The sequence below is a fragment of the Nicotiana tabacum genome, chromosome 8 (genome assembly GCF_000715075.1).
Source record: "Nicotiana tabacum cultivar K326 chromosome 8, ASM71507v2, whole genome shotgun sequence".
Classification (NCBI taxonomy): Eukaryota; Viridiplantae; Streptophyta; class Magnoliopsida; order Solanales; family Solanaceae; genus Nicotiana; species Nicotiana tabacum.
In genome coordinates, this window is record NC_134087.1 from 154,972,216 (window position 1) to 155,044,304 (window position 72,089).

At 38.1% G+C, this 72,089-nt stretch overlaps 3 protein-coding genes and 1 long non-coding RNA gene across 4 annotated transcripts; all 4 read right to left on the minus strand.

Annotated features, from left to right (window-relative positions):
- Positions 1-18,898: 18,898 nt before the first annotated feature.
- Positions 18,899-22,484, minus strand: LOC107793262 (uncharacterized). Its single transcript, XR_012694293.1, has 4 exons — positions 22,347-22,484; positions 22,195-22,240; positions 21,796-21,854; positions 18,899-19,108 (listed from the first exon to the last, which is right to left on the minus strand). It is a non-coding gene; the product is annotated as an uncharacterized LOC107793262 (long non-coding RNA).
- Positions 22,485-32,746: 10,262 nt separating this feature from the next.
- On the minus strand, positions 32,747-34,296 carry LOC107793261 (peroxidase 5-like). Its single transcript, XM_016615586.2, has 2 exons — positions 34,011-34,296; positions 32,747-33,673 (listed from the first exon to the last, which is right to left on the minus strand). The coding sequence occupies exons 1-2, from the start codon at positions 34,263-34,265 to the stop codon at positions 32,897-32,899; spliced, it is 1,032 nt and encodes a 343-aa protein (XP_016471072.1). The 5' UTR covers positions 34,266-34,296; the 3' UTR covers positions 32,747-32,896.
- A 6,280-nt stretch (positions 34,297-40,576) lies between these two features.
- Positions 40,577-48,127, minus strand: LOC107793263 (cytochrome b561 and DOMON domain-containing protein At3g25290). The gene is made up of 3 exons (XM_016615587.2): positions 47,411-48,127; positions 42,330-42,584; positions 40,577-41,199 (listed from the first exon to the last, which is right to left on the minus strand). The coding sequence occupies exons 1-3, from the start codon at positions 48,089-48,091 to the stop codon at positions 40,843-40,845; spliced, it is 1,293 nt and encodes a 430-aa protein (XP_016471073.1). The 5' UTR covers positions 48,092-48,127; the 3' UTR covers positions 40,577-40,842.
- Positions 48,128-50,050: 1,923 nt separating this feature from the next.
- Positions 50,051-52,614, minus strand: LOC142163361 (uncharacterized). The gene is made up of 5 exons (XM_075220636.1): positions 52,125-52,614; positions 51,929-52,002; positions 51,718-51,832; positions 50,690-51,003; positions 50,051-50,584 (listed from the first exon to the last, which is right to left on the minus strand). The coding sequence occupies exons 1-5, from the start codon at positions 52,612-52,614 to the stop codon at positions 50,051-50,053; spliced, it is 1,527 nt and encodes a 508-aa protein (XP_075076737.1).
- Between the last annotated feature and the right edge of the window lie 19,475 nt (positions 52,615-72,089).

The window sequence follows — 72,089 nt, forward strand, 5'->3', positions numbered from 1 at the left end:
CTTCTTCAACCTTTTTCATTTCATGCTTTCAAACTGTTTCAATTACATCAATATGGGACTTGAAATGTGTAGCTGAAAATGCAAAGGAGAAGGAGAAGAAGATGGGGGAATCAGCAGCAGCAAAAAGCAGAATTAACAGAAGCAGCAGGACAGAAATGCAGCAGCAATAGTGAGCAAGATAGCAGCAGCAATCAGAACAGCACAACAGAAAGGATTCTGTTGTGAGATGGAACTAGAGTTGAAGAAGAAACAGCCAAATGAAACAGCACACAGTGTGATGGCAACAATACTCCAGACAATCCAATTCCGGAATATACCAAATGCAACAAAACACTAACAATAATCTCGATTGAAATTTAGAAGAAGGAACACTGCCTAACGTATTGACAATGAATGAACTTCAGACAAACAAGACCAAGTTTCTGATTTCTTAATCTGTTTTTTTTCTCTTTCTTGCTCTCTTTCTATTCCTGCCAACTATTTCTTTTTCTTTTCTATCCTCACAATGTATGTATTTCAAGCTTTCTCTTTCAAAGACTCCTCACAGTGTATTTTTCCCTCTCCCTGTATTTTGCAGATCTCCCTAACCTCTAACTCCCTAGGTCTCCTTTCTCTCCTTTTCCTCTAATTCTCTCTTCTTCCTTCAGCTCTCCAGGTCCAGTCCCTTTTATAAGCCTCAACACCACCCCTTTTAACAGCCTGTTTTAGAATATCACAGTACCCTCCCATGTGCCTTCCATTTTCAGTTCCACTTTAGTTAATTAGGTATAAAAACCCCATCATTCCCTGGCAGATTTAACTTTTCCATTTTATTTAACTAAAAGCAAGTATGGGCAGTAGAATATGTTGACAGCATATGCTGTCAAACCATTTTAAAATTAAACAAAGACCTTTATGCATGCCACAGGCTGTGCACAAAGCACATGAGGTGCACCAATGCACATGCTGTGCACGAGTGCATATGCCTTCCAATTTAGAATTTAACACAAACAATCCTTTTTACATTACTGATCAATTCAAACAGCCATAAGTAAACAAAAACTGGTTCTTAATTGACTCAACACATGCTTAGCAGAAGTAAGTCGATTTGTTATTGTTCGGATAGCTGAAACTAATTGACGACACATGTCGACTTGACTATATTAGCATTAACATACTCAATCGTAGCCAAAAATCAGACATTTAAACAGTATCGATACATGGTTCGAATTATACTGACTAAGCAGAAATGCACTCGAGGAGTCAACTAGTCAGTACAAATTTGGAATACAACCAATACACATGTCTTATCAGAATAGGAGGGGTTCAAACAAACACAGTGGTTCAGGCAAAGTGGACAAACAGAAGTTGGTAAAATTAAAACAAATATGAACAGACCTTTTTTAAAAACAAATTACACGGACTAAAACAAAAATAAAGAAAAGAAAACAAGACTCACCTCAAATCTTTGAAAAATCAAAACCTTGACTCGGATTTGGACAGACCTTTCTTATGGATGAATGGACTTTAATCGAAGTGTTTCTCAGATGAGAAACACTTTGATTAAAGTCCATTAGACCTTAATCTCTTCGGTTGAACCGGTATGAACCAGTGACGAAGAACTACAAAAATTTCCAAAACTCAGATCCGGGATTCAGGCTTCCCTGGTCAGATTCGGACCAAACCAAGTATGGTTTGGTCACGAGGGGGGTCTGGGGAGTGTCTGGTGTGAAGTTGGGGTTGGTTGGTGTAGATCGAGTTTTGACTCGAATCTTCAAATGAAGATTCGAGGACCTGGAGGGTGATTCGAACTAAACGGTTAACAGGTCTATGTTCAGGATGGTGAGGGGGTTCTATGGTGTTCAGGGCGAGGTCACCGGCGTTCATGCCGCCGGTTTTTCATGGTGAAGGGTACAGGGGCGGCTCTAGGGTTTGTGGGTTTGGGTGAAGACGACGAGGCTGGGGTATTGGATAGGGGGTAGGGTACGATTATGAACTTATATAGTTAGTGGGTGGACGGATCTCGACCGTTAGATCAATTTAGATCTACGGTCTGGATTTGGTGGTTAAGTGGAACGGTTTCGTTTCAAGTGTTGAGGGTTTGGGTTCGGTCCGGGTGTAAACGGGTCGGGTTCCTCAGTGGGTTGTGGGGAAGTGATCTTGGCCGTTGATCAATCTGAGATCAACGGCCCAGATCACACTGGACTAAAACGTCGTCGTTTGGGCGTCCTGGGTATCAGGTGGTCTGGACCGGGCATGCCTGGGTTTTGGGCTGTTTGTTTGGGCCAATTTTGTTAAAATTGGCCCAAGTCCGGAAGAAGAAAGGGACCTTTTCTTTTCTTTTCTTTTTATTACTTTTTATTTCTTTTCCTTATTTATTTTAAAAACAAAACTAAACAAAAAATCAAAAATTAAATACACACTCAATACAATTATTCGCACACACACTAAAATATTTCAAAACAAGTAAAATCAAACAAAACAAAATCACGGACAAAGATGCCTGTTTATGCCTTTCTATTTAAACCATGTTACGGTTCAGATTATGCATGACACGTACACATTTTTTTTTTAATTTTGTTTTAATAAAGTAAATAAATAAAAATGGGCCAAAGTCACAAATAAATCAATAAAGTGCCGCACAAAAAATCAAAAATTGTACAGCAGGACCAATTTTTATTCTTTTGGAGCGACTGTCGCGCAAAAACAAAAATCACGTGCTCACAGCTGCCCCTCTTTGTTCGGAAACACGAAGAGTTTCCGTGCAAAGATAAAGTGAGCGTGTATGAGCGATTTTTGCCTATGGGCCACTCCGTATGAAGCATGTTTTTGAAAGATCTGACCGAATCTTGCTTCAAAGATTTCCTACATATCCTGGGCTAAACAGGAATCAGGTCAATGTAGTTCGAGAAGTTTTGGTAGCTGGGACTACCATGGGACTGCAATGCTTGCTGCTACTGCTGTTGTCATTGCTACGTCACTAACCGCCTTATTACAACCAAACGAAAATTGGAGACTGAACTAACTACTTATATGCATGTCAAATGCTAGTTACAAGATTCCTATCTGTGATTCTTTTATGACGTGATCTTGGGTCTTTAGCTGATTCTGCTTGTAGACTCCGATCTGAATCTTGATGCTCGCGAGTTGCGGCGACTTGTTTAACCTTTGGGATACTGAGTGAGACGCGATTGGCAGGGTTCAGGCCCTTAATCAAACGTTGGAGTCAATCCTCCTTGCATTTACTCCGATATCTCGGGACATCTTCTCTTTTCTCTTTTTTCTTCTTTGATTCCGAACTGGGATTCATCTCGTGGGTCATTTTGATCCATGTGGCTCGAGGTCAGACCTGCGGGAGAAAACAAACGAACGAAATTTTCTGCCCCAGTTTCACTAGGAAAATTTCGTTAATTATTCACCAGGAAGTTTCATAAAATTAATGAAAGAGGATATGTATGCTCAGTTCAGGGTTGGAGCCCTAATACTGACTAGCTGGGAAAGGTTCAGTTCAGGGTTTAAAACCTTAACGCCGAACAAAGGAAGAATTCAGTTTAGGGTTTAAAACCCTAATGCTGACTAAAGGGAAAATTCAGCTTAGGGTTTAAAACCCTAATGCTGATTGCATGAAAAAGCTCAGTTTAGGGTTTAAAACCCTAATGCTGGCTGAAAGGAAAAGTTCAGTTTAGGGTTTAAAACCCTAATGCTGATTGCATGGACGAAAGCTCAGTTTAGGGTTTAAAACCCTAATGTTGACTGCATGGAAAAAGCTCAGTTTAGGGTTTAAAACCCTAATGCTGGCTGAAAAGAAAATTCAGTTTAGGGTTTAAAACCTTAATGCTGACTGCATGGAAAAGCTCAGTTTAGAGTTTAAAACTCTAACGCTGGCTGAAAGGAAAATTCAGTTTAAGGTTTAAAACCCTAATGCTGATTGCATGGAAAAAGCTCAGTTTAGGGTTTAAAACCCTAATGCTGGCTGAAAGGAAAAATTCAGTTTAGGGTTTAAAACCCTAATGCTGACTGCATGGAAAACCTCAGTTTAGAGTTTAAAACTCTAATGCTGGCTAAAAGGAAAATTCAGTTTAGGGTTTAAAACCCTAATGCTGATTGCATGGAAAAGCTCAGTTTAGAGTTTAAAACTCTAATGCTGGCTGAAAGGAAAATTCAGTTTAGGGTTTAAAACCCTAATGCTGATTGCATGGAAAAAGCTCAGTTTAGAGTTTAAAACCCTAATGATGACTAAAAGGAAAATTCAGTTTAGGGTTTAAAACCCTAATGCTGATTGCATGAAAAAGCTCAGTTTAGAGTTTAAAACTCTAATGCTGGCTGAAAGGAAAAAGTTCAGTTTAGGGTTTGAAACCCTAATGCTGACTAAAAGGAAAACTCAGTTTAGGGTTTAAAACCCTAATGCTGATTGCATGGAAATGCTCAGTTTAGAGTTTAAAACTCTAATGCTGGCTGAAAGGAAAATTCAGTTTAGGGTTTTAAAACCTTAATGCTGATTGCATGAAGAAGCTCAGTTTAGGGTTTAAAACCCTAATGCTGGCTGAAAGGAAAATTCAGTTTAGGGTTTAAAACCCTAATGCTGACTGCATGGAAAAAGCTCAGTTTAGGGTTTAAAACCCTAATGCTGGCTAAAAGGAAAATTCAGTTTAGGGTTTAAAACCCTAATGCTGACTGAAAAGGAAAAAGTTCAGTTTAGGGTTTAAAACCCTAATGCTGACTAAAAGGAAAATTCAGTTTAGGGTTTAAAACCCTAATGCTGACTGGCTGGGGTTAAGGCTCGAGAATACTATACGATCTATTTTTTTTGAGTTTTCTTGTTTTAATAGAAGATAAAAGGGAGTTTCGTGGAAGCTTACCTTTCGAGTGAATTTATCATTGCCGAAGTACTTCCTGTACCCGTGTACCTTCTTCTTTGGGCGACACCTGCTTCTTGCACGGTTGTCTTGGATTAGACCTGTTTCAACCTTTCAAACAAAGAATCGTTTGTTAGTTCGGAAATGACGGTCGGTTTGGTGACCTTGATCGTTCCCAGTTGCTTTCTTGCGTCTTTATTTCTGTTGTGAAGTTTCGCCATTGATTTGATTCGAATGGCGAAACCCTTCTAGGCTGTTCAGGCTTGTATTTCCAGATTCTGCGATGATTTGCCTCGTAAGGCCCTTTTTTCTTTTGTCCCGTTTTGATCGAAGGTTCTCAACGGGGATTTTATTGGAGGTGTTCTGTGGGGACTTGTACAAAAGGAAGCTCTGTGGGGGGGAATATTTACAAAGGGACTCGCTGGGGACATGCTGGGGATTTGTTTCAAAGCGGGCTTTCTAGGGTTCGTTGGAGTAAGCTTGTTGGGGAATATTTATACAAGGACTCGCTGGGGATGTGCTGGGGATTTTTTTTTTATATATTTTTTGGGGGAGACCCTGCGGGAGATTGTTCAAAAGGGGAGACTCTGTGGGGATTTGTACAGAGGGAGACTTTGTGGAGGTTTGTCTGAGGGTGGACTTGCTGGGGAAGATTTCAAGATTTCTCTCTTTCCTCTTTACTATGAAACGCCATCAAACATCATGATTCATCATGCTTGGGCAATCATGCCAAACGAGATGAGGCGCTTTCCTTCATGAGACGGGATTCCGTGCAAACAAACCATGCCACCTGTCCTTTCCGGTGTGTCCTGAACTCGGGGTTAAAATGCAAAAGGGATTCGAAAAGAAACAAAGAAAGGGGAAAACAAATCAGAAAAGGAACACCCTTTTCGGGACGAGGAAGACTTATCTGAGGAAGATAACGCTGGCTTTAAATGACATGACATGCTCTTTGGACTGGACGTCTGATCTTCTAAGAACTTGCGTTTTCCTGAACCAGAACGGATCTGTGATTCCAAACTGGGGGCACTCTGCCGAAACTTTCTTGGGGTGGCGTCATTCTTTTTCGGCCAACAGCGCCCTTTGCGGGTTTTCGCTGGCTGACCTCTCTCATTTCTCTTCCTGTCATCGCTTGATAGCACTCTTTGCGAGTTTTTACTAAACAAGCTCTCTCATTTTGGTTTCTCTACTCCCGTCGCCTCGTGGTGCCCGAAGGTTTTCACCGCCGAGACTCTCTCATTTTATCTCTCTCAATTCAGAGTGTTGCTGGTCTCCATTTGTGACGCTTAATGGTTCCCACCATATTTGGTAATTGATCTGAAGGCTTGTGCTTGGTAAAGAGAGGTAGTGATACTAACTTCTCAACTGCTCGATGTGCCCCGGTTTCAATTTCAGGGTGGATGGGATTTTATTGTTGGTGTGACTGAACCTCAGGGAGAGGCTGCCTACGTATCCTTTCGGAATCAAGTCAAACATAGTTCAGGCCTCAATCAAATTCTGTTTTTTTTTCTTTTTTTTTTTTTGTTTTTTTTTTCTTTTTTTTTTGTTTTGTAAGTGGCTCAAAAGTTGGTGGAGAGAATTGGGTAGTGTTTGGAGAGTAGTGGGGAAAAAAACCTTCGCTATTTTCAAACGTGTCGGGACCACTGGAGTGTGATTTAGACGTAGTACCTCTTGACTGCATCTGCATTTACTGCTGTGTCGGGGTCATTTCCTTCGATATCACCTAAGTACAATGCTCCTCGCGGCAGTATCTTCCTTACGATGTATGGGCCTTTCCAATTTGGGGCAAACTTTCCTTTTGCTTCTTCATGATGCGGCAGAATACGCCTCAGTACCAGCTGACCTACTTCGAAATTCCGGGGTCGAACTTTCTTGTTGTAAGCGCGGGCCATCCTTCGTTGGTATAACTGTCCGTGACAAACAGCTGCCATTCGCTTTTCGTCGATCAACGTCAATTGCTCTAACCGAGACTTGACCCACTCGCTGTCCTCGATTTCTGCTTCGACAATGATTCGAAGCGAAGGAATTTCTACTTCTGCCGGTATTACAGCCTCGGTCCCATAAACCAAAAGATAAGGAGTCGCTCCCACCGATGTACGTACCGTAGTGCGGTACCCTAATAGTGCAAATGGTAACTGTTCATGCCACTGTCGGGAACTTTGGATAGTCTTCCTCAAAATCTTCTTGATGTTTTTGTTTGCCGCTTCCACGGCACCATTGGCTTTTGGCCGATAAGGAGTGGAATTCCTATGCGTTATCTTGAATTGCTCGCATACATCTCCCATCAAGTGACTGTTCAAGTTCGCTGCGTTATCTGTAATGATAGTCGCAGGAATACCGAAGCGACAGATAAGATTTGAGTGTACAAAATCCACCACAGCTTTCTTAGTGACCGACTTGAGAGTGACAGCTTCTACCCATTTTGTGAAGTAATTGATGACAACCAGTATAAACCTGTGTCCATTCGAAGCCTTTGGTTCAATTGGTCCAATGACGTCCATGCCCCAAGGGACAAATGGCCAAGGTGCGGACATGGGATGCAGTTCCGTGGGAGGTGCATGAATCAAATTACCGTGCACCTGACACTGATGACACTTCCTAACAAAGCTAAAGCAATCCTTTTCCATGGTCATCCAGTAATAACCTGCTCTAAGGATCTTCTTCGCTAAGACATACCCGTTCATGTGAGGTCCGCACACACCTGCGTGTACTTCGTGCATGATCTTTTTCGCCTCCTCGATATCGACACATCTTAGGAGATTGAGGTCCGGGGTCCTCTTATATAACAATTCACCGCTCAAAAAGAAACCACTTGCATGACGCCTGATGGTCCTCTTTTGATCTCCAGTAGCGTGTTCGGGGTATTCTTGCGTTTTCAGGAACCTCTTGATGTCGTGGTACCAAGGCTGCGTATTTGATCCCGCCTCGATTACACTGCAGTAACCGTGTCTTTCCTTGATTTGTATTTCCAAAGGATCGACGTGGGTGTTGCCCGGGTAGGGTAGCATTGAAGCCAAGGTAGCAAGTGCATCTGCCAGTTCATTGTGACACCTCGGAATGTACCTGAATTCTATCGATGTAAAACGCTTGCTGAGGTCCTCCACATGTTGTCGGTATGGGATAAGTTTGACATCCCGAGTTTCCCATTCGCCTTGGGCTTGCCGGATGATCAGGTCAGAATCTCCCATAATCAATAAGTTTGCGACATCCTGATCGATTGCCATATGCATGCCCATAATGCAGGCTTCGTACTCAGATGTATTATTTGTGCAAAAGAAACGAAGTCTAGCCGTGGCGGGATAATGTTGACCGGAAGGCGAGATCAAAATTGCCCCAATCCCTACACCCTTGGCGTTCACAGCTCCGTCAAAGAACATCTTCCAAACATGAGCTTCCTTCGAGATCACTTCTACAGTGTTTACTTCTTCATCTGGGAAGTAGGTATCCAATGGCTGGTATTCCTCATCGACCGGATTTTCGGCCAAATGATCTGCTAACACCTGGGCTTTCATTGTCGTGCGAGTGACATAAACTATGTCGAATTCCGTAAGCAAGATTTGCCATTTAGCCAGTCTCCCAGTAGGCATTGGTTTCTGAAATATATACTTCAAAGGATCCAACCTGCTTATGAGGAATGTAGTGTGGGCTTGGAGATAATGTCTCAGCTTTTGAGCAACCCATGTGAGAGCGCAGCATGTCCTTTCCAGCAGAGTGTATTTGGCCTCGTAGCCGATGAATTTCTTGCTCAAGTAGTAGATTGCCTGCTCCTTCTTTCCGGTTACGTCGTGTTGCCCGAGGACGCAGCCGAAAGAGTTCTCTAAGACTGTCAGATACAAGAAAAGTGGCCTTCCCGGTTCTGGAGGGACCAAGACCGGGGGATTCGAAAGGTATTCTTTGACTTTATCAAAGGCTTCTTGACACTCAGTTGTCCACTTAATCGCCGCATCTTTCCTTAACAACTTGAATATGGGCTCACACGTGCTTGTCAGCTGGGCGATGAACCGACTGATGTAATTCAACCTGCCCAACAGACTCATCACGTCTTTCTTTGTTCTCGGGGGAGGCAGATCTCTGATGGATTTTATCTTAGTTGGATCTAGCTCGATACCTCTCCTGCTTACAATGAAGCCCAAAAGTTTGCCCGACGGAACTCCGAAAGCGCATTTGGCTGGGTTTAACTTCAAGTCATACTTCCTTAGCCTCTCGAAGAATTTCCTCAAGTCTTGGATGTGATTATCCTGCGTCCTGGACTTGACTATCACGTCGTCCACGTACACCTCTATTTCCTGATGCATCATGTCATGGAAAATGGCAGTCATGGCCCTCATGTAAGTAGCCCCCGCATTCTTCAAACCAAACGGCATAACTCGGTAGCAGTAGGTGCCCCAAGGCGTGGTGAAGGCAGTTTTCTCGGCGTCCTCTTCATCCATCAGTACCTGATGATACCCGGCATAACAATCTACAAAAGACTGTATCTCGTTCTTGGCGCAATTATCAACGAGGATGTGGATGTTGGGCAGCGGGAAATTATCTTTAGGACTTGCTCTGTTCAGGTCTCGGTAATCTACACATACCCGAGTTTTCCCGTCCTTTTTTGGTACTGGAACCACATTTGCCAACCATGTTGTATATTGGACTACCCGGATCACTGCTGTTTTTAGCTGCTTGGTGATTTCCTCTTTAATCTTGTCACTGACCTCAGTTTTGAACTTTCGTTGCTTTTGTTGGACTGGAGGACAATCAGGATGAATCGGCAATTTATGAACCACCAGATCAACACCTAGTCCCGGCATGTCATCATATGACCAAGCAAACACGTCTTTGAATTCAAAAAGAAGTTGAATTATCGCCTCTCGCGTTTTCTTGTCTGTGTGAATGCTTATCTTGGTCTCCCGGATTTCTTCCGGGGTTCCTAAATTTACCGGTTCAGTGTTATTCAGATTTGGCTTAGGTTTATTCTCGAAATATTCCAACTCTCGGTTTATTTCCCTAAAAGCCTCTTCCGCATCATATTTTGGTTCCGGGTTCGTTAATTCGCAGTTAAATAACTCATTGTGATCTGGGCGTGAAGTCCGCAAGCATGTCATATTTACAGCCGCATTATTAGGACTGAAAAGGAAGATAAAAGGAAAAGTAATAAAAATCAGAACAAAAGAAAGAATAGGAAAGCAATGATGATTTTTTTTGTATATTTTCTTTGGAAAATTGGAAGACAACAATGTTTACAACTAGGAATTCAAAACAACAATTGAAAAGAAGAAAACGTTCAAGTTATGTCCCGGAGATAACTTGTGATACAGGAAAAGTGGCAGGACAGGTCTACCCGGACTTCCGTCTAGTCGGGAATGGCGTGGCCTCCCAGTTTTGAAGTTGGCCGTTTGGTCCCATGTACAGCATCTCAGCAGTGCTTGTGCCTTCACCTGGTTGAACCATGTGGACCTCGTAGAGCATTTCTCTCATCGCCCCACATATTTCCTGGATTTCCTCAGCTGTGAATACCTCATCATCTTCTTCAACATACTTTGGCCTGATGAAAGTTGCATATAAATCCGGCAGTGGTTGAGGCAACTTCCAGCCCTCATCTCTCCTTTTCTTTGCCCATTTTTCGTCTGCTGGAGTAGGTTTGAAACCTAGTCCAAAAGGTTTCTTGATGACTGGCAAAGTAATGGGTTCTGTTATTCCCTGAAGGGTTCGTCCAAGTCCCTTCCCTGGCCTAAATCCGTGTCGGATCATCTCTTTGGCCACCATGACCGAGGCGTTAGACAAGAAAGGCTGGGGGCAAGGTATTCCCTCTTCGTGCTACTCTGCCAGTACAACCTCGAAAGCTTGATAGACCGTATGTTCGCTCCCTTCTCGGTTCAAGATACGGGATGGATGGGTCCCGATAAATGGCATGTTCGTCTTCCCCATGAACCACGATCTCTTGGTCTTCGTACTCGAACTTCACCATCTGGTGAAGAGCGGAAGGCACGGCTCCTGCCGCATGGATCCAAGGTCTGCCAAGGAGAAAATTGTAGGATGTGTCCATGTCGATCACCTGGAAGGTCACTCGAAATTCGACTGGTCCTATGACCAGTAGCAGGTCTATTTCTCCCATGGTATCTCTCTTGATGCCGTTGAAAGCTCTCACGCAGACGTTGTTGGGTCGGATTCTTTCGGTCTCAATTTCCATTCTTTGCAGCGTGGAGAGCGGGCAAATGTCAATGCCTGAGCCTCCATCCAACATTACCCGCTTGACATAGTAGTCCTCGCATTTGACTGTTAAATGCAAAGCCTTGTTGTGTGCTGCTCCTTCCGGGGGTAAATCATTCTTGCTGAAAGAGATTTGGTTGACGGCGAAGAATCTCTCTGTCATCCGCTCTAGTTGCTCCACCGAGGTTTCGACTGGTACATATGCTTCATTCAGGGTTTTCAGCAGGATCTTTTGATGCTCGGTTGACCTTATTAATAATGACAGCATGGATACTTGCTCAGGGTGCTTGCGCAGCTGATCTATCACTTCGTAATCCGGCATCTTCATTTGTTGGAAGAACACTTCCGCTTCTTCAACACTCACGGGCTTCTTTGGAGGGAAGCGTCTTTGTGTGGCGTTGTTCAGTTCTTGGGTATTTGAGTACCCTCCAATGGAAGTATTTTCTGGAAGTTCTCCCATGACCGCTTTACCTTTGTACATCACCAAAGTCTTTTGATAATTCCACGGCACTGTGGACGGGTTGGTCACTGGCTTTTGTGGCACGCGTCCGATAACCACTGGCTCATTCAGCCGAGGTGGTTGAATCGTCCCCCGGACCACATAGGCTCCTTTTGGTACGTACATAGGTTTTGTCTTTTTGATCCCGAAGTTCTGCGCCTTTTCAGCTCGACCTCGTGGTATGTAAAGAACTCCACCCTTGGCTGGTACCACTTTCTTCTCCACCTTCTTTTCAGGCTTACTCTTTATAGCCTTTGCCTCCTCCCCCTTTTCTGGTTTCTGGTCTATTTCAGGCCTCTTCCCCGTGTCGACAATGGCAATTATAGCTTTCAAAGCAGGGTTGAACTCTTTGTCTTCGCAAATCATTCCGATCAGCGGCCCATTATTGTGAGCGGGCAATGGATTGTTAGTCACATTTGGGATCTCTTCGTCCCTTAGCACTATTTTCCCCTGCTCTATCAAATTTTCGACCACTCTTTTCAATGACCAGTAGTCGTTTGTATCATGTCCCTCGGCCCCTGAATGATAGGCGCATCTGACTCCGACTTTGTAAGAAGGCGATGTTGGGTTTTGCCTCGTTTGGGGAATTGGTTGCAAGAAACCCAACTGGACTAGCTTAGGGAACAAAGTAGAGTATTTTTCACCGATAGGCGTGAAAGTCCGCCGTCGAGGTGGCTCCTGGGGGCGGTAGTTATTCTGCGGGGGTTGTGGGTTATAGTGGTTGTGGTAAGGAGGCTGATTTCTGGGAGGTGGAGCTGGGCCTCGGTTGGTTTGTTGTGGTGGATGGTTATAAGGTTGGGCATTCATGACCATATAAGGTTGATGAGCATATGCCAAATTTGAGTGGGGGTAGTAGTGGCGTGGGGCTCTTTCCGGAAAATGGGGCCTGGGATGACGATACTCCCTTGCTTCAAAGGCTGTCATAGTCGTTTCTTCTTTCTTCTTCCCCCTTGTCGTTCCTCCAGACCCGCTTTGGACGGCCTGGGAAGTTGCCCTTATGGCTGCTTGACTCAGAATCCTACCCGTTTTCAAACCATTTTCCACCATCTCTCCAATCTTGATCGCTTCCGCGAATGGCTTACCCATGGCCGACATCATGTTTTGGAAATAGTCAGACTCTTGAGCCTGGAGAAAGGTAGTGACCATTTCCACTTCATCCATGGGAGGCTTCACTCTCGACGCCTGTTCACGCCACTTAATAGCATACTCTCTAAAGCTTTCCGAAGGCTTCTTCTTCAAATTCGACAGAGAGTTTCGGTCTGGCGCAATGTCGATGTTATACTGGAATTGTTTTACAAAATCTCTGGCGAGATCATCCCATATATGCCATCAGGACATTTCCTGATCCATATACCATTCCGAAGCTATCCCTACTAGACTTTCCCCAAAATATGCCATTAGCAGTTCTTCTTTTCCGCCGGCTCCCCGCAATTGGTTGCAGTATTTCTTAAGATGTGCAATTGGGTCACCGTGCCCATCGTATTTCTCGAATTTGGGGGTCTTGAAACCCGTTGGCAGGTGCACGTGAGGGAACATGCACAGGTCGTCGTAAGAGACGCTCTTTTGTCTGCTCAATCCTTGCATATTCTTCAGACTTTGTTCAAGGCTTCTCATCCTTTTGGCAATCTCATTTTGTTCTACAAATCCGGGGTTCTGATCCTGTCCTGGTGCGAGCTCGCACTGAGGCGGTAGAGGATTAGTACTGGTAGCGAACCTAGTTGGATCCATTGAGAACGATGGCGCTTGGAATGTAAAAGAGGATGAGTCAAAGCTTGTCTTGTATGTGGTAGGTTGTGCCATAACCGGGCAAGGCGATGCAGTAAAGATGTTCATGCTTGCATCAGTGGCCGACATTCGGGGATGAGGCTCAGAAGGTGATCCAGCAGAGAAGGCTGAGGTGGCTGGGTATCCGAATGGGGTAGCAGGATAATTTATGGGGACATTAGAAGTCCCACTTGACCTGGAGAATAATTCAGGGAATCCGGGGACGACACTTGGCGGCTCTTTCCCATTGTTCCAGTCGTCCAGCATTTCCAACATGCGGAGCCGTAGGATTCTATTTTCCTCCGCAGTTGCGGATTCAGGTGTGAGGACGGCTGAGATTGAGCTTTCCTCAGAAACAGGGATCGTTTGTAATGGAATTTCTGAAGACATTTCCACACTTCCTTTTGACCTGGTGAAGTAAGTGTGAGTACTGCTTCTGGCCCTAACCACAGGTAGTTGAACACTTCTCTTTGACCTCGTGAAGTATGAGTGCGAGGCCAGACTTTCACCAAACCAACCGTCTTTTCAAAAACCCTGGGAATGCTCAATGACTAACGCACGGTTAATTTGCAGCAAATAACAGATAGTTAATCTCACGTTGGGCATGATGCACCTATTCAGTTAAGTGGATCACTATATGTTTGCTGCGAGAGCATGCGTCATTCCGGCATTTATTATTAGTTCTTTTTTTTTCTTTTTTTTTTATTAGTTTTTTTTTCTTTCTTTTCTTTTTCTCTTTTGTTTTTCTTTTATGTTTTTTTTTTATTTTGCAGTAAAAGAAATGTGACCGGATCCGATGAGGATTGCCTACGTATCACGATGCCTACATGAATCAGATCATTACGTAGTTCGAAAAACACAAATGATCGTAAAAGAAACAACCTCTTTATTGTTGAAGCAGTCTATTACAAACTACATTTTGCAAAAGAAAAAGCAAACTTTGAAAATAAACCTAGACTCAAAAATAGACTAAAAATCACCCTGATGGAAAAACAGGCAGAAGATGCTAAGATACAGGCTTGAACTATGAGTGCATTATGGTTTTGAAAATTGGTGTCCGCGGGGCATCGTTCGGCCTTGCCGCGGTCCTAGGTGTGATATCCCTCTCAAGTTGCTCCAGCTCATGCATAGTCTGCTTGACATAACCCATTACTGCCGAGAGGACGGTAACGCTGGACATGTTCTCACATCGTAGACATCGTCTGGTGATGGCATGGGCAATGGCCTTGATCCTATCTCTGGTTCGCTTCCTTTCTATGAGTAGGCGTTTTATCTGATCGCTACATATCTCGAATACTTGAGTATCCTGTATATGCTGATGCTTCAATCGCCGTACTTCCAACTTCATCTGGGCCATTGAGTCGTACCAGTATCTGCTCTCAACTTGGAAATCCTTGGCCTGATTAACTGCTTTGATCTCAAGTGCAGCCATCTCTCTCTTTATCTTAGCGACAGTCTTCTCGTGGTCGCTTTCCAATTGATTCAGGTATCTGCGATGCTTATCTGCTCTTGTATCCCACTGCGCTTTGAGCTCTGCTATGACATCTTCAGGCTTCTCCAAACCATCTTGCCATTCTCTGATCTCGCTTTTTAGCCTTTTGATCAGGTGCTCGTCTGATCGACGCCTTGGTTGTTTATCTGCATCCAACCTTATTTGTTTGATCTGGGCTCTGAGCATTTCATTTTCTTGAATTAACCTGTTCCGCTCTCCCAGATCGGTGGCTATTTGCACGTTGTGCTCGTATTTCATGCCTTCTACTTGTTGCTTTAACCTGCTGATTTCGGCACAATAGCCTCTTTCCTTTGCTAACCAATCCCAATGCCTTTGCGATGACTCGGTGAAATTCCGGATGTGGGGTCTCTTAGCTGGCCTTTCATGCTCGAGTTCCCTTCTATACCATGCAAGGTAACCTGGCGCCGTTTCCCCTTTGGCTCGATCCCGCACGCAAGTATCTGATTTCAAGTGTTGACTCTCATTCCAGATTTGGCGAATCTTTGCTTCTGGGAACTGTCCGTTAGGACTTATCTCAACTGCTTGAGCGCTAAGATCTTCCTCATGAGGTACTGTCTGGCATCTTCCGAACTGTCTCAAAACTCGACCGGGTGCGTAAGGTTGAATGCTCTTAAGCCCCATCAGTAAGAAATGAGTTTTAGCTGCCGACGTATATAGGATCTCATCAACAGGCAACCATCCCAAAGTCCATTGTATTTGGCTGGCAGTAAGAGCTTGAAAGAACGAGGTCCATGCCAGGACTCTTTTGGGCAAAATGATCTCTTTGGTTCTCGTGTAAGATTCTTCTATGCGGGTTTTTTCCGGGGAACCATAGCTTAAAATCTCGGGATGATGGCAGAGGTGCTCGGTCATCCATATCTGTAGGAGCAAGTTACAACCTTCGAAGAAACTTTCCCCAGCTTTACAAACTGTAAGAGCCCGAAAGATGTCAGATACCACCATTGGCGCGAGAGTACTGTCACTTTGCGTGAGTAAAGTGCTGACGACCCCAGATATCTTCAAATCAATGTTTCCATCTTTCCTTGGAAATACCAGAAGGCCCAGGAACATTATCATGAACGCTACCCGTCTGTGCTCGTCCCACTTCTGACGAACTCCTTTGCTGCATAGTTTGTTGATCGGATTATTGAATCCCCCCTCATGACCGTACCTATCATATATGAAGCATGGAGTACAAAATTCGGCTGCCAGATTCGGGTTGTGGACTGTTCTAGGTATTTTCAATGAATCCAGGAACCGATGTACCGTGACGACTCTTGGGGCGACCAAGTATTTTTCCCTCAAGGGAAGATCAGTATTCCCGATGTATCAGGCCATTTCTTCTAAAGTCGGGGTGAGTTCAAAATCAGAGAAATGGAAAACATTGTGCGCCGGGTCCCAAAAGGTAACCAAAGCTCTTACGATATCTCCCCGAGGCTGGATCTCCAATAATCCCACAAGACCTTTCAGATATTTCTTAACCTCATTTTGTCCTTCAACACCTAGATCATTCCACCATAGCCGTAACTTGACAGGGATTTTGGTCATTATTGAAAAATGTTCATTTTGCATCGTGCTCATCCTGCACATTTATTAAGGTGATTTTAACAAAAATGGCTGACTCAAAAATATTTTTACAAAGGGAAACAAGTTTGAACACGGCCTTTAAACACTTCGGGGATGAAGATTTTAAGGCAGTGTGGGTCTATTGGATAAAATGCTAAACAAGACCCAAAGGTAGCTATTTATGCAAAGTCAGCCTTCCGGCGTCCCTTTCGGGAACATTCGGCTATTTATGACAAAACAGCGTCACCCGATTTATTTACGACTCTCTTTTTGTTTTTGTTTTTTTTTTATTTTGGCTATTTTAGCAAAAAATGGGGGTTGAACCCGACGAGGGTTGCCTACGTATCTCACATCCGGTGAGAATCAAACCGGCGTAGTTCGGGCATACCGTGAATAGAGAAAAATAAATAAATCTAGAAATCAAAAATAAGTATTTTTATTATTTTTTGAAGAAAGATAAAGACTAAAGAAAAATATATTTTTTTGCAATATTTGGACTATCAGTCTGAATTTATAAAAGGGTACTACAAAAGAAACAACATATTTTTTTTTTGAATTATGAGTTTTCCATTTTTTTTTACTTTTAAAATAAATATCTTTCTTTTTTTTTTATTTTGAAAGTGAAAGAAATTTTTTTTTTATATATACCCTTTTTTAATAATTCAAACTAAGAAGACAAATTTTGTTTTTATTCTTTTTATTTTTAGAAAAATTCCGGTGAGGTCTTGACAATACTTGAACATTGGTTTTATTTTTCAAAAATAAGTAATTATCTCCCTACGCTGCTATTTTCCTCTTTTTTTTTAGAAACCGGTCAGCATGCGGAACCGAAGCAAATAAATGCGCAAAACAAATAGGATGCAGCAGGGTGGTCTTTTCAATTCAGGTTGCCTGTCCTAGACGGACCCAACCCCTGTGTTGAGCCCCCTAAGTCAAATGCAACATGATGCAAATAAACGTTCCTACTAGGGATCCGGCATGAAATTTCGTTATACTAGGCTTAAACCTTGGTATTTGTTCTAGACTGTGTACCCGAGCGGACCACTCGAGTCGAGGAGGGGGCTACGTACCGGGGACCCGCGAGATCGTCCGGCTTTGTAACTTGTCCAACCTCTTTCTTATTTCAGGTATTGACACTAACAGAATAGGGAGTCTCGACCAGCGAACTTCTCCCCGGAGGTAAGAAGAGAAGGGTTTCGGCACAGTTTATATACAGTTCAGATAATATCAAAGCGGTAAAAGACAACATTTAGCACGTTACGCAAAAACATGTAATAAATATCAGATAATAAAGCAAAATATAACAATTATTCTAAGCTCGAATTCTTGAACCCTGAACCAGTGGTTCTGGGTTTTTCCCCAGCGGAGTCGCCAGAGCTGTCACACCTCCTTTTTGCGCGCCCGGCCCCGATGGGTTAAAATGCGCGGGTGGAGTTTTTCCAATTTAAGTGACAATATTCGAAATGGGATTATTTATTTAAATTCAGAGTCGACACTTGGGAAAGGTTTGGCTTTTGGTGTCCCAAGTCATCGGTTTATCTTGAATCCCAAATCGAGGAAATTTTAGACTTTTCCAAATGAAGTCTGCGAACCAGAAATTCTAAGTAAGGAATTCTGTTGACCCGAGGGAAGGTGTTAGGCACCCTCGAATCCCATGGTTCTAGCACGGTCGCTTAAATTGTTATAATGGCTAAATATCTGATTTAAATACATGTTGTGACTTATGTGCTTTTATTAAGTTTAAACCGCTTTTATTATTATCATTTATTTTTGTAGAATTGCAACGTCGTGAAAATGCATCTCGAACCACGTCACAATCAATGCACCCGTAGTTGTTAACACATTTTGACTCCGTTGAGACTTGGATTTGGGTCACATCAATGTGCACCCGATTTTAAGAATATAATTTACTTAAAGTCGCGCCTAAAGAATTTAAACGCGTTATTATCTTTGGGGAAGGCAGTGGAATTCACTAAACAGTCCGTCCCAAACTCTAAATATTTATCATGGTCAATTATTGAGGGCCCCGTAATTTGCATTTTTATTTGGCGAGGCTCGTCTCATTATTTTAGAAGGGTATCCTACAGTGACTACATTTCTATTATTTTTGTTTCCAGAGATAGAAGAATGAAAAATGTATGCTAATTGAAGTATATGCTTTGGCCTAAATCAGACTCCTATCAATTTCTGATTAATTACTTATAAAGTAAAAAAAACATCATGTCTTACGAAAATGCTTTGATCGAACAAAAGATTACATATGAGATTGATGAAATGCAATACTTAATCCGAACATTACCTACGAAACGATTTCTTGTGGAACTTAACTGAACTTATTTGGGCTAGATTAAAGGACAACTGGTAAAGTAAGATGTTTTAATTTAACAAGGAATCATGTACGAGCTAACGAAATACAACACTTAATCCGAACACTTCTCGAGTTGAACTTAACTAAACTTATGTGGACTAATCTTAACTAAAAAAAACTAAATGAAACAGGAACAGTATTGTATAAGGTCGAAGTATACATGCCCATATTAACAAACAAACTACCGAGCCAAAACACAACAGGATAAACTTAGTCGAATATCAGTACATACTTTTGAACTGTTGAATTATAAACTAATCAATTTTCACAGGCCTGTTAATGTACTATGAATATTACAACAAATACTTGAACTTCTTCAACCTTTTTCATTTCATGCTTTCAAACTGTTTCAATTACATCAATATGGGACTTGAAATGTGTACCTGAAAATGCTGAAAATGCAAAGGAGAAAGGAGAAGAAGATGGGGGAATCAGCAGCAGCAAAAAGCAGAATTAACAGAAGCAGCAGGACAGAAATGCAGCAGCAATAGTGAGCAAGATAGCAGCAGCAATCAGAACAGCACAACAGAAAGGATTCTGTTGTGAGATGGAACTAGAGTTGAAGAAGAAACAGCCAAATGAAACAGCACACAGTGTGATGGCAACAATACTCCAGACAATCCAATTCCGGAATATACCAAATGCAACAAAACACTAACAATAATCTCGATTGAAATTTAGAAGAAGGAACACTGCCTAACGTATTGACAATGAATGAACTTCAGACAAACAAGACCAAGTTTCTGATTTCTTAATCTGTTTTTTTTCTCTTTCTTGCTCTCTTTCTATTCCTGCCAACTATTTCTTTTTCTTTTCTATCCTCACAATGTATGTATTTCAAGCTTTCTCTTTCAAATACTCCTCACAGTGTATTTTTCCCTCTCCCTGTATTTTGCAGATCTCCCTAACCTCTAACTCCCTGGGTCTCCTTTCTCTCCTTTTCCTCTAATTCTCTCTTCTTCCTTCAGCTCTCCAGGTCCAGTCCCTTTTATAAGCCTCAACACCACCCCTTTTAACAGCCTGTTTTAGAATATCACAGTACCCTCCCATGTGCCTTCCATTTTCAGTTCCACTTTAGTTAATTAGGTATAAAAACCCCATCATTCCCTGGCAGATTTAACTTTTCCATTTTATTTAACTAAAAGCAAGTATGGGCAGTAGAATATGTTGACAGCATATGCTGTCAAACCATTTTAAAATTAAACAAAGACCTTTATGCAGGCCACAGGCTGTGCACAAAACACATGAGGTGCACCAATGCACATGTTGTGCACGAGTGCACATGCCTTCCAATTCAGAATTTAAACACAAACAATCCTTTTTACATTACTGATCAATTCAAACAGCCATAAGTAAACAAAAACTGGTTCTTAATTGACTCAACACATGCTTAGCAGAAGTAAGTCGGTTTGTTATTGTTCGGATAGCTGAAACTAATTGACGACACATGTCGACTCGACTATATTAGCATTAACATACTCAATCGTAGCCAAAAATCAGACATTTAAACAGTATCGATACATGGTTCGAATTATACTGACTAAGCAGAAATGCACTCGAGGAGTCAACTAGTCAGTACAAATTTGGAATACAACCAATACACATGTCTTATCAGAATAGGAGGGGTTCAAACAAACACAGTGGTTCAGGCAAAGTGGACAAACAGAAGTTGGTAAAATTAAAACAAATATGAACAGACCTTTTTTAAAAACAAATTACACGGACTAAAACAAAAATAAAGAAAAGAAAACAAAACTCACCTCAAATCTTTGAAAAATCAAAACCTTGACTCGGATTTGGACAGACCTTTCTTAAGGCTGAATGGACTTTAATCGAAGTGTTTCTCAGATGAGAAACACTTTGATTAAAGTCCATTAGGCCTTAATCTCTTCGGTTGAACCGGTATGAACCAGTGACGAAGAACTACAAAAATTTCCAAAACTCAGATCCGGGATTCAGGCTTCCCTGGTCAGATTCGGACCAAACCAAGTATGGTTTGGTCACGAGGGGGGTCTGGGGAGTGTCTGGTGTGAAGCTGGGGTTGGTTGGGGTAGATCGAGTTTTGACTCGAATCTTCAAATGAAGATTCGAGGACCTGGAGGGTGATTCGAACTAAACGGTTAACAGGTCTATATTCAGGATGGTGAGGGGGTTCTATGGTGTTCAGGGCGAGGTCACCGGCGTTCATGCCGCCGGTTTTTCATGGTGAAGGGTACAGGGGCGGCTCTAGGGTTTGTGGGTTTGGGTGAAGACGACGAGGCTGGGGTATTGGATAGGGGGGTAGGGTACGATTATGAACTTATATAGTTAGTGGGTGGACGAATCTCGACCGTTAGATCAATTTAGATCTACGGTCTGGATCTGGTGGTTAAGTGGAACGGTGTCGTTTCAAGTGTTGAGGGTTTGGGTTCGGTCCGGGTGTAAACGGGTCGGGTTCCTCAGTGGGTTGTGGGGAAGTGATCTTGGCCGTTGATCAATCTGAGATCAACGGCCCAGATCACACTGGACTAAAACGTCGTCGTTTGGGCGTCCTGGGTATCAGGTGGTCTGGACCGGGCATGCCTGGGTTTTGGGCTGTTTGTTTAGGCCAATTTTGTTAAAATTGGCCCAAGTCCGGAAGAAGAAAGGGACCTTTTCTTTTCTTTTTTTTTATTATTTTTTATTTCTTTTCCTTATTTATTTTAAAAACAAAACTAAACAAAAAATCAAAAATTAAATACACACTCAATACAATTATTCGCACACACACTAAAATATTTCAAAACAAGTAAAATCAAACAAAACAAAATCACGGACAAAGATGCCTGTTTATGCCTTTCTATTTAAACCATGTTACGGTTCAGATTATGCATGACACGTACACATTTTTTTTTAATTTTGTTTTAATAAAGTAAATAAATAAAAATGGGTCAAAGTCACAAATAAATCAACAAAGTTCCGCACAAAAAATCAAAAATTGTACAGCAGGACCAATTTTTATTCTTTTGGAGCGACTGTCACGCAAAAACAAAAATCGCGTGCTCACAGTGCCGATCAGAACTCTTCTTTTCAAGGCACTTCAAACAAAGAAGTGGCTTACCTCATTTAAAAGGAGCATTTCTGCTAGCACCCTTGAACAAATATTTTGTTGTAACAATTCTGCAATGATACCACAAGGGAAAAATTAAAATAACTTAAAACCAAAACATGACAAATTGTGTTGCAGCCATAGGAAGGAATCACATATCAAAGAGACAGCGGGTGCCCAACGATGTTAGTCTTTTGGTTTCTTTATTTCCTAAATAGATTATGTATTTCGCTTTATTCATGTGTACCAATTTTACCGTTAATAGGCACTTCAAAGAATCCATTCATCCTCAAAAATACCGAAAAACATGTACCTAAGTATCTATCTCTAAACATAGCAACGATTGAAATGCATGCACAGATTTTTAGATACTCAACTAATTTCAGAACGGAAAAAAGGAATAAAACTCACCAAAAATCAAAAATCATAGAGTCACCAACATACTGGAATCAAGGAGCTAAGACAAAAATAGGAGAAAGAAGGAAATAACATATTAGGGATTAAGAAAAATTAGACGAAAAGGGAGAGAAAGTTGTAAGGGGCTGTTGGGAAAAAAAACAAACCCAAATTAGTATCCATCAGCTGGCACCCAAATTTCACGTTGTTTGGAGATGGATACCCAGAGCTTCACATAGATGTATTCTTTTAGCCTCCATTTGTTGTTTGGCAGGAAGAGTTCTCGAAGAAATGGGCATGGAACCTGAAGATAAGTGGAGAAAGTGGAAGCCAACTGTTTTTAACTTTATCCAAATGACGGTTTTACCCTTCGTGTCCAAAACAACTTTCACTTATTATTATATAGTTATATTAAGGAAAATGTGCATAATGGTCTCGTCCTCAATCTTGCACATTGGACAAATAGCGTCAATATTCATACCAATTTACCTAAGATAAGATTTACATGGTAGTTTATCATGAAAACACCTCCACATAAGGGATTTTATCCTTTTAGGACAGTTGAGATGCTAATTATATAGTTAAATTAAGGAAAATCTGCATAATGGTCTCGTCCTCTCTTGCACATTGGACAAGTAGTGTCAATATTCATACCAATTTGCCTAAGATAAGATTTACATGGTAGTTTATCGTGAAAACACCTCCACATGAGGGATTTTATCTTTTTATGACAGTTGAGATGCCAAATCCAATTGAAATCTTGGTTAGTTTGCTCATGACCCTCAATGAGGCTGTAACATGATTTTATAGTAAACATGCCATTGCCACTAAGTGACCAAATAGAAATGTCACGAGTAGTATTATATTGGGGGAGATTTATGGTTATAGTGTTATCAGTAATACAAATGGGGAGGTCAAAAGTCAACTTAGAGAAATTCCATAAATTTTTCTTCCTTTTATCTCTAATTTTTAGATTGTGATCATTCTTGTTGAGACGCCCTTGAATGGAATTTCTTAGATAAGGAGTGTTAGGAATCGATCTGGAATTTCAAATGTCAATAATAGACCTATCATTAATAGTCCAAAGGATCCCTTTATTATAATAGTACCAACCTTTTGCAATAGCACTCCAAATAAAAGAAATGTTAGCTTTCCTGGCTTTCGTAGCATGATTAGCAATAAGGAGCTTGGACCAAGGAGAATGCGGAAAGTTTAGTAGTCTCCATGTAAGTCTTGTAAGGAGGAACAAATTTTTGACTTAGCATTCTTGATTCTTAGACCCCCATTAGATTTACTACTAGGAACTACCTTCCAACGAAGCAAGTGGAGTTTCTTATTACTTTCAGTGCAACCCTATATAAAATTCCTTTGGTTTGATCAATAACATTCAGAATTCTTTGTGGGAGAAGAATATATTGCATGTCATGATTGGGAATAGTATTGAGTGTCGAGGAAACAAGAGTAGTTCTACCGGCCATACTTAAATACTTTGATTTCTAGTTAGATAATATGATGCGCATATTATCAAAAGTGAATTGATAATCAGTGGCTTTTGGCTTCTATCGCAAAATAGGATAGCCAAGGTATTTACCAAAGCTGTCACTGATTCTCATATTGAACAATTTAGAAATATACTTGGCAGTGTCGTTCGGACAATTTTTGGAGAAAATAATTTTAGATTTGGAATAATTTATCTTATGGTCTGATAAGTCACAGAACATATCGAGACAACTAAGGATAGTGGTTCATGGGGTATTATTGACCTTAGCCATAAGAGTGAGGTCATCTGCAAATACGAGGTGTGAAAATGAAGGACTTCTATTGTTGAGGCATATATGGTCCCAATTCCTAATATCTACTTGATGACTAATGTATCTAGACAACATTTTCATACATAGTATAAAGATATACGGAGACATAGAATCGCCCTATCTTACACCTCTGCTAGGGCTGAAAAAGTTAATTTTGGATCCATTTACTAAGATGAAGATTTTACTAGTAGTAATATAGGTCATGATCAGCTTTGTAATCTTAGGGAGGAACTTGAAATATCTAAGGGTTCGATAACCGAAAGACCACTCAAGCCAATCAAAGGATTTTTCTAAATCAATTTTAAAGATCATAAAAGCTTTGGAACCCTTAAAATGATTGAATTTAGAAAAGATTTCCTGAATAATGATAGCATTGTCACAAGCCCTTCTATTTTTCAAAAAACTGGCTTGGAAGGGACTAATGATATTATCTAGAAAAGGCTTGATCATGTTAGAAATGATCTTAGTGATAATTTTGTAAATAATATTACATAAGCCTATGTGTTTAAAGTTTTTTAGGTTATTAGCACTAGGAATTTTAGGAACGAGACATATGTAGGTATTGTTGATAGATTTAGGAAAGGACTACGTAGCGACAACATTGTGGCAAAATTGTAGAATCGATTGTCCCACCACTTTCCAATATTTTTGAAAGAAGAATGGGTGTAAGCCATCAGGACTAGGAGCTTTAAAAGGTTTAAAGGAAAAACAGCCCTAATGACTTTATTATCCAGTAGGGGATAGTCTAATGAAGACAGATCTAGATTATTCAAAGAGACTGGGTCATTAAGGATTTTTGACCAATTTGTTTGGAGATGACAGGTTGTGAATATCTCTGAAAAGTAATTCAAAGTGTGATCCTTCAAGGAGTTGTGATCATCAATCCATTGACCTTTGTCATTTCTAAAATAGGTAATATGATTTCTTCTTCTCCTATTAGTGACAGTAAAAATTTGGTATTAGCATCACCTTCATTAATCCACTTGATTCTAGATCTAAGTTTCCAGTAGTCTTCTTCTAGCTTAAGGATATTATTGTAGTCATACATTAGATCTTGTTCTAGTTGTTAAAGAAATCTGCTAGTAGGAAATTTAGGAGAATTCTGGATACCATTAAGTCCAGCTAAAAGTCTCTCTTTTTTTGTGAAAGAGATCACCAAAAGTTTTTCTTTTCCATTCCAAAATATCGTTTCTAAAAGATCGAGCAGCATCACACCTGTCTTTATCTTTCCAACTAGAATTAACCACATTAATGAAATCAGGATGTGATCACCAAATTGTCTCTAACCTAAAAGGTTTCTCGTAGTTCCCATTAGGCATAAAGTTCAACTTGATCAACAAAGGTCTATGGTCTGAGTGAGTTTTGGGCAGGTGGGTAACTGGGGCTTCAAGAAAAAGAGTAACCCATTTATTGTTACAGAACACTCTATCTAATCATTTCATAATTAGACTTTTCCTCTTTTTCCTATGATTTGACAAAGTGAATTTACTCCCCTTAAATCCCAAGTCAAAAAGGTTACAATAATTTATGCTGGACCATAGTTTGCATGACCTATTGAGACTAACAGGTTTACCAATAAATTTCTCCTTAGCCATTAAAATGTCATTAAAGTCGCCCTTACTAACCACGGGCCTTTATAGGAGTCATAACTATTTTCCAAGTTCTTCCAAAGTAGATTTATGTTAGCATTACTAGTACTAGTGTAAATGGAAGGAAAAAGCCAAGAGTAGCATTTAGGAAGTAACTCAACCATAGCATGGATTTCCTGATCTCGCCTAATAGAGTTTTTGACAGTGACCATATTGTGATCCCAGAGAATAACCATTCCTCTAGATCTTCCCTCTGCGGGGACCTCTATCATATCCATAAAATTAAAATCATTAAGAAGAGAGGTGTGAGTAGCCATCTTAGTTTCAAGTAAAGTAATCATGTAAGGCCTATGGGTGTCTATCATAACTCTAAAGTTCCTACTGAAGTTGTCATTGTAGCACCCCTAGTGTTCCAAATGATAATAGTTGTAGAGCTATTCATCTTGGGATTTGGGTTCTGTACGTTTACACTCCCCTCCTCCCCCGTAGGAGAAGATAGGTTTTTCCATGGGCATTGTATTATGATTATTACCAACTTTTCTACTATTAGATCTTGTGGTGTCTTTTTGTTCACTGTGCACCTGTATAGTGTAATTGGACAACTGAAGACATGCCTCGCATCGTGCCTCGCCTTGAAGGGTGAGACTTTGACTTCGTTTATGTTTAAAAACTTGATTCTCAAACCCCTATTTGGAGGAGGTATAACCTCTGATTCCTCCATTACATTTTCTCTTGGTTCTTAAGCATTGGATGGTGGATGGAGCTACATTTTCATGGGGGCCGGGTTGTCGTTTTGTTTCTGAGTCTATGCCAAGATGTTCTAGGCATCCCAAGTTATGAGAAGTGGGAATATATTGGCGGGGTCCTTTAATGGTAATGGATTGGGGTCCTTCGGTAGGAATGGGTTGAAGTGAGTAGGAAGGTTCCAAGGGTTCTGTATGTTCTGAATTAGAATTGTGTTCATGTTCGTGACTAGAGGATTCAAAAGAGTGTTTAGATATCGTGCTAGACACTTGCTTAATATCAAACAACACTTGTTCATTGCTAGGATTATCAAGAAATAAGTGTTCTTGAGTTGGAGGGATGTTAGCCTTGTAGGAAGTAGTGTCCATATTATCATTATTAAGAGTAATAATCACGTTGTCGATCCTATTTTGAGAAGCATAATTGGTTTGGTCCAAATGATTTTTATCCCTATTATCATTGGGCGTAGTATTTGCATTAGTAGTACGACTAAGTTTGTCATTGTAGAATCCAGCCACGTGGTTGTTATTCTTATATTGTGTGTCCTGCCAGCTTGAAATGCATTGATTGGTTTCATTAAGTGGATTTGCCTTGTGAGTGGTATTTTCCAAAATAGTGGGCTGGTTATTAGAAGGTAATTTAGAATTATTATTTTTATGATGATGATCAGAATTAGAAGAACTAGAAATATTAGCAGGGATTGAGTGAGATTTCCTTATACCTATATCATGTACTAGGAGAGGAATTTTTCTTTTGTATTTTAGTTTTTGAGTATTGAGATACTTACCTGTGGTAGAATCAAAGATTTTGACAATAATACCTGCATCATGTATGTTCCGGATTGATTCGGACTTTGTTCTTGGAGGATTCTTCTTTCTTTTCGAGAACACCACTGTCTTCCATTTTCACCATCTATTTCTCTTGACATGATTTGGGGAGAGCTTTGTTTCAATGTATTATTTCTTGATTTCTCTGGAACATAGTAGGGATACTAGTGACCTAATCTTCCACATAGTTTGCATAGGAAATTGTCACTCTCATATAATATTTGATGTTTATGAGAACCAATGAAAATATATGACTTCACTGGCTGATATAAAGAGACTTTCACACAAAGTCTTGCATAGCGTCCTCTCAAGGTTGCTGATGTACATGTATCAACCTTTAATAAATGCCCATTTTATTACCCATTTTCATTAATATAGTGGTATCATAAAACTCAGTTGGTAGTTGTGGAAGACGCACCTATACAGCGGCAATTTGCTGTGTTGTCTGAGAAGCAACAAAGTTTGGTATCCATTTTTGTACTGAGAGGAAACACCCATTTATGAACCAGGGGCTATCGTGTAATGCCTTGTTCATATTTTACTCTGTACCAAACTTTACTATGTAATAATCAACACCCAAGTCAATTAATGAAAAAAATTTCTTTAATCCTCCGTAAGTCTTGAATTTTCTTGTGAAGATAGTTATGGAGGATACGCTTACCCATTAATTTAATAATTACTAAGTACATCCAGGGATGATAGTCCAGTGCATATCTTCAGCAGATAAGGTGACCATGTAATCTGTATTTTTTTATTCATCTCCGCCAATATCTTTATTATCTAGCTCATGTATCTCCATAGGTGCGATTGGATCCTCAAAGCATTCCATAGAGATAAAGTTCGAGTGCGTATCTGATAGTAGTTTGTCTTTGAAAGTTGGAGTAGAGTCATGTGTAGCCATGTGGCTATTGTTGGTGGATATATGATTGTTAACATCTGGCGGTTTAGGAGGGATTTGAGTTGTTTGTTGCAAAGATGGTTGAGGATTTTGCATTCTTCAAGTATGAAATGGAGGAATGGTAGTAGGATTTTAGAGAGAAGATAGACCTTCTCTCTCTAGGAATCTCGCCTTTTTTTTTCTTCTTCACTTAGATGAAAGAGTTGAGTTTGTGGTTGGTGAGATATAACAAATTAGTTTGAAAAAATGGAGGAGAATGATAGATGGAGCGAAAAAAGTCATGAAGTACTAGAGCTTGGTCTGTCAAAATGGAGTTTTCCAGCCAATGTTACTAATTTTTCAGTCAAAGGTGTCTTTTTACTGCTTTTCACGAGTTTCATAAAGAGTGTATATAATTACTCTCTATATCATGTCTGTCAAAATGGGTGAAATAATTCCAATTTAAAATAGTTTAGGGGACTTATGGGACTCATGCAAAGTTTAAGTTTGTAATTCGCAAAATGAAACTAGTTGAGGAAGGTAATTATATATTTTTCCAATTACTAATGGCACAAAAATAGGCTGATTACATATCTAAATCAAGACAAAGAAACCAGTAAATAAATTATTAAGGAGAAATAAAAAGTAAAGAAAAATGGAAAGCGCAAAACTTATTCGCGCTAAACAGACGCCATAACTGTTGTTATGACATGTCAGATCACCAAAAGTAAGTTATTATTCTTCTCATTTCATTTGATCAGGGCTAAGGCTGGCATGTGGGCCGGTCCAGGCCCGGGACCGGCGGCCCATGTGGCTTCTGGACCTAAACGTCCTTAACCGGATAAGCCCGGGACCGTGGAGGTGGGCCGGTCTTTTGGGCCGATCCTTAACTTTGGGACCGCAAGACCGGGACCGTTTGAGATCGGGACCGAACCGGTCCTTGGCATGCCTAAATGGTCCCAAACGGTCCCAACAGTCAGATTTAAAAAAATATTGCTTGTTTGGGCTGCCAAAATAGCCGTTGGCTATTTGCAAAATAGCCATTTAACCCCCCAACTTTATTTTAACCCCAAACTTTTTATAATTATATTTTTTCCTATTTTCAACTATAAATACCACCTCATTCTTTTATTTTTCTCACAAAATTATCAATCTCACTCTAATTTTCTTCTATAATTGCTATTATTGCTTCCTTTATTGTTACAATTTGTGAAAAAAATTGTGAAGTTGGCGATTTAAAGTCTTCAAGTCTTCAACGATAATCAATTTTTAACAAGTTGTTCGTCAATTCGGTAAACTCGTTCCAACTCATAATTTTTAATACTATAGTTTTATATGTTTTATTTAGTTTCTATTATTTGATTAAGTACGATGGCTTCCTTAAAAAAAATTGATAAAAATAAGAGAAAATCCAAGAGTGGCGAATCTAGTGGTCAATCCATTCTTCCTCCACTGCCCCCGGACCCAAATCCCATACCCGTCCGACAACTTCTATTCTTGATAGTGATAATAGTTTATCACAATTTACTGAGAATCAATTTTTTCATAATGTTGGAGCTGGTGAACAATTAAACCATTAATTAATGAATGCTCTTTATTCTAATCCAACTATTGATGAAGATGATGAGGAAGAAATAGATTTTGATGAAACGCAACCGGATGACGATACATCCACTAGTCCTACTCCTGAAGTTAAAAACCCAACTAATGATAATCCAAATGATGCTCCGTATGACCCTCCTGTTACTACCCCTACTTTTTTCTAGACAGCGTACCAAACGGACAGAAATATCTATTGTTTGACCTTTTTTTACTCAACTAATTCCACAAAATAAGGCTAAGTGTAAAATTTGTGGTAAGGATTTAGCTTTTAAATATTTTGATGGTTGGAGGGGGGAAGGGAGGGGGGAAGGGAGGGGAGGGGGAAGGGAACTTTGAAAAGACACATATTGATACACCCTCGAGATAAAGCCAAATATCTTCGTATGAAAGTCTTGACCGAGGGGACAAGTGTACCTACTCCCAGTCAGGCTGACCCTAGTACCGGGTCAAATTAATTTCAACCGGAATTTAACACTGTTACTTATGGTATTTTATATTATGATACAAAAAAAGATCGGGATGAATTGACAAAAATAATTATTGTTATTTGTTTACCCTATAGTTTTTCTTCTAGCCCTCACTTTGTGCATTATATTGGATAATTTGGAATCCTACTTGTAAAGGTTTTCTTCGCACAACCGTAAAGAGCGATATTTACAAATATAAACATGAATATGAACAATATTTCCGCTATTTATTTACTCATATAAATTGTCGTGTTGCTATTACAACTGATATTGATAGAAGTGGTAATGACTGTGATTACCTTACTATTACTAGTCATTGGATTAATGAGGATTGGATGATGCAAAAGCGCATTATTGCTTATAGAATAATGAATTCACGTCACATATGGCAGTTTATTGTTGGCACAGTTACGGATAATTTGTAGATATTTTTGCATTATTGATAAAATCATGTCACTTTCAATGAATAATGCTACTAGTAACACAAATGTTGTAACTTTGCTTACCATTACACTAAGTCCTGCATTTAGTAACATTTTTCATGTTAGATGTATTTGTCATATTTACCATTTAATTGTGAGTGATAGTATGCGAATTTTAAATATTGAAATTGAAAAGGTTAAAATGGCTCTTAACTGGATTTTTTATTCAAACCGTAGAAGTAGACTTAGAGAATATTTTAAAAGATGCGATGAGTTTGTCCTAAGAGAAAGAAAGGTTCCTAAAACTTGTCCAACTTGATGGAATTACATGTATGAAAGTTTAGTTGTTGCATATGAATATAGAAACCCCATAAACTCAACGTTTAATGCTCATGTAAGTGATGATGATGAGAACCTTACAAATGCGTATTGGGCTAATGTTGAAATGCTTGTAGATTTTTTAGAAAAATTTCAAATTGCTACAAATGAATTTTCTGAGCAATTATATCCTAATATTTCTAAATGTTTAGTTTATATTGCAGAACTAGCAAATTTGTTTGCTCATTTTTCAGAGGGTGGGAAAATTTATGAACTTGCTATTGATTCTATGAGAAAAAAGTTTTAAATTTTTTTTCCCTATTCCCCCTATTTATGGTGTTGTTGCCTTGTTAAATCCTACTATGAAATTAGGAAGTCCTTGATTTTTTTATGAAATTGTTTATAATTAGCACTTGAAGAAGAGGAGTTGTCTAAACTTCTGGAAGCGATAACCTCAATTAAAATAAATGCTCAAACTATTTATAATGCTTATCAAGTTGCATTAGATCAGGCTAGACCAAATGTTCCAACTGCTTCTTCTTCTGATTCTCAATCATCTAAAAAAACTGCGGAAGTAAGAGCATTTAATGCTTGGGCGGGGTTCAGGGGTTCTCAAGGTTCTATTACAAGTGATTTTTCACAACTAAATGATTTTAAAGTTTATTTGTCACAGAGAATTGAGGAAGTGAATCCCGACGACTCCTTTAATATTTTGGAATGGTGGAAGGACAAAGAAAAATACTTTTCAATTCTTTCAAAGATGGCCCGAGACATTTTAACTATTCAAGCTTCAACAGTGGCATCGGAGCGCTTTCAGTCAAGTAAGAGTTCAACTCGATGATTATAGAGCGTCTCTGAGGGAAAGCTTGGAAAATCAGTACTTTTCAGAGATTGGATCCGTTCTGAAAGAAGAAATTTTGGACTTGCTAAATCATAACTAGAGGTAGACGAAGCTTACAAAGAAATGGTAGCTGAACTTGCGGAGGATTCTGCTTCACCTGAAAGTGGTGATGACCAAACTTCTTTTCTGCCACCACCAACGGAAATTCCTTCGGACCTTGATGGATTTATGAAGTTTGTAAGAGATACCATGTAACTTGTATGAACAAAAATTAGTATGTATTATGTAACTTGTATTTTGGCACATCTTGATTAGTTTCTTTTTCTTCTCAATGGTGGTATTAGCACCTTGTTGTGCTCATTCCATAGGGGGAGGAAGACTAAGAAAGATATTGCCATGTTTTTTTAATGCTATAATAAAATTATAACGCATTGCTTTGAATATCTCTTTACAATATTTTTGTCTTTAAATTTGAATTAAAAAATTTAGGTCACAATTCTATAATATAATTTACAAGGAATTGCCTTAGATATTTTTATTACCATTTTTTTTCTCTAACTTCTATAAAAAAAAATTAAAAAATAGAAAGTATTCGTTGGGCCCACTTAACCCGGGACCGACCCACTTAACCCGGAACCATTAGTTCGTGGGCTCGGTCCTGGGCCGGTTCATACAAAAGGACCACAAAGCCCGGGACCATGAAGCCCGTTTAAATTGGGACCGGCCCACTTAGCCCACTTAGGCCCGGGACTGGCCCACTTGCCACCCTTAATCGGGGCACAAATTTTGAGACTCTAGTCGGTCTCATAAATAGTATTCCTTCCGTTCCAATTTATGTGAACCTGTTTGACTGGCCACGAAATTTAAGGAAAAAATGAAGACTTTTTGAATTTGTGATCCTAAACATGTCAGAATGGGGTCCAGAGTATTTGTGTGGTTATAAAAGCTTCTCATTAAGGATAAAATTAAAAATTTAAGCTAAATTGTTTTCAAATATAAAAAGGGGTCATTCTTTTTGGAACGGACCAAAAAGAAAATAGGTTTATATAAACTGGATCGGAGGGAGTACTAAACAGATTTAAAATATTCTCTTAAAATGTAAGCATATTAAATATATTCGATGATACATTACAGTTGACAACCAACAGAATAGTATACGACGAAGAATCAAAGGAACGAAAAAATCTTACACAAATTTCAAATAAAAACAAAGCCAAAATCAGTTGACGAAATGGCAATTCTTTCTGATCTCTCCCTTGTTGCCAGTTAGAACTTCAATGGAGCCCATATGAACCATTGCAGCAGCAAACTTACGTGCCCATGTCGAGCCATACTTAACGTTGTTAAAAACCAGCTTAGAAGTCAAAGGACTTTCAAACAATGTTTGATCAGAAGTCAACAGTCCCTTATGGTTCTTCAAATTGAGATAGTACTTGTTGTCTAGACGATTAGGAGTTGAAATATCAAGATTAACAATTGGATCAACTTGGGTGTCACTAATAGGTCGAGGGCACTTATTTTTCAAGAATGAAGCATATCTAGGATCAAGGGAAGGATCTTGAGGATGTGTAGCATTGAAACCGTAAAGTCTATTTGAGAAGGAAGAGCAATGAGTGCGACCAATAGAGTGAGCCCCTGACAACGTCACCATCTCATCAAGTGACAAACCTTTTCTTTTGAAGTTGTCTTGAAGTTGTTGGGCATTGAAGAAAGGTGGAGGGAGGTTTTGAATGACTTCGGAGCTCAACGAAACGCGGCCATCGCGACGTCCTCCTGGTAGAGCATAGCTTATGCCTCCCGCGAACAAGGCGCTATCTCTTGCAGCAAAGGCAAGTATGTCCGCGCACGAAACTGTGCGCGGACATAGTTTTTCCAGCAATGCTTTTGCTTCATCAATAACCTCAAATCCTCGAAGGCTTGGGTTGTTAATGGGACTATCTTTCTCAGCCGTTTCCTTTCCTCTTACCGAATCAAGCAACACTGAACCATCACAACCCTTCAAAAGATAAAATTAACAACGGAAAACAGCATGTTAGCATTCCAAAAAACGTTCAACTTAAACAGGCTAATGGTACAAAAGAAATTTTACCCGGTCAAGCCATCTAAAATATAATTCAATTAAACTAATATACATCTGACGATATAAATAATTATTTACACTATCAGATCGATATCTATAGGTAACCCTTCCATAAAAGTGCAATTTGTAATCTTAAAAATAACGCAATTGATCACATGCTACAACGAGTAAAGGTAATAGTGTAAAAATACTCAATTGAGTTTAAAAGCATTTCATACTGCCACTGTGCATGTATTAACAAATGAAGGAGTACCCTGATAAAGCAGTCATGGAAATGCATGCGAATAATGCCAGCAGCAGTGCCAGGATTCATCAGAACCGCTTTGAATACAGCTTTTCTAATAATGGCCTCAGCAGCTGGACATGATCTTTTATAGAATCCAACACCAAACGTTGATTTTTTTGGTTTGGGCTTATGTTTGTTCGCCTCAGCAAATACAGAAAGAGAAAGAATCAAACAAAAGAGCAGCGCTAACATTACAAACTTAGAACCCTTGAAAGAATTCATTGTTTCCTTTTCTTGCACAATTTGACTGCATATCTAAGGTTTTTTATAGCAACTGAGGTATGACGTGGAAGATTACATAATTAACAAGATGAAATTAAATCTTTAGAAAATGAATCCGCGTAGTTTAGCTTTACAAGTTCAAAGCCATAAAAATATAATATTTTCATCTTCTGACTTTGTATTATTGTTTTCACTTCTTTCATTTATATATCAAGATTACATGATCTCTCCACTAACTGTTTCCAGCTTTGCCTGATGTATCAAGGTTACATGATCCCCACTAACTGGTTCAACCTTTGCATGATAACATTTTTAATGCTCCTCACGGTCTCTTAGTTTTATTTGAATCTCCAAATGTCAGCTGCCTCATCAATTTTTATTTTTTTTAATCAGGAAACTTTATCTTTTTCTGGTTCTGTAGACTTTCTCTTCAAGAAATAAAATGTCGTAGTCAAGCCAGCTCCTGGATGAGTTGATCAAGAATGATGGTACTTAAAACAGTTAATTAAAGTTTTTGTCCAGATTTATAAAATCTTTTGTAATAATTGACCTCACGTAGTTGAGATATTCATCAGAAAAAGATATTCTTCTTATTTATCAAATCCCTTGATATTAGGATCCCGCTAAATTAGGAAACTATAATCAGTGACGTTTAGGAATTAATTTCTGTTTTGGGTATTATATACACTTTTCCCCGTGAATATTGTAAACAGCAGAATATGAATGAAAAATATTCTCTTTAAAATTCGAAGTTCTTAGGCATCTGATTAAGGTAGGTTGCAATCGAACGAGCCTCTCCCGGAGATAGGGTGTTAATGGTTCGGTTCGGACGGTTATTTTGTAAATTTTGTACCATACCAATTTTTCGGTTATTCTATTATATATAACCAAAATTAGATTTTTCGAAACCGTCCCAATCATATCAGTTTCTCTTCGGTACGGTTCGGTTAATTTTCGATATTTTTTTTATATGTCATGTAAAAGTCACTAGTAGAAGTAGAATGGAATAACATACGTACTTTTATAGGACTTAGCAAAACTTTCTAGATATTTTTACATTTTAAAGGGTGATGAATTAAGAAAATATGAAAGATGCCTAGAATATATATCCATTAACTACTCTACAACAACGTAAAAGAAATTAAATAAATTAATATAAAGAAAATATAAATCACTCAAGTGGAAAGATATTAACCAAGCTGGGACTGAGACTCAAGAATAAAGTCTATAGAAGATTAAATATTCAAAAAAATAAATCTAAATTATACGAAAGAAAACATAGTCAATACATCGTAGTTTGCTACTCATAATCGCTACAAATACCTTATTTCTTGCTAGTGAATATACTGGAAATAATTTAGTTTCAATGGGATAGCATAATAGGTTTGGGAATTATAATTTTGATTTTATTACTTTTTGGCTTGTAGTTGTTTTCATAATTCTAAGACACAAGCAAAATTTAATAACTTATTATTTTTAAACTTAATATATAAATATATTTTTCACATATAAATTTATTCGGTACGGTTCGGTATCTTTTCAGTTTATTTTCATAAAATAAAAAACCTACCCTAATTATCGGTACAGTTATAGATTTATATAAAAACCTACGGTTTTATTAAAAGAAACCTAAAAATCGGTACGGTTCGGTCGATTTAATCGGTTTTTAAATATCCATTAACACCCCTACCCGGAGATACCTCAGGACTATTAGAAGTAAACACTAACACCTTAATAATTTCTAAAACATGCTTATATTTTCTTTATATATCGATATTGTAAAGAATTTATATACTATTAGGTCATATTCACATGTATAGCTAGTAGCTTCCCTTGATTTCAAAATAAAAAATCAGTACATTGTTTGGTGTATATAAGACATTTTTTTTAACTATTCCATTATATTGAGCTATTATTGGGCTATATTTTAAAAATATATAAAAATTATTAAAAATTATAAAAAAATCTAAAAAATAATTATGTAATAAATTAAATACTTAAAATATAACTCAGGGTCATAAAAAGTATAATAAGTGGTATTTTGACACGAATAATGTAATAAATACAATTATTATGAGAAAATAGGCTATTATTGCAAATATTGTAAATAGTAATAAAAAGCACAAATATAATTACATAAATGGAGTAAAAAATTATTGAATATGCATATGGGTATAAATAATTAATTTAAATTGCCAAAAAATTAAAAAGATATATTTAATAAATATTGAACGAATTTAATGCAAGGAAACAATATTAAAGCTTTAAAAATTATGAAAAATTAGAGAAAATACTTATTTGGCTCCTATAAATTGAGTATTAATGCGAAAATGATATTTTGAAAGTATATATGATATTTATAAAAATATGAGGATAAAATTGGGTATAAACACTACCATCCGACCATTTTTTGTTGTATGATGCCATTTTCAAAAACTAAAAAAATAAACAAGGAAACAAACAAGAAAATAAACAAAGATAAGAAAAATAAATACACAAATATTCACAAGTTTTGACCAAAGCATGTATACTTATTTCTCAAATAACCTAAATGCACCAAATTATTCTTCGATAATGGCGCCAATTTTGATGACGTCCAAATCCACTCCTCAAAGAATAAGGGGACACGGTCGCATGCAATATAATTTATCAAACTATGGGTCGGGGTCGAATCTCACAGAGAACAATATGTAATCGATTACGAAAAGCAAGAGAGTTATTTCTAATTATGTTAAGCCAAACACTAATAGAAAGTGTTGAGAAAATATTATATCTAAAAGCAAAAAAGTAAACTAACTTAGAAAATAAGTAAAATGAGCAATGGCAACAAGCATCGATATACGAGAAATTATACTCAACTAATGATCCAATGTATTTCACAAGTTTACAAATATGAGCGAGTTTCTGTTAATTAGACTCAGATGATAATTCCATAGTAGCTTCTTCCGAAGACTAATAAAACTTCCTAATTGAATTATTACTAAAACAATTAAGAGATTAAGTGCACCCGAATATGGCTACAAGCAGATCATTCCTATCCCTAAGTAGAATCTATAAAATTAGGGTTAACATATCAAATTCTTGTTAATAAATCTTTTCCATCCCCAAATTACCCTTTTCCAAGATTAATTCGAAGTTAATGGGAGAGTCCTAGGGTTAGTTAATCCCTTTCAAAACATTAAAGAATAAGAATAATTAAAAAAATAATTAACACTACAAAAAAACTGGCTTTAGCTACGAACGTCGTCGCTAGTCTGTCGCTAAATTGTCCGTAGCTAGCAGAATATCTTGATAATCTGTCGTTAATCCGTCGCTAAATGAGATTAGCGATAGATTTTTCTGTTTCACTACAGAATTTGTCCATCGCTTAAACCAGATTTTTTAGAGCGTAACTAACTTCATAATTAATAAAGATCATTCCATACATAAGCACAACAAGAGATTTAATCCAAACTTTAATAATTTATTCTCATAAACAAGATTCAAGTACTGGAATAAATACTACACACTTAGATATTCAATACAAATCAAGAAAATAAATAAATGAGTGAAACTGGTTAAGAAAATCTCATCCAAAGTCTTTAAATCTTGGCTGAATACATAGACAACCCTTAAACTTGTTCCTTTTTTCCATCTAAACACTTAAACTAACCTCATGACTAATTAAGCACTCCATCTTTACACAAAGTGTGCCTTTTAGACACAAGAAGCTAAAGTAGTACAGGAAGGAATATGCGTGTCATTCAACCTTCGGTGACATGGCAAAAAACCAATGAAAAACCGACATGTGGCTCTTTCCCAGAAAAAAACTTTGAAGCAATGTCCTTTTTAACTGTTGAGCATTAAAAAGGAGAGAGCAATTCTGTATTTTTTCCAACTCTATTCCCCAGTTCATCTTCTTCCTTAGTTGCTCTCAAATCTCAAGTTAGTTTATAGCTTATTCTGTTAGCTTATAAGTTTTCACTATTGTCATTTTTCCCACACAAATTTCTGTCCCTTTTTAAGACTTTAATTCCTCTATTAGACCAGATTGAAATCTCCGCCGAGATCGTCGTGTGTTATTCACCAAATTATGATCAAGTTCTATAGATTCTAGCCAAAGTTTTCATCTTCTAACTCAATAAACAATACCGTGTTATGGAATAACAAACAACTAATTAAGAGAAACACTTTTGGGAGTTTAGTTTTTTTTGGAATAAACCAACAAACCTCACATCACCAGCCTCAAAGAGAACAACAAGAATTTATCAATAATTGTGAAAGTAAAACGAAAATTTAAAAGTGTGATGAGCTGAAAATTTTTCTTTCTAGGTGGCAATTTATCTTTCTTTATTGCTAGGTGTATACTTGGCATTCTCTGTGCAACTTTATGTGCTGGGATTCTGTTTCTATGTTTGTTTTGGTGAAGTTATGGTATTGAAGAGTGAGGACTCATGGTCATACTCATGGTGGTTTGTAAGTTTTGAGAGAAATTTTCTGTTTTGAGGAAAATAAAATGAGAGCAAGAAGAGAAAAATCAATGGGACTAGTCGTGCTTATTAACAGAAATTGAGATGATGGAATCTGGTTGTGAAAAGGAAGATCAGGAGGGTGACTAGGCTAGTTTTATGGATGAAGAAATGGAGTTTTCCTGTAAACAATGAGGGAGAGTACAGTGAGGTATGAGGTAATGGCGGTGGCTTCATTGGTGAAGAAGAAAACCATTTCAGTCTTTTTTAAACTGGTTGACGCGCTCAAAATAGGTGAGATTCACCTTCTATGCCATGGCAGCTTCTTGTGTCTGATAGGCACAATTTGTGTAAAGATGGAGTGCCTAATGGGTCATGAGGTTAGTGTAAGTGTCTAAATGAAAAAAAGGAACAAGTTTAAGGGGTTGCCTATGTATTCATCCTTAAATCTTCAACTGCCAAGTGTGTGTAATAACCTTAGCTCCCAAAACTTGTATTTTATCTAAATATATACCACAAGATATCTTCCAAATGAGCTAGGTCGAGTATTAAATAGTTTGGGACCAAAAAATGTGAATTTCCAAATCTGTCCAGTTTTTCTGCCGAGTCCTTCTTCGCGTTCGCAGTCAAGGCTTCGGTTTCTTGAAGAAGATAATTACTGACCATCGTGTTCGCGATTAAGCCTTCACGTTCACAAAGGCTTGTTGACCAGTTGACTTTTACATTCGCAAAGAGTAATCTAGTGGGTAGAAATTTTATCTTAATTTCAGCACCATTTTAACTTCTTTTCACTTGGTTTCTTTTCCGATCACTTCTAAATCACATAAACCTGTCAACTAGAAGTATATTATAGTAAATGCACTATTTTATCAATTGAAAATTCTATGATTAAAGAAGAGATAAGTGGGTAAAATACGAACTTATCATCAGCCGACTGAGGAGGCTACTTGGGAGTCCGAGTCCAATATGAGGAGAAGATATCCACATCTTTTCGATCCAGGTATATTTCTATGCCCGTTTGAGGATGAACGTTTCTTTCAGAGGTAGAGAATGTAGCGACCTGATAGATCGTTTTGAGTTCTAGCTTCCCATTTTGTGATTTGAGACTTTATATAGCTTTATTCGATGATTTATGATTTGCGTGCACGGTCTATTTTGTTTTTTGAAAAGATTAAGTGTGATTTTTCGACGAAAGGTTGATTTTTGAACTTGAAAATGGTTAGAGTTGACAACATTCAAAATTGTTGGTAAACAACCTCGGATCGGTATTTTAAGGATTCCGGTAGGTTCGTATGATGAATTTGAACTTGGGGAGAATGGGTAAACAAGACTTGGCCTTAGTTTTGGATTTTGACCATGTGGGCCAAGGTTGACTTTTTGTTAACTTTTACAAATATGTTAAAGATTGAACTTTTTTTTATACTAGGATAGTTTCTAAAGTTTGTTTTGACTTATTTGAACATTAATTGGTTGGATTTAAGTGATTAGAGGCTTGTGCTAAAGGAAAGATAGTTTTGGAGGGTTGATTTGTGCCGGAAAGAGATAAGTGTCTTGATTAACCTTGATTTGAGGGAATTAGGATGTAATTAGGTCTAATTATTATGTGTTATATGTGTATGAGTGGTGTATATGCAAGGTGACGAGTGTATGTGTTCGCTATGGGTTGAGCATGCGGGTAGAACTAGTTATCTTGTTGCTTCATGTATTATGTCTTTCATGTTTTAACTAGATTGTAAGACTCTTTGACTATTTCCATTCGTGTATGTAGCCGTGTTGATTTGGCTATTGGTACAAAGTGATTATTATTTCCAATATGGCAAGTTATTTTTTATCGTTTTTCTTGATATTGTTTGTGCTTCCCACTTTGCTTGGAATTGCTTTATATTTTTATGCTTGGTGAGGAAGAGTGAACAGATAAGCTTTAAATGCTTACATATATGCTGAATAGAATCCCTTGCCAATATAATATGCATTTCTAGTACATACAAATATGTTTTAGAAAAACCGAAAAGCTCCAAACAGAAACTCACACATTGGACAAAACACAGAATCGAGCCAAAACAAAAGGAAATTAAAATGGAAGCAACTGACTGCGTTCCGGATTTTCCTACTTTATTGGTGTCTCTTAATTAGTTGTTTTTTGGTGTATCACTAGGCTGCACTTTGCCATCATCTCTTGAAGCTTTTTTAGAATTTGCTTCCTGGTTTGCTATGACTTTGTCACATAGGATCCAAAGCTGAAACTTGTCGCATAAGAAATTGAACCAGGAGACAATTTCAAACACTAGAAAGATGAAAGCGAGGCAGCCAGCGACTCCGTAATAAGCTGGTACCCAATAACTTTCGTCCAAATACATTATTCTTAGCCCTTTCACTATGTTGATACAACTTACGACAAGTAATGAATATCCAAGAAGATGATGGAACATGTTCCGATAATCGCGAAACTTACTATCATCGTCCGGTTTAAGTTTGAAAAACAGCATCTGTATGTGGTAAACCAAATGATCAGAGACCTTTTGTTCATCAAGCGTGATAGTCGAAAATTTTAAGTTAAAGAGAGATCAAAAAATCAACTCGTTAAGAACATCAAAAGACAATTTATTCTATATTGCAATTCTTTTTATTGGTTTAAGTTCTCATAAAGTAATAATTTTGTGTTAATTTTAAACCGTAAAAATTAAAATAGCGGGTCCTTTTACAATAATAATGTATAGATTTTACACCATCAGATTAAAGTGACCAACAACAATAATACATTATATATGACTGTCTGTATTAATTCTAATTTGATAACCTAGAAAATAATTTTCTCCGTCAAATTGATGTGGACTTTGGCAGACCCAACTCGTGCATTACTCCAAACAGAATTACAAGGAAAGGGTGGATATTTGTCTAAACCTAGAAAATAATATAACTTGCTATCATCAATTAAACTACATTGACGGTAAGAATTAACTTTCGTGTGTTCTCTTAAGGGTGGCTTACAAGTTACATTGAGATTATGATACGAAGATTACATAATAATGAATTTATTTAATAGATAAGCTTATATTGGTAAACATTTAGTTCAGCAGATTAAAGATGAGACATACGGAGATTTACTAATTCTTGAGATTGCTAATTGGGGAAGAGAAAATGCAACTAAACTCGCGATAAAACAATATCCGACAAACCAAACGACTAATAAGAGCATAAAATGCCATGATTAGCCACTCACTTGCGTATCATCTACTTTTGACGAATAAGTATAGGACACTAGAATAAAAATGATATTTTTTCCTTGTAAAATAACAACTTATGTGTTAAGTTGCTCATATTTTTTTTCGTATTTAAACATAATTAAATTTTAAATTTTTTATTTTAATTTAAATGAGATGATTTTAAACTATACAAATATTTATTATTACTTATATTGGACCACAAATTTCAAAAATCTTTTTTTCTTTCCTACGTAATTTTTGTGCCTAGTCAAACAACGTCCCATAAATGAGGACAAAGGAAATAGTATTTAAATAAAAAGGGCTATTTGTGCCTATTAATTTGTGAAATACTGGCAAATTCTGAGTTTATCCTTAATATATATCGAGATTAAGAGAGAGAGAGAGAGTCTTACTTGTAGAGTGGCAAAAGTGAAAATGCAGATGCCAAAAATTCCATGTTTGGGAAAGGAGTAGTATTTGGATGCTCTGCCAAGCCATAGTCCGACAGCCCAACCCGCTGATCCTACAAGGTATCCAACTGTCTGGCATGAAATATGGTAGCTTTTCCAACCCGAACAACGTAACGGGGACTCTCTGAAATTCCTTGCTATAAGCACACCAATGGGTAGCAATGTACCCCATCCTATGATATTTAATATTCCATGAACCTGCAAATTTATTATCAAATGATCAATAGATTCGGATTTAAAATTTAAAGTTGGTGAGTTCCTACGGCAAACTCAAGCTATTATACAATGGTAATTGGATTCATAGTCAAATTTTTATAAATATTTAATGAATTTCTTAAATCATATACAAAGTTCAAATAAAAGCTATTGATAGTACCGGGTGAATAAAGTTCGTGGCACAAAACAGAAATTTATTAAGAGACCTTAAGAAAAGGAAAGAAGATCTTTTATATACATAGTCTATTTTTCTTGCTTTTGAAATGCAAAGTTGTTAACAAATTTAGTCAATTTCTTCTAACTTTTTTTCTTTTCAATTGACAATATATCACTAATCATACACGGCCAAAAACTTCTCTTTTCATTTGTTATAAAAATTCAGTAATTTTACCTTAAAATATTAAGTAGTATGTAAAAGCCCAAAAAATTTAGAGGCCTAAAGTCATTGTCTCAGGAGGAAAACATAAATAGGCCATATTTAAGAAAATATTTCAGTTACCTAGCAGTAGTAGGTATTCTTCAAAAAAAGGCACTTAAATAATTATATTTTTAGCATGAAGCTATAAATATGGGCCCAGAATCACGATTTAAAAAATCTAAAGCATTCTAAGAAAAGAGAAATCCAAAGCAGTTTCGATTCTTCTCCTTAACTTCCTAAATTAACGCTGAACAATAATTTGACTAATTTTATATTATTTGATTTTTGATTCTTTCATATTTGTATATTTAAATCTTAATGATATATAAAAAGTATATTAATTGACATTGTAAATATTTTACAAATATATTAAATATATATAGTGTATATTTAGAGTAATTAAGTTTTATACAATAAAAATTCTACAAATATACTAGTATATGCATAGGTTTGTCCTTGAAGATTTTCATATTTATGGTATATTTCTAGTATAAAATATTTTATATCTTATACATACCATGAACATCCCACAAAAAAAAATCCAGCTAATCACATTATTAATATACAAAATATAAGCAAAAAATGTAGGCATGTTTAGTTGAAAATATATAAGGTATATTTGTCGTATATACATTATGAACAATTTAAATTTAATATATATATATATATATTGCTTGTTGTATAAAAATAAGTAAAAATATTTAAATTTGATTTTTATATGCAAGAATGGAGATAAAAGGTAGCAACAATAAAGGAAGAGGGGCGAGTACCGTTACAAAAGAGTGAAAAAAAGGAAAGTTTTACTATAATGATGAGAGAGAAATGATATCAATATTATTAGAATAAAACTAACTCCTTAATCTAAGGGTCAGCTTATTTTTAAAATGTGCTAGAATTGTAAAAGAAATTGCCATTTATGGAATAAATGAAGAATAATATTATTAATGAAAATAATATTAAATAAAGGATTAGGCATGTAAAAATTTCTTTTAATATTTTTGGGTTTCAGCCGGCACGGGCTATTGAGTTCACATTAATCCATATGACATATGGTAGATTCTCCTATTATACATCAAGATTCGTTAATGTATAGCGATTTTTAGAATGTGTAAAAAAAATTCATTATAAGGGGTATTTACATCCTTCTAAGTGTTTATATTGGTCCATGCAGGTAACTTTATTGGTGCTCTACCGTCGCACGATCTATAGCATCAAAATCTAGTAAGATATTTATAATTTTATTTATAGTGTTTAAGAGCACGGAGTTAATTTATATACTATAAACTTTTTAAAGAAAGTTTTAAAATTTCCTCCCTGCAGTTCATTTTATACATTTGAACTTATTTGACTAGACACATTTTTTTTTTCAAGATTGTATACAGAATTTGAGAAAGGAAAAAATTGAAACTTAGGGTATTAAACAAGCTATGACATTTTCGTAACTATAAAATCATGATAATAAGAATAAAAACAAAAGTTTAAAATAAAATTATTCTCAAAGGAAGATTTGCATTTTTAGTCCCTCAAATGTTGGCCAATTTTTGTAGTGATCCTTCTAAGAATTGTCAAGCAAATTTAACCTTCAAGTAATTGAAATCTGCGCTTTTGATCCCCTGACTTATGAATCTTTTTAAATTAACAAATTATGTACCATGACAATCATTTGACTATACATGTATTATACTTAGTTTAATTTGTATTGTAACTCCATATATAGTTCTAAAACTGATCTAAATGTAACATATTTCATATATAAAGGGATGAAAATTAAAATTACGGAAAAGGATCAAACCTATCTATGTCATTTGGTAAAGGATTTAAAATTATCGTCCGTCCATTTTTGGTCAAAAAATACTCTCATGGTTATTTCTATTGCTAAAATTATCCCTTGATTTAATGGCAAAATCTGTGGGCCCCACTTTTAATGCGCTGGTAACATTTTATTGGGCCACGTGGCTTTTGGTTTCCGTCCATATATAGGGGTATAATATACCCGCCCCTTTTGACCTGCTTCTCTCTCGCCTACAGGTCAAATTCTATTAATCTATAGAAAAAGCTAACTATAAGGAGCTGATCTGTTTATGAAAATGGATGTGCTTTTAAGAGCCTGTTTGGATGAGCTGATTTGAAGTAGCTGATAAGCAGTAGGTGTTGAAAAGCAATTTTAAGTGCTGAGACTGATTTAATAAATAAGCAGTTACGTGTTTGGGTACAAGTGCTGGAATTGATAATAAGTTGTTGTAGTATTTGATAAAAAAGTGCTGATAAACTCTTTTTCTGTTAAAATGACTTAAATAAACTTAGAACTATTTACACTTAGAAGGGTGTAATTTCTTCAAAATTTTAGATTCCAAATCGATTCAAATACAAAATATTCTATTTATCATTTTATTTTAAATACAACTATGCTTAGATAAGATAATTTTATGATAATCATATAATCATAAGTTACAATAATTAATAAATTGACAAAAAAAATTAAGTAAAAAATAAATATAAATAGAACAAAATATTTGAAGAGAAACAATGTTTTCATCACCACAACACTTAGAAAGCAATATACCAAAAATTTGATATGTCCTTATTTATTACATACAATTCAAAGATTAATACACAATTACATAGATATAAATGTGCATAGGAATAGAGAATTTGCTTATCTTAAATAGTCAATGAGAATTGCATACTTAAAGAGGCACGAGAGGAGAGGGGGGGGGGGGGGGTTAGGTTGATAAAATACTTGAGGCAGTGAGTATCGATATAAGAATTTTGTTCTAAAAAGGAATATTTTAAGGATAAAATAATAAAAACCTTGGTCAAACTTAAAGTGCTTATAAACTAAAATTTCATAAGCTGAGGGTGACCAGCTTATGGCTTTTGGCTTATTTTTGACTTATAAGCACTTTTAACTTTACCAAACACGTAGATAAGCAGAAAAATTTTATAAGCTAGTTTGACCAGCTTATAAGCTTAGCCAAACACCATGTAAGTGTGGAAAAACAAGCCCTTTTTGTAATATTGCTACAATGTGCTCAAGATTTCCCTTAACCAGCCTTCAATATTTAAACAAATAAAAAGAGAAAAAGGTTCCTTCAAGTTTTACTCCATTCAAGCTCAACAAATGTTCTTCTTTTTTTCTTGTAAGTTACAGTTGTGTTTTATTTTCTGAATATTGCGAATGGAACTTCGAGGTCTAGTTTCAACCACATTTTTAACATGGAATTAGGTGAAACGTTGACAGCAAATTGAATGGGTATTGGTCAATGTCATGCATATGTTGACACCCATCTTTAGTACCTAAAATACGTCTTGACAAGAAACTGTATTTGGTTGAATTCGAAAGAACCAAGAAGAAGACAAATTGAATATATGGATTGAGTTTAATTAATAGCCTGTTTGGCCAAGCTTCTTTTTGGCCAAATTTTTTTTTTTGGCCAAAAGCACTTTTGGTCAAAAATTGAGGTGTTTGGCCAAGTTTTTGGAAGGAAAAAAAAGTGCTTTTGGAGAGAAGCAAAAACAGTTTTGGAGAAGAGAAAAAGTAGTTTCTCTCCAAAAACACTTTTTTGAGAAGCACTTTGAGAAAAATACACTTAGAAGCAGTTTTTTAAAGCTTGGCCAAACACTAATTGCTGCTCAGAGGTGTTTTTCAAACTAATTGGCCAAACACAAACTGTTTCTCATCAAAAGTACTTTTGAGAAAAGCACTTTTGAAAAACAGCACTTCTCAAAATAAGCTAAACGTGTTATAAATGTTGTGAATCTTTTCGGTGGAAAGAAGAAAAAGGGAGGAAAAAAGTGATTGAGTCTCTAACTATGTTTTAATGGTGGAAATTCAAGAGATGGAGTGCTTCCTTTGGCAGGAGAAAGAAGGAAGAGGGAGGGTATAAAACGCATATATCCAAAGTAATTGGGGCGGGTAACATTACCCGTATGTTATTGCCAACGCATTAAAGCAGGGCCCACCAGGGTATTTTTGAACCAAAAATTAGACATAGGATAATTTTAAATCATTTACCAAACGATACGTAGTTTGACAATAATTGAGAGTCCAAAAGTGTTATTATCCTATTTCTAAATATAAGAAATGTATGTTCTCTTTTAAACATGCTAATAAGGAAAGAAATTTACATAAAATAAAAGAAAAGGGATAACAGCGTAACCTTTTTCGTTATCGCTTTCTTCTTCTTCTTCTTGCATTTTATTATGCAAATACATGCGTTGACCAATATAATAAGCTTGTTTTTTAACCAGAAAGTCCTTTTAGTGTAGTTAGTAGAATTTCTCTCTAAAGTTACATAAAATGGGTGCTTTCTATAATTGGGCATGACAAAGAGATAAATCAAGGGGAAACTAAAAAAAAAACTCAAAAGTAAGAGAAGCTTAGGCTTACTTGTCTTATGAGGTGAGATGTATGAACTCTATTGCCTCGACCTTTACCAGTCATCAAGTTAATTGTCTCAGTACTATCATAATTCCTGAGTTCTTTAGCATGCATCTTTGGTTCCTTCCCTACTGCATCCATATCAACTCCAACTTGCCACACATGATTTAATCTCGACAAATCATATTTAAATGGATCAAGAACAATAGTTGCTTCTATGACATGATACTGAAGATAATCAATGTAACTAAAATTAAAATTGCTAATGTTCAAGTCAATTGGTGAAGGCAAGAGTTGACAACCTAACTTTGTATAGGTGGTGACGTTGTAAGTATCCCAAAGTAAATTGCTATTGTTCTTGATACCAATGAGGGCTTGTGTGCCAACCATTCTAGCTTCTGGACCAGGGTTCAAACCCCAGGCTAGCCACCCTGTTTCTTTTTCTAACTTAGCTCCCACCATTATGTCGAGCCTACGAGATTTTTCCTTTAGCTTCATGGCTATTTCAACTCCGTTGCTTTCTTGATATCGCTTGCAAAATGTTACTACTAGATTTCTCCGCTTCGCTTCTGACAAGAATCCCTCTGTGCAACTATGAGCATTAGTTGTACTGAATGAAAATACTGATAAAAACAAGAAAAGGACGACTGCAAATATCAAGGAGCGAGCTGGTGGTGGCATTTTTATCATTGTTTAATGTTATGTGTATAATACCTAGTTCTTCTAAGTATATATAATTATCAAGGAATTAAATAAGTGTATTAATTTTACATATAGTACTGTGAGAAGGTGGAGTTGAAAGCAAGTAATGTACATATTCTTTTTTCATTTGTCATGATTTTTTACTTTAAGGATGAAAGGTTGTGAAACTAGCTAGTGTTCTGATTACTATTCCATTAATTCCTCACACTTTACTTCTTTTTTCGCGGCTTTTCTTGCTCACAACGCCATTAAAAAAGTGAGATGCCTCACCTCTAGTTTTGGTGTGATAAAGACTCAGAGGGAAATGTGTTTCACGATATATAAGGGAAGGAGTAGAACTCAAGGTACAAGAATCGCTTCTTACCTAAAGAAAATGTTAAAGCAAAACAGACGGGAAATGTTTGAGTACGTGCTTTGCGCGTGTACCTTATATTCATGAGTACTGATGAAATCTACACTAATTGAGAAGGAATTCACACATGCAACAGAAATGATGAAGAAGAAGAAGAGAGAAATGAGAGATACAGAGGTCGTTAGGAAGAAGAGTCAATTCAGCTCATTACAAAGAGGTGGTCCCCTCTTATACAGTATTAATCACCTCTTAACTATCTAATACAAGAATTACACTGTAGTCCCCTAACTAGCTACTTAGTGCACTTCTAGCTCACATAACAATACTGCCCTTCAAGCTGGGGGTTGAAACAGATTCAGCACCCCAAGCTTGGACAAGAGAAAGTGATGCTGAGAAGACCCTAATCCTTTGGTCATAAGATCAGCTAACTGCAAATTGGTGGAAATGTATTGTGGTGCCAACTGCCCATTCTTGATTTTTTCTCTTATAAAATGACAATCGATCTCAATATGTGTAGTACGTTCATGGAATATAGGATTAGCAACTATTTGTAGAGCTGCTTTACTATCACAATGCAGTGACACTAGCTGCTGAACCTGGACCTATAGTTCCTTAAGCAATCCTAGTAACCATGTGATTTCTGCTGCTGTTGCCGCTGCTAATAAACTCATGTACTCAGCTTCTGCAGAGCTTCGACTGACAGTCTGTTGCTTCTTGGACTTCCATGAGAATAAAGAATTCCCCAATTTGACGACATACCCTGTGATAGACCTCCTAGTATTAGGACAAGAAGCCCAGTCTGAATCACAATAGGCAGAAAATGTATCAATAGGTCCTGCTTCAAGCAAAATCCCAAGGCCTGGTGCTGCCTTTACATATCTCACTACTCTCAGTATTGCATCCCAATGAAATTGCTTTGGTTGCTACATAAACTGACTAAGTACCTACATAACAAAACTCATGTCTGGTCTGGTGATGGTCAGGTAAAGTAGTTTACCAGTCAATTTTTGATAACTCCCTATGTCCTCAAGTTCTGCATCTCCATTTACCTCTACATGCTTATCATACTCAATAGTTGTCAACTTCTGATTGAGCTCTATTGGAGTAGAGATGGATTTAGCTCCTGCAAGTCCAACTTCTGATATCAACTGGAGTGCATATTTTCTTTGTGTAAGTAGGATCCCCTTCTTTGATCTCAAAACTTCAATGCCAAGAAAGTACCTTAACTCCCCTAGGTCCTTAACCTTAAAAGAGTTCTGTAATGTCTGCTTGGCTTCCTTTATAAGCTTTGCACTACTTCTAGTAATAAGCAAGTCATCCATATATACTAAGATAACAACAATGTCTGATGTTGTGTTCTTAGTGAAGAGTGAATGATCGGAAGCACTCTGATGATACCTTGCCTTCACCAAAGATTCAGTCAACTTGATATTCCATTATCTTGAAGCCTGCTTAAGACCATATAGTGATTTAAGTAGTTTGCAGACCTTATACTCCCCTTGTCTCTGGAAACCTTGTAGCAGTTCCATGTAGATATCTTCATAGAGATCCCCTTGCAAGAAAGCATTATTCACATCCATTTGGAAAAGATTCCATCATCTAGAGGCTGCTATGCTAATGATTGTTCTCACAGTAACCATTTTTGCCACTGGAGAAAAAGTCTCATGATAGTCCAACCCTTCTTGCTGTGTATAACCCTTTACTACTAATCTAGCCTTGTACCTTTCTATTTCCCCATTTACTTTATACTTTATGTTAAACACCCACTTGGATCCTATAGCCCTCTTTCCTGCAGACAGATCAACAATGCTCCATGTTGCATTATCTTCAAGGGCATTGATCTCTTGTGACATAGCTTCTACCCAGTTTGGGTCCTGACATGCTTCTTTAAAGCTCTTTGGTTCAATTGCTGCAGAGAACATTCCCAAGTAAGCTTGGTAATGTGTTGACAGATGAGAATATGAGATACTGTTGGAAATGCAATGAGGATGTTTTTGAGTGTTTGAGCTTGTAACATAATCTTTTAGCCATATGGAGGGCCTAGTAGTCCTGTTAGATTTTCTGACACCAGCTATTTCAGTAGCCACATGTTCAGTGAGTGACTGGCCTGGAGTTGGATCTATGCCTGACTACACATCAATGGTTTCTGTGAGATCAATAGTGTCAGCTGAATCCACTGCATCTTCAATTGAATCCAATGTCTAAGTGTCTGATGTAGCTGTTGGTTCCATGACTGGTGCTTGGGCTGCTTCAATTTGATCATGTGCTGTGGAGGAGTTTGATTCCTTAGTGGTGGTCTGAACTTCACTAGAGGATCTCTGCAGTGAGTGTTCAGGTAAAAAATCATTTGGTATAAGAGGCTTACATGGAAACAAATCTTCAGTGATTTGAGTTCCTTCCTTGAAAGGGAACACTTGTTCTCTGAATGACACATCTCTACTGATGAACACTTTTCTAGCATCCAAGTCAAACAATCTGTACCCCTTCTGTGTCTCAGAGTATCCTATAAGAACTGACTTTCTTGCTCTTGGACTGAATTTGTCACCACCTGGTAAGTTGATTGCAAAACACAAATAACCAAACACCCTTAAGTGCTCTATCTTTGATGGTTTGTTATGCAACATTTCATATGGACATTTCCCTTGCAATACTCTTGTGGGCAGTTTATTAATCAAGTATACTGCTTTCCTCACACAATCACCCTAGAATCTCATTGCTACTGAGCTTTGAAACATTAGTGCCTTTGCAACTTCTAGGATATGTCTATGTTTCCTCTTCACTGTGCCATTTTGCTGAGGTGTATATGGACAACTACTCTGATGTATAATTCCTAGAGATGCTAGCAACTCATTGCATTGAGAATTAAAAAATTCACTACCATTATCAGACCTCAATACTTTCACATTAATATCAAACTGATTTTTTTATCATAACAAGAAAGTTCTTTATTACAACCAACACTTCACACTTTGATTGAATCAAGCACACCCAGGTATATCTACTGTAATCATCCATAATGGTATCAAAGTAGTGTTTTCTATCATATGAGGGTACCTTATGAGATCCCCAAACATCTAGGTGGATGAGTTGAAAAGAACACTCTGAGCTATTATTACGTGAAGGAAACTTTAACCTATACTGCTAGCTAATGGACACACATTACAATTTTCTTGTACCTACATGTCCACTTTATTCTTCAATTCTGGGATATGCTGCATTGACTTCAGAGATGCATGGCCTAATCTCAGGTGCCAGAGTTTACTTTCAGCTCCTTTATTCACCAAGAAACCTGCTACAACTACTGTTATGTTCTCCTTCAGCAAGTATAGTCCATTGTGTTCTCTACCAATGCATATCGCCCTGCCACTGTAAAGATCCTGAAACATACAAAAATCAGGAAAGAATGAGGCTGAGCAACTGAGATCTTTGGTGAGCTTTGACATAGAAAACAAATTAAATTTAAAATCTGGTACATATAAGACATTTTTAACTGTCTTATTTCCCAGTATAGATGCTTCCCCAGTGTGAGTTATTTGTGCCTTATTTCCTGTGGGCAATTGCACCTCACTCCTTGATCATCAGTTCTTCTCATATTATTAGAATATCCTTAGTATATATGACATGATGAGTTTGCTCCTATATCTATTACCCAATCAAAATCACACATACCTGTATTTGCCAATAAGGAAATTATACAAGTCATGTTAGTAGAGCATTCTGGTGTTGCTGATTTTGACAAAAGTTGAACAAGCTGCTTGTATTGTTCTTTAGTGAAGAACTGTCCATTCCCCTGCAGAACAGCTGCTACCTTATTTTCCTCATTGTTCACATTCACATTGTAGATATAGACCTTTCCTTCTCTAGTCTGATTTTTCCTCTTGCTCTTGAAATCAGTTGGATAACCAATTATCTTAAAACAATTCTCCTTAAGGTGACCTTTGTAGCCGCAATACTCACAAATGATTCCTGGCCTTTTACCTCTAAAATCTGGACCTTTTCCTGCTAATATAGTGAGTGGTTCCTTATGTGTATCAACCACTCCTAGGGCTCTTTGGTTTTCTTCCTGAGTAACTATTGCATAAGCTTCATTAACAGTCACAACATGTCTCTTTGCTAGTACATCACTCCTTATGTTACTGTAAGTTTCATTTAATCCCATAAGAAACTGTAGTACACGTTGTGATCTTAAATATTCAATTGAAGGTCTAGCCTCCTAACAGTCACATAAAGACAGGGGCACCAACACATCTAATTCATCCCATAAATCCTTCATTTTAAAAAAATACGAAGTTACAGAATTAGTACATTGTCTCAATGTCGCTATAACTGTCCAAAGATGATAGATTCTAGTTAGATCTGATCTATCAAACCTCTCCTGGAAATCACTCCATACCTTTCTCGTATTTGAAGCATAAACAATGCTTGGCATCAACTTATTTGATACAGTACTCCCGATCTAGGACAAAACTATTGCATTGAATTTTTCCCATTTGTTATGATAATTCGCCTCTCTATATGTGCTCTTCACACAGGTTCCGTCTACAAACCCTAGTTTACTCTTTCCCCGGAGTGCCAATTTCATCGCCCTGCTCCATAGTGCGTAATTGTATGGCCCTGTGAGTTTGAGCGGTATTAGAACAAGTCTAGGAGCATCTGAGGGTTGCAAAAACAGCGGATGATTATGATCCAGTGAAGAAACTTCATTTTCGGCCATGGATGAACAGATCAGAGTTCAGTTGAGCTACAGTCAAGCTTTGATTCTACAAATTTCTTTCTAATTCTGATGGATCTGTGATCGACGCTCTGATACCATGATGAAATCTACACTAATTGAGAAGGAATTCACATATGCAACAGAAATGGTGAAGAAGAAGAAGAGAGAAATGAGAGATACAGAGGTTGTTAGGAAGAAGAGCTCAATTCAGCTCATTACAAAGAGGTCGTCCCCTCTTATACAGTATTAACCGCCTCTTAACTAACTAATACAAGAATTACACTTTAGTCCCCTAACTAGCTACTTAGTGCACTTCTAGCTCACATAACTTTAAGTACAGAACTTTTAAATATTTCATATCTATATTAACCAATGTGTATGAGTGACTAAAAATATTACAAGAAAAAATATAAGGTCCTTAAAATGATGAATATTAATTCTATTTAGCTAGCTTAAAAGAAGAAATCATGTCCTACATAAATCCTCATATGCTTTATTATGATTTTTCACTTTGCCCCCACTTATCCAAGTTATTCAATTGTCTTCTTTAGTTTTGGATTAATTAGTATATGCTTGATATAAATAAGTAAAATGATAAAATCGTATTGGTATATCTCTTTATCTCCTATTAAATTAGATTATTTGAATCCGAAGTACAATTGTCAAGTTTTCTTTCAAAAGTTATTTGTCAACTTGAAAAATAAACTTACTTATATGATGAAGTTAAAAAAGAATTAAATTTTGAATATTTTCTCTAATTAGTTAATTAAGAGCTCAATTATTTGTTCATTTTAATATCAAAATTTTGCTGCCTTTATTAGTTTTCAAATTATGGACAGGCTGTTTGATTATACTTTTGGCCGTTTCCTTCCATTGTATTATATGCACATCCTTTCGGAAATATAATACGTAAACATTTAGATTCTTGACATCATAATATTATTGTATTATATAAGCCAAACTTAATTGATTTTGATGTCCTAGGACATCAGATTTTTTTGTGTAGTTCAAATATGGAAAACTTAATTAAATAAAGTTTTAGTTGACTTTAAAATGCTACATATTAGGGAAATAATTAAATGACTATTTTTTCTAGTGTGAACATTATCTTAAAGGGGTAAAAAAGACGAACGCATTTCGCTAAAGGACTTCATGCTTTTAATATAGTATAGACTTGTAACGATCCGACCGGTCGTTTTGAGCTCTAGCGCGTCGTTCGACAGTTTGAGGCCATGAGTAGCTTCACTTCAGGTATTATGACTTGTGCGCATGGTCAGAATTGAATTCCAGTAAGTTTGGAGTTGATTTGGAAAGAAAAATTCTCATTTCGGAAGCTTTAAGTTGAAAGAATTGACTAAGATTGGATTTTTGAGTAAACGACCTCGAAATCGGGATCTGAAGGTTCCAGTAGGTTCGTATGCTGATTTCGAACTTGGGCGTATGCCCGGATCGGGTTTTGGATGACCCGAGAGCGTTTTGGAGCCTATTGTGGAAGTTAGCATTTTGGAAGAAATTTCATGAGTTTGGATTGAAGCGCATTTCAGTGTAATCGATGTCCGTTTGGAATTCCGAGTCTGGGAATAGTTCCGTATGCTGATTCTGGCATTGGGAGCGCGATCAGAAGCGAATTCGGAGGTCCATAGGTCATTTTGAAGTCATATGGCTAAAGATAGAAATTTGAAGGTTTTTGAGAAGTTTGACAGGAAGTGGACTTTTTGATATCGGAGTCGGATTCCGATTCCGGAAGTTGGAGTAGGTCCATAATGTCAAATATGACTTGTGTGCAAAATTTGAGGTCAATCGGATGTAATTTGATAGGTTTAAACATCGAAAGTTGAAGTTTGAAATTCTAAAGTTCATAAAGCTTGGATTGGAGGTCGATTCATGATTTTGGCGTTGTTTGATATGATTTGAGGCCTCGAGCAAGTCCGTAATGTGTTTTGGGATTGAATGGTATGATTGGTTGGGGTCCCGGGGGCCTCGGGTGGATTCCGCGTGGTTAACGGATCAAAAATAGAATTTTTGGAAGGTTGAGGTTGCTCGTTGCTGTCATAACTGCACCTACGAGAAATTGGCCGCAGGTGCAGAGCCGTAAAAGCGACCAGAAGAGCCGCATATGCGGTATTGGCGGAGGAGAACTGGGACTGCAGATGTGGTCGTTTTGCCGCAGATGCGGGACCGCACCTGCGGTGGAGAAGACGCAGAAGCGGAAAAGGGCAGCCTGGTGAGGAACCGTAGAAGCGGTATTTGAACCGCACCTGCGGAACCACAGAAGCGGCCAAGAGACCGCAGGTGCGGAAAGTGCTGGAGGTAGTGGGTTGTTTTAAAGTCGGATTTTTGCCATTTCCTCTCATATTTTCTTGGCTTGGGTGATTCTTGGAGGGTTTCAAGAGAGGATTTTCATCATCAATGATAAGGTAAGCTATCCCCCCACCTATCTTGAGTTAAATACATGATTATATACGGATTTGGGCATGAAAATTTGTAGAAAACTTGAGGTTTGAGGGACAACCTAGAAAATTGATATTTTGGGAATTTGACCATGATTTTTGGGTATTGAATTAAGATAAAATCATATATTTGAGTTCTTGAGTTCATGGGTAAACTTTATCTTCGAAAAATTTAGGAATCCGGGCACGTGGGCCCGAGGGCAATTTTATCAACTTTTCGATCGGGGTTAGGAATTTCTATAAATTGGATTGTAATGAGTAATTGAACATATATTAATGGGTTTGCATAATCATCGGCTAGTTTTGGAGCATTGTGCATCGATTCGAGTCTTCGGAAGAACGTGGAATGCCGGTTATGGATTTTCGGAGCGAGGTGAGTCTCCTTTCTAACCTTGTAAGAGGAAATTGTCCCCATAGATGAGTTAATTGATTATGTGCTCTTATTTGTGGGGTCTACGTACGCACGAGGTGACGAAAGTCAGTGCGTAGCTACTATTATGCTATTGTCCAGGTAGTCTAGGACCCAAAAGCATGCTATACGTGGATTAACTGTAAACTTATTGACAACTTGAATTGCTTAAATCACATCGAATTAGTAAATGAATTTCTAAAAGGATTAAACTTTATTTTCTTAAATTGTTAAAAGAGAATTGGCTTTTATTTGGATAATGTTCCCCGATAAATTCGTAATTGGCTATTAAGCATGTATTTCTATGTGTACCTGGGTCGCATGTAGGATTCGCGAGCAGCGTATTTGTTTATTTATGTTGACCGTGTCGCAGGTATGATGCGCGAGTGGGGTAATAGATGCATCTATTGTTCGCGCTGTTCGACCCTCGGCAGTGCACATTTTACATCTCTATTGGATCGGGCCGTACGACCTCGACAGTATTTGTGCATGCTTGTAGTGCTTGCCTTGAGACTTATTGATATTGATATTTGCTCTCCCCGACTTGAGATATTTGAAAACTAGTGGATTTTGAATCCGGAGACTTTTAATATAAAAAGGAACTTTCACCTGTTCGTGACTTACTTGAAATTTCTGTCATTCTTAATAAATCCATGAGTATTCGCATTAATAATATATCATTATTTGGACCACTAGTAAGTGCCGAAGTCGACCATCTCGTCTCTACTTCTTCGAGATTATATGGGAGACTCATTGGGTACACATTATTTTCGTACTCATACTACACTTCTGTGCATTTTTGTTGCACAGGCACATACGTCTCTAGTGGCCTACTGGGCGTAGTAGCATGGTTGATACGGAGACTTGGGTGAGTTTAACTTCTCAAGGCAACCCGCAGCCAGCAGAGTCTCCTTCAGTTTTCTGTAATTATTTTCTGTCCAATATTGTATTCCGGATAGTTGTTGTATTTTATTTCTTTCTTAGTAAATGTTCATGCACTTGTGACACCGGGTTTTGGGATGGTTTTGAAATATTTTTGTATTAATTGCTTATCATTTAATTTGAATTGAAGCAGTTATCTTTTTATTTATAAATTTTAAGGAAAATCTTAGTTTTCAAGATTGTTAAAATGAGAACTTCATCAAGTAATTTGGTTGGCTTGCCTGACAGCAGTGTCCGGCACCATCACGATCCTTAGTGGATTTTGGGTCGTGACAACATGGTATCAGATCACTAGGTTCTCTTAGGTCTCACGAGTCATGAGCGAGTCTAGTAGAGTCTCGTGGATCGGTACAGAGACGTCTGTGCTTATCTTCGGGAGGCTACAGGGCTGTTAGGAGTACTTCCCTTCTTGATTTTCTCATCATGCGATTTGATTCCTTTGAGGCTTATGCCTTTATTTATTTCCTACTCCATCTTATGCGATGCAAAACACTTGTTATAAATCAAGAATTGAAGAATTGTAATGGTACTTCAGATGTGGTGCGGGATGTTTCTCCTGGTATAGTTGATTGGACTATTATCGTCTCCTTGTGGAAGGGTATTCTATTGTTTTAGCCCAGTAACGGTACTTCTGAGAGCTCTAAGCCTAGGCACAAGTTGCCATGATGCTTATGAATGATTGTTCCACAGCATTGATGTGATGGTAGGATGTTTGCCTACATGTCGGAACAGTGAATGACTTGAAGGGGGTTTACTCAGTGCATGATCTAGAGATTCAGTATTTTATTCCAGGCGGGGGAAGGCAATCAGGTTGAAAGTGTTCCGGTTTGGGTTGATGGGTAACGAGACTTGGTATTTTTGAGCGTGGTGGAATGTTCATCTGCGATGTAGTGTTGTCATCCTCAATGTTATGTGTTAAGTTCGCCGGTGTTGTGGTCTTTTGCAATTCACCTTGGGGTAAGATATTATGAAATAATATGGGAGAAACGACTGTCAGAGATCACGGGGTACAGTGGTTCAGGATTGAATCAGCGTTTCTAATGTTGACGGCTCGAGAAAGATTTTCTTCGGAAAAGTTTAAGGTTAGTAGCGATTTGAGAGTTCAAGTGCTGCGAAGATAGATTTTGTTTAAGGCAACAACTGAGCGGCGAAGGATGAGAAAGGACATGTGCGGAGTGTCAGGCGGTGGTTAAAATTTCTAGAAGGCCAGTTATAAGAAGCAAAGGTCGAGTAGTCGATTAAAGGGGTGAGTTCCGCCAAAGTGGGAGAGTGGCGGAGTTGCGTGTGGGCTTTGTGGTAGGATGACTACGCACCTTAAGGAGAGTTTGGAATGATTTGGGAATTTTAGTGATTGGTGATTGGGGTCTACGGATTTAATTTGAAATATGGGCTATTATGCGGCAGAAGATTTGATATAATGGGAAGGAGCTGCTTGAAATGAAGAAGGATACAACATAACTTTGAATTGGAAGGATGCTGCCGCACATTTAATTGATATCCATGAGGGGTGAATGGACTTGTGCAGCTAGAGAGTGAGCTCAGACTCAGGATTGGTTTTTGATGTCGTAGTGATTGTACCCCGTGCAACAGCGTTGGAAGGTGTCGGGAAGTGATTTCCACAAGTGGGTTATTCCTTATGAGCAGGTTAGCGGTCGCGTGATTGGCGAGGCTTCTGCGGAGAATTCTATTGGTTGTACAACAAAGAGATCGGTCGTGCGAATGTGGTTGATGATTCAGAGTATAAAAGGGGTTTTACAGGAAGATTCCGAGAATTTTGGCGGTTGATTGTGCAAGGTTATGTCAATAAGATATAAAGAATATTGGTGAATTCCTGAGTTGTGTAATAGTGGCTTCGAGCTAAGTGGGAGAGCCCCACCGCCTATGATTGGGTTGCATAGTTAACTACTTGCGAGGTTTCTAGTTATTAGCATATTGATGGGTTATTTCAGCTACGGGAAAAGAACATAAGTGGTAATTTGAGCAAAAGAATTGGTAAAGGTGTGCTATGGTTGGCCCTATTGGCTCATGTTCAGACTTGGGGAAGGATTTAGGATTTATGCCTTGTATAGAAGCGGGTTTAAAGGGGAGTGATTCTGTCGGGTGCTTCGCCGAGAGGGTATTCATGTGATGGAAGATTTATGGAGTTGATTATATTCGAGGGTGAGCCAGAGCGGGTGGCTCTCAACAATGATCCTAGTGGATTCAAAGGGGTAAAATGTGGTGCCTAATGATTTCGAGCCTGTAGGTACGATTGAGAGTCAAGCTGTTGTAGCAACTTATGAGAATAGACCCAGAATGCTCTATGATGTTTCGACTTGCAGTATAGCGTTTGGGAGGTATGAAATAGTTCCTGGGATTTGAGACAGCATGGTCTCGTGATTCAAGGTCATTCGGGGAGAGTGCAAATAGAGTGTGTTATGTGTTGAATGGTTATTGTTATTTCTAAGGAAATCAGGGTAAATCGAAAGAAGATAGATTGGTTAGCCATAGTTGAGTTGGCATGTTGGTGGTAGAGATCAGTCCCTTCAGAGTGATCAAGTTATGCATGTGATTTGTGGCGGATCTTGTGAGGCTTGTCGGCCGCCTTAATTGATATTGTTCAGAAGTGTTCTTCTGTTATGGTTTGTTATGTGTAGGCGGATCCCAGAAGGGCTATGGTGGCTTAGTCTACTACTTAGAGATTTGCATATTCTACGGTTATGAGAATTCACCTGTGTGTTGCCATGGTTCTCCTGAAGGGAGTTAAGTGAAAAGTTTTTATATGATGAAGTGTTAACCTATTAGTGGTTCCGGAGTTATGATAAAAGGTGTGTTCTATCGTATATTGGCATGTTGGGTGTAGTGAGTGGTATGGAATCTGAAGTGGGGACCAAGGTTGCAGTTCGGTGATGGCAAGGATGTCACAACCTCGGACAAGCAGGAAAGGAGTTTCGATGTTTAAAGAAAGTGGGTATTGTCTTCAACGTCACTTGGAATCGGTGTTTTGTGAAAAAGGCTTCGCATCCTGGATAAGGATCTCTTGATTGCTTTTCAACGTTAGTGCGGCTGGTGGTTTAGATGTACAAACCTGTTACCTGTTACGGAAAGTTGTGGGAGCGTGCCCCACAGAAAGGTTGTATAAGTGTGGTATGTAGTCACTTCATTGATTAAATAAGTTAAACCAAGTATGAAGATTGTAGCTATGTCATTAAATTGAGAATTTATACCTGGAGGGCACTTGGTTTATTGGGTTGTTGGTTGTGGAGAAGTACTCCGGTTGTGATAGTTATTCTTGTATGTTATGAGAAAAGGGAAGTAAGTATGGACCTTTAAAAGGTTATTGGCCTTGTTTGGTACGATCAGGATCGACTTGAGGTCCGTGAATGGATTTAAACGTGAGTATGAGATCTATATCAAGCCAGATGTGTTCATTTCAACAAAGCGCTCCTTATAAAAGAGTAGTCGGGGTGTTATTTTGTCGTCAGCTATTTCATGTCATGATGTATTGCGCTGTGCGAGTTGTGAGACGACTTGGTAAATTTCCTATGTGGTGAGATTCCGCGTAGAGATGATGTTATGTGAGCAGGATGGCTTTGAGATTCAGATCGTATATCGCACCTCAGTGGCGCTCGAGTTTTGTAGCTTATGGCGCTATATGTCTCCCCAGGGATAGAATTACGTACTTAGTGTGCTTGTGACCGATATTCAGTAATTCATTGAAATAAGCAATCTAGCTCGGTGTATATCTCCTTATGTGAGTTTTATGGGTGGATCGGGTGTCACGCCGCCATGGTTATGTTGTTTGGATCGGGTTGCACGCCGCAACAGTGTGATGCTAAGTACAGTTCCCCGTATCTGTTTTTATGTGTTTGGTTTCCTATTTTTGGTGAGGAAAGCTCGTATTAGCCGTGTGCTTACGTCGCATGTATGATTCACGAGCGGGGTGTTTGTTTAATTATGTTGGCCGCGTCGCATGTATGATTCGCGAGCGGGGTGCCTGTTTAGCATGTTGACCGCGTCGCATGTATGATTCGCGAGCGGGGTAATTGGATTTCCTTTTCAGAGTAGTTTTCCTTTTGTATCGCATTTGAATTAGTTACCTATTGGCATATTGTGGCATCATATGAGACTTTCGATTATGTTCGGGTGGCTTATTGCCTGAGCAGTTCGTACTGGGTGAGACGAGATCATTGGATTTAGGCTTAGTGCAATCTGATTATATGAAATATATTAAGGAGCTAAGACTATTATTTGGTTTAGGATGAGGTGATGGTTCTTGTCAGGAGTATAGACCCAATGATTTGTTGATACGGCAGTTGGTTATGAATTTCTACATATCATTTCCGTCGTGGAGGTATTGTAAGAGCTAGAGCAAGACCTATGTAGGTCATGAGGTGCAATGAGAGCATCAGATTCATGGAATTTCGAATAATGTGATCAGAGAACGTTATGGTGGTCCTGTGAGTAAAGTGGTGCAAGGTGTGAATTCAGCTAAGGTATGCAGTCATGTTTTGGTGTGGTGTGTAGTTATTGATACGATGAGCGTATGTAGGAAATAGGCCTGGAAGAGAATTCTGGACGATGGAATTGGGCTCTAAGGCTTATTTGCTTAAGTGAAAAAGGATATCTTTAGATTGATCGGGCTTGGGTGCCCAGCTGAGTTGTGGAAGCACGGGTAGGTGCTCGAGGCATTAAACAGTGATTTCAGACAACTCCAGTGCAGTTCTCAGCCTGTTCGGGGACGAACGTATGTTTAAGTTGGAGAGAATGTAATGACCCGACCGGTCGTTTTGAGATCTAGCTCATCGTTCGGCAGTTTGGGGCCATGAGCAGCTTCACTTTAGGTACTATGACTTGTGCGCACAGTCAGAATTGAATTCCGGGAAGTTCAGAGTTGATTTGGAAAGAAAAATTCTCATTTCGGAAGCTTTAAGTTGAAATAATTGACTAAGATTGGATTTTTGAGTAAACGACCTCGGAATCGGGGTCTGAAGGTTTCAGCAAGTTCGTATGATGATTTCGGACTAGGGCGTATGCCCAGATCGGGTTTTGGATGACCCGGGAGCGTTTTGGCACCTATTGTGGAAGTTAGCATTTTGGAAGAAATTTCATGAGTTTGGATTGAAGCGCATTTTAGTGTTATTGATGTACGTTTGGAATTCCGAGTCTGGGAATAGCTCCGTATGGTGATTCTGGTGTTGGGAGCGCGATCGAAAGCGAATTCGGAGGTCCGTAGGTCATTTTGAAGTCATTTGGCTAAAGATAGAAATTTGAAGGTTTTTGAGAAGTTTGACCGGAAGTGAAATTTTTGATATCAGGGTCGGATTACGATTCCGGAAGTTGGAGTAGGTCCGTAATGTCAAATATGACTTGTGTGCAAAATTTGAGGTCAATCGGACGTAATTTGATAGGTTTAAACATCGAAAGTTGAAGTTTGAAATTCTAAAGTTCATAAAGCTTGGATTGGAGGTCGATTCATGATTTTGGCATTGTTTGATATGATTTGAGGCATCGAGCAAGTCCATAATGTATTTTGGGACAAGTTGGTATGATTGGTTGGGGTCTCGGGGGCCTCGGGTAGATTCCGGGTGGTTAACGGATCAAATATGGAATTTTTGGAAGGCTGAGGTTGCTGGTTGCTATCATAACCGCACTTGCGAGAAATGGGCCGCAGGTGCGGAACCGTAGAAGCGGCCAGAAGAGTCGCAAATGCGGTATTGGTAGAGGAGAGTTGGGACCATAGATGCAGTCATTTTGCCGCAGATGCGGGACCGCACCTGCGGTGGAGAAGACGCAGAAGCGGAAAAGGGCAGCCTGGTGAGGAGCCGTAGAGCGGTATTTGAACCGCACCTGCGGAACCGCAGAAGCGGCCAAGAGACTGCAGGTGCGGAAAGTGTTGGAGGCAGTGGGTTGTTTTAAAGTCGGATTTTGGCCATTTCCTCTCATATTTTCTTGGCTTGGGCGATTCTTGGAGGGTTTCAAAAGAGAATTTTCATCATCAATGATAAGGTATGCTATCCCCCCACCTATCTTGAGTTAAATACATGATTATATACGGATTTGGGCATGAAAATTTGTAGAAAACTTGGGGTTTGAGGGAAAACCTAGAAAATTGATATTCTTGGAATTTGACCACTATTTTGGGTATGGAATTAAGAGTAAATCATATATTTGAGTTCGTGAGTTCATAGGTAAACTTTATCTTCGAAAAATTTAGGAATCCGGGCACGTGGACAATTTTGTCAACTTTTTGATCGGGGTTAGGAATTGCTATAAATTGGATTGTAATGAGTAATTGAACATATATTAATGGATTTGCATAATCATTGGCTAGTTTTGGAGCATTGTGCATCGATTCGAGTCTTCGGAAGAACGTCGAATGCCGGTTATGGATCTTCAGAGCGAGGTCATAGGAGTCGACTGTAGTTTTATTAGTGTGAAAACGACTCTGGAATGGAGTTTTGATGGTTCCAATAGCTCCGTATGGTGATTTTGTTTTAGGAGCGTGTCCGGATGTTGATTTGGAGGTCCGCAGGTCATTTCAGTGTTAATTGGCGAAAGTTGGAAAGTTGGATGATTTTCGGAAAGTTTGACCGGAATTGGACTTTTTGATATTAGGGTCAGACTCCAATTCCAAAAGTTGAAATAGGTCCGTAATGTCAATTATGACTTGTGTGAAAAATTTGAGGTCAATCAGACTTGATGTGATAGGTTTCGGCATCACGTGTAGAAGTTTGAAGTTCTAATGTTCATTAGGCTTGAATCGATGCGCAATTCATGTTTTTAGCGTTGTTTGATATGATTTGGAGGCTTGACTAAGTTTGTATGATATTTTAGGACTTGTTGGTATATTCGGACGGGATCCCAGGGCCCCCAAGTGTGATTCGGATTGATTCCGGAACAAATTGAAACATGTGAAATCTACTGAAGCAGGGTCGTTCTGGTTCTTTTGCACCTGCGAAGGATTGGCCGTAGGTGCGGGTTCGCAAAAGCTAGATCTTGGTTGGCAAAGCATGTTTGTCATGCCCAACAGTGGTCGCAGAAGCGCCTTCACTTCTGCGATGGCAGTGACGCAGAAGCACTAGTGGTCGCAGGTGCGATCCTATTCCCGCAGAAGCGGTCTCGCAAATGCATGCCCTTATCTGCAGAAGCGGAAGCCTTGGACATAAGTGTTTTCCGCACCTGTGATGGTTTTTCTGCAGTTGCGATTCTTGGGCCGCATATGCGGTTTGAATGGGCTGAAATAGGGGAAAAATGAGGGTTCGATCTTATTTTCATTTTGGGACTTTGAGAGCTTGGATTTAGGCAATAATTTGAGGGATTTTCAGAGGGATCATTGGGGTAAGTGTTCCTAACTCGTTTTTTATTTATTTCCACTAATCTATCTTCAACTTCTCATCTAATTAAGGATTTGGGGTTGAAAAATTAGGGAAAAAGTGTAAAAGTTCTTAAACCAAATTTTTGGGTTTTGAAAGGCTAAATGAGGTCCGATTTGGATACTTCTTATATGCTTGGACTCGATATCGAATGGGCCTGGAACAACTTTTTGGTATGGCTGTCCAACAGGACAGGCTGTCTCGTCCCGTCCCGCGTCCCGTCCCGTCCCACTTTAATTTAAACGGGATGGGCCAATGTTAAATGAGACATATGATAGGACGAAACGACTATTTCGTCCCGTTTGTCCTGTCCCGTTTCGTCCCATCCCGTCCCGCTTGGATTTTTTTATTTAAAACTAGCTTTTGGGCAACAACTTAAATTGCAAAAATAGCGATTGCCAACGTTAATAAATAGCCTAAAATGACCCCATATTTGGCCCCCACTCCCACCAAAACACCCCCTACCCCCAAACTTTTAATATAATCCCTAAGTTTATTAAATTACACTTTGGCCCTATTTTCTACTATAAATACCCCCCATCCTTCTTCATTTTTTTCCCACAAAAAATCAATCTTCTCTCTCAAATCTCCTACATTCTAATATTCTATCTCTATTATTCTCTCAATTTTGTTTTAATATTTTATAATTCTTTATTTAGTTTTCTAATTTTTTTAACATTTAAGTTTATTAAATAAGTCAAAAATCTAGCCGTTGCAAACTTTAAAAACATAGTAATTATCAGAATGGCCTAAATGGCACCTGTACTTGTACCTCTTTGTCATGCCGGTCCCCAAACTTAACAATTTGCCAATTGAACACTTACACTCCTTCAAACCGTATATAATAAATGCTTATGACTATTGACCAAGCTTATGTGGCATTGAATCATCTCAGTTGGACAAAATGTGTGAAATACACGCGTATAAAGCGAGTGTAGACAATGAATTTGATTTAACACTGATCTGAGATTTAAATCAAATTTTAAATCAAATTCCTTAGTGCAAATCATTGATGTAATTCCCATAACTAACATCCAACAGGACCAACATATCAGTTTGATCACTAAAAATAACTTACAAGAAATTACTTAGGAAGCCTAGTTCTTGCCTTGACCTATTTGATCTTCTTTTTGTATTGTTTTGTTTTTCTCAGAGTAATTATGGGCAGAAAATTAGAAAGAGGAAGAAGAATTTTGTATGCAAAGAAACAAAGAAAGAGGAAAAGGGAAGAAGAAGAAGAGATGTGGCAGAAAATGAAGAAAAGAGGGGAAGGTGAGAGAAAGGCTAAGGTATGGAATGGTATAGCCCCCTTCTCTCTATAATATTAGGTCAAAATTTAATTTTATTTCTCTCTGTATATATATAACACATATTTGGATAATCACTCCTTAAATTTCACTCCGCGAATTCCCCAAACCCCAATTTCTAGTTTTTTGTTCCCTATATAATTGTAATCAAAATTCTATTTTGTTTCTCTCTTCGTAATCAATTTCTAGATTGGGGCATACACAGGTGAGAGAAGGCACAAGGTAAGTAGAGATAAGAAAGAACTCACCGGCGAGAATTCCCGGTGGTCGGAGGAAACGGGAAAAGCATGATGATTTTAATGTTTGAATTTTATTTTTATTTTTGATTTTAATTATTTTTAATCTATCATGTGACATGGCATCTACACATTGTTATTTTCTGATGTGGCAGCCAACGTGGAGGAGATTGTATTACACGCACTGACAGCCTCCTATCATAAGCATTTATTATATATGGTTTGAAGGAGTGTAAGTGTTCAATTGGCAAATTGTTAAGTTTGGGGACCGGCATGACAAAGTGGCACAAGTATAGGTTCCATTTAGGCCATTCTGCCCATAGTAATTTTCAAAAAACTAGACATTTTTAAAAAAAAAACAACACTTAAGGCCTACGAACCCGTCCCGTCCCATCCCGTTCCGTCCCGTCCCATCCCGTTTGCTAGCTGGACAGGATGGGCCGACCATTTCATCACGTTTGTCCCATCCCGTTTCGTCCCGTCCCACCACCGTCCCCCTTAAATGTCGTCCGGTCCCGTCCCGTTAATTTTGTCCCGTCCCGTTGGACAGCCATACTTTTTGGGGTGATTTTTCAATTCTTTGCTAAAGTCGTGATTTCATTATTTAGATTAGTTTTCTATAGTTATATTTATAGTATGTAATTGTCTTTGGCTAGATTTGAGCCATTCGAAGTCGGAAAATCGAGGGAAAGTCCTTCTTATTGACTGATTAAGCGTGATTTGAGGTAAGTGACTTGTCTAACCTTGTGTGGGGGAAATTCCCCTTAGGATTTGTTACTGTTATGGTAATTTGCAATACGTGAAGGCCGTGTACGCGAGGTGACGAGTGCGTAATCGGGCTAAATGTTGAAAATCCGATTTTCGCTATGTAGTTTCCTTTTATTTCCTTAATTGAGTTACTCTAGCATATGTATTCATCATGTTTAGCCTAACTTCACATGTATACGTATCTTATCTCTTATTTGCAATTTGTATAATATGCTTGGTTGAATTACTTGTTTCCTTAATTCTGTATTCATTCTTTAACTGTAGGATTCCTGCTTGTAATATCATTGTTTCATTTGTTATGTGTTGGTTTTCTTGATTATTGTTGAAATGACGGTTTGGCTGTGGCACGAGATTTCTGCCGTGCGAGTTGTTATTTTGGCACGAGGTTTCTGCCGTATGGATTGTTGTTGAGGCACGAGGTTTCTTTCGTGTGAGTTGTTATTGTGGCACAAGGTTTCTGTCGTGCGGATTGTTATGTGGCACGAGGTTTCTGCAGTGCGGATTATTACTTGTGAGCACGCGATTTTTGCCCTATATGAAATACTCCTATAAAATCAAAGAAAATAGATTTTTTCAATCATTTGCCATTTTATAGGATTTTTATTAATTGTTTGCATTTTTGTGCACGTTTAATTCTTATTAAAATCATGAAAAATAGCAAAATACCATGCATTGCATTTAGATTTTGTTTTTATACTTTTTAAAATTAATTAGGTAATTAATTGTTGTACTAAAAATAAAAATCACAAAATAGCTCATTTTACATTTTTACCTTTTAATTTTTAGATTATTGATTTTTCTCTTTTGATTTAGGATCAAGTAATTGTTATAAATATTATAATTTGATAATTAGCTTAATTTTATAATTTAGACTAATTTAGGAATTTGATTTAGGTTTTTTATTAATTAAAAAAAAAGAGGAAAAAGAAAAGGAAATAAGGAAAAAGAAATTGAAGAAAAGGTTTAATTGGATATTGGGCTAGTTCAGTTCTTGGACCCAAATCAGGCACAAATTTTCCTATCCAGCAAAAAACCAGACCCGGCCTGCCTGACCCCAAACCCCTACCCTTTTAATTAAAAGACCTAGACCTAATCACATCAGAAGATGGGACCTCACCCTAAAGAAGCTAGAAAAATGGCGCTCCATTTTTTCCTCTAAAAAGAGACAAAAACTAAACCTTCTCCTGGACTCTGTCAACGGCACACCCCTCTCAATTGCTTAACAAGAACGATCATATTTCCACCCCAAGTTGAAAACGACGAACCTACCCATCAAAAACAAAAAAAAATTTTGATTCTCTCTTTGAGTTGGAGAAAAAACCAGTGAACTCATATCCTTGACAAAAGCAGCGGCCAAATCTCGAAACCCTTTTATATTCCACCGAAAATCTAGGACACACGCACACATGTATATAAAGGAGTTTAAGAAGGGAAAACAAGGTAGAAAAGAGGATTAGGAAGTTGTCCCAGATTTCAATTCATCTATTCAATATTTTCTAGGATTTCTAAAGTGACCGAGCTTTTAAATTGCTGGTTTGTTGATTCTGCTTGTTTCTAGATTTATTAAGCTCCATTTTTATACTTACAGACCTTTATTTGGTCCTTGATTGTTGTGTTCTGCATTTAGGTATGTGATTTCTCATTTGTTCTTCACTATTTGAGTTTATGAATTAAGCTTGTGCTATCTGCAAATGAGTTCATATTTAATTTCTTCGATCCAGCTTGTTTGATTCTCAACCTGTTCATGTTCTCCTTTTCTGATGAGTTTTCAATGACCTCCATGTACTTTTCTTTGTCTAACCTGTTTGTTTTGTTAAATTTTTATTAATTAACTGTTAAAAAAAAGAAGTCTCGCCCTTGGCATTCATGGCACAATTTTGGGATGGATCACAGAAAGTCTGGTTCATTTGGGCCCCAAATGATGAGTAGCGGCCCAATATCCCTGCTGCACCCTCTTTTATTCAATAAGGCCCTTTGAAATATTAGTCTTCAGGCCCAAACAATGGAACTAGCTGAGAATTTCAACGCCTTCACTAAGTCAAAAACATAATCAACCATACTAATTCCTATTAGTTAAATCTCACACTTCACCCACTTCATTTTATAATCTTTGAACCTCCACAATCAATCTCAAACTTAGAAAACTAATTAATTCATATAAACACTCTTAGTTTTCTTTAGGCACGCAATTAAATTATTAGAACTACGGGTACGGTTCCAGCGACGTAGTTGTGATACATAATTTCAAATTAGATTAAGGTATGAGCATCTTTAATTTGCCGTAGAGAAAAATACAAATCCTTTTTTTTTAAATAATTTGAGGTGTGTCATACACAAACAAATATTCATAAGCTATGGCTCTCACATTAATATTAACTTAGTATAGAAAATACATTTTGAACATCGTAGTTTGCTTTAGGTGCGATTAAATAATAAATCATCGTGGCCATGGGTACGATTCCCGTGGTATGGTCACGATACGTAAATCCCAATTCGGGTGTGCATTTCATGTGAACCGATCATAACAACTCCGAAAAATAATAAAACAAACATATTGTGAATCACGGGTGCATTTCATATAGCGTGGTTCGGTGTGTTCCAAAAATGGCAAGTGTACGACAATCGTAACTTGTTCAAAAAATAATTCCATAAGTCCTAAAAGAGGTCAAAATAATTAAAAGTGGTTATAAAGTTAAAAATGCGCAATTGGTTTAAAACGTATAGTAAATCAGATAATAGGCCTATTGTTAATAGTTTAAGTGACCGTGCTAGCACCACGGAACCCGGGAGTGCCTAACACCTTATTCCTTATCTAGAATTTCTGGTTCGCAGTCTTATAAAGTAAAGTCGAATTTTCTTGCTTTGGGATTTTAAAATAAACCGGTGACTTGGGACACCAAATAAATTATTCCAAGTGGCGACTCTAAAAAATAAATAAAATAATCCCATTTCAAATAATGTCACTTTAGTCGGAAAAACTCCCTTATTTCCCCTCTCGAGTGGTAAAAGGAGGTGTGACAGTATCACGACCCCAAACCCAAACCCGATCGTGATGGCGCCTCTCGTGAAGACAAGGCCAGTCGACACTTCCCATTTCCCAATTTTTAACAGTTAAGCATTAAGAAACAGTCTAAACAAGATAAACTAATCCAAAGTAGCTGATAGTATCATAAATACGCGGAAGAACAACCCAACACAGCCCGATACCGAGGTGTCACTAGTCATGAGCATCTATAAAACCTAATACAAGTCTGAAAAGTATACAAACTATTACAAATGTCTAATAAGAGATAGAAATGATAAAGAGGGAGGAACAGGGACTGCAGACGTCAACAACTACCTTGCGGACTCCGATATCTGCCGGGAGCTCTCAACTCGCACTAGCAGGATCCGCAATGCTTGAATCTACACACGGGGTGCAGGGAGTAAAGTGAGTACTCCAACTCAGTGAGTAACAAATGTAAATAAAGACTGAAAGCAAGAAATCACGTAAGGCACACAACAGTCTATAATGAAGCAGTAAAACAGTTAAAATAGTAAACCAGTGAAAGATAGGTAAAATTCTTTAACTCAAACGTAGTTTCATGAAAAACCTTTTCCAAGAATTAAGCATGTAATTAACAGTCAATTATGAAAAGTAAACACATAAAGGCTCGCCCCTCGGGCACAGTATCAACAAATCCGCCCCTCGGGGAATATCTTAGAACAGTACCAGCCCCTCGGGCAATCACATAGATCAATACCAGCCCCTCGGGCTCAATCTCATATTACAATGGGTACCCGCGCTCACTGGGGGTGTGCAAACTCCTGGAGGGGCCCCTTACGGCCCAAACGCAATATCAAGCCACCTCGTGGCATCATCACTAGGCCCTCGACCTCATATCAATCAAGCCACCACGTGGCGTACATATCACAGGCCCTCGGCCTCATAATCAGTATCAAATGTTTCCTCACAACATAGGTCCTCGGCCTCACTCAGTCAAAAATCCTCACAAGCCACTCGGGCAATAGTAAAACAATGCTTTTCAGCCCAAACATCATTTGAAACTATCATTTAAGTATTTAAACTGAGTATGAAAACAGTGGAAAATAACATGACTGAGTTAAAGTATATAGTCAAAACAGTGAGGAAATATAAATAAAAATTCCCGAAGGGTTAAAATAGTTGGCACGAAGCCCAAATATGGCATTAAACCCAAATAATGATAATAGCAAATAGATTTTAGTCAAATACACGATAAAACCATCAATCGGGACTGACCAAGTCACAATCCTCAATAGTGCACGACCCCACGCTCATCATTATGCGTGTACTTCACCTCAATATAGCACTACGATGTGCAAACGGGGTTTCAAACTCTCAGAGCATCATTTACAATCATTACTCACCTCGAACCGGTCAAATCTCTAGCTCGCGACGCCTTTGCCCCTCGAATTGGCCTCCACTCGCATCGAATTTATCCAAAAATCAGAATGATGATGTCAAAATAGGCTAAGGGAACAAAGCCCAAGCAAAAATAATCAATTTACAACATAAATCCCGAAATTACCAAAACCCGACCCGGGGCCCACATCTCGGAATTCAATAATTTTTACATCAATAGATTCCTCATCTCACCACGAGTTCATACATGTTAAAATTCAGAAATCCGACCCCAAATGGCCCTTCAAATCCTCAATTAAAGTCCTAAGTTCCCAAGCCCTAGTTTCCTCAATTTTCACCCTTAATTTCCACGATTTCTAGCTCTAATCCGTGTAATAATAGCATATGAACGAGTTTTAGGTCCAAATTCCTTACCTCAATGAAGTTCCCTTGGAATTCCTCTTTCAAATCATCCAAAAGCTCCAAACCCGAGATAAAAATGGTGAAATTTGCAGCTATATTTCCGCTTATGCAGTACCGCATTTGCGGTTCTTTCTCCGCTTCTGCAGAAATCACTTATTCCCCTTAGTCCGCATCTGTGGTCCCCTACCTGCATCTGCAACATCGCAGATGCGGTCCTATTAGCCGCTTCTGTGGTTCTTACTCCTCAAGCCATTTTCGCTTCTACAATCAATTCCTCCTCTTATGCGGCGCCGCACCTGCGGTCCCCAATCCGCAGGTGCGAAAATACCAGAAGCAGCAAATTCATCAACTACAACAAAGTCCAAACTCCTCCGTTAACCATCTGAAATCACCCCGCGGCCCCCGGGACCTCAACCAAAAGCACAAACATATCCTAATACCTTATTAAAACTTGTATCAATCTTCAAAACACCTTGAACAACATCGAATTAACCTAAACATATCGGATTAAAGCCAAATTTTCTAAAAATCTTTCCAATTCCGCTTTTGATAAAAACCCCAACCAAACCACGTCCGAATGACCTGAAATTTTGCACACACATCCCAAATGACCCAACGGAACTACTACAACTCTCAGAACTCCATTCCTACCCCTATATCAAAATCT

Coding starts and splice junctions, on each gene's coding strand:
- LOC107793263 (XM_016615587.2), bottom strand. CDS start 48,091: ATGATAAAAATGCCACCACCAGCTCGCTCCTTGATATTTGCAGTCGTC. Junction 42,585..47,410: donor CATCTCACCTCATAAGACAA/GTAAGCCTAAGC, acceptor ATAAATTTGCAG/GTTCATGGAATATTAAATAT. Junction 41,200..42,329: donor TCACTTTTGCCACTCTACAA/GTAAGACTCTCT, acceptor TACCACATACAG/ATGCTGTTTTTCAAACTTAA.
- LOC142163361 (XM_075220636.1), bottom strand. CDS start 52,614: ATGGGATTAAATGAAACTTACAGTAACATAAGGAGTGATGTACTAGCA. Junction 52,003..52,124: donor TTCCTTATTGGCAAATACAG/GTATGTGTGATT, acceptor AATTGCCCACAG/GAAATAAGGCACAAATAACT. Junction 50,585..50,689: donor TTGAAGCAGCCCAAGCACCA/GTCATGGAACCA, acceptor ATTGATGTGTAG/TCAGGCATAGATCCAACTCC.
- LOC107793261 (XM_016615586.2), bottom strand. CDS start 34,265: ATGAATTCTTTCAAGGGTTCTAAGTTTGTAATGTTAGCGCTGCTCTTT. Junction 33,674..34,010: donor TCCATGACTGCTTTATCAGG/GTACTCCTTCAT, acceptor TATCTTTTGAAG/GGTTGTGATGGTTCAGTGTT.